The 71,313-nt window shown below is 40.8% G+C and overlaps 4 protein-coding genes across 13 annotated transcripts; 2 read left to right on the top strand and 2 right to left on the bottom strand.

The window, feature by feature from the left end:
• The first annotated feature begins 22,981 nt into the window (after positions 1–22,981).
• On the top strand, positions 22,982–27,555 carry LOC131301282 (putative B3 domain-containing protein Os03g0621600). Of its 6 annotated transcripts, none has more exons than XM_058327477.1 (5): positions 22,982–23,088; positions 24,058–24,213; positions 24,881–25,199; positions 25,632–25,816; positions 27,205–27,555. In XM_058327477.1, the coding sequence occupies exons 1-5, from the start codon at positions 23,035–23,037 to the stop codon at positions 27,448–27,450; spliced, it is 960 nt and encodes a 319-aa protein (XP_058183460.1). In that variant the 5' UTR covers positions 22,982–23,034; the 3' UTR covers positions 27,451–27,555. The 6 variants fall into 6 exon arrangements, with proteins under 6 accessions (XP_058183460.1, XP_058183458.1, XP_058183463.1 ...); XM_058327475.1 differs by having other exon boundaries at positions 23,044–23,195; XM_058327480.1 differs by lacking the exon at positions 27,205–27,555 and adding an exon at positions 25,966–26,098 and having other exon boundaries at positions 23,044–23,195.
• An 896-nt stretch (positions 27,556–28,451) lies between these two features.
• Positions 28,452–30,034, top strand: LOC131299637 (uncharacterized). Its single transcript, XM_058325221.1, has 3 exons — positions 28,452–28,813; positions 29,198–29,325; positions 29,708–30,034. Exons 1-3 carry the CDS (start codon positions 28,687–28,689, stop codon positions 30,032–30,034), a joined length of 582 nt encoding a protein of 193 aa, XP_058181204.1. The 5' UTR covers positions 28,452–28,686.
• A 4,078-nt stretch (positions 30,035–34,112) lies between these two features.
• Positions 34,113–36,868, bottom strand: LOC131301281 (uncharacterized). Its single transcript, XM_058327474.1, has 4 exons — positions 36,532–36,868; positions 36,031–36,158; positions 35,328–35,669; positions 34,113–35,233 (listed from the first exon to the last, which is right to left on the bottom strand). The coding sequence occupies exons 3-4, from the start codon at positions 35,661–35,663 to the stop codon at positions 34,694–34,696; spliced, it is 876 nt and encodes a 291-aa protein (XP_058183457.1). The 5' UTR covers positions 35,664–35,669; positions 36,031–36,158; positions 36,532–36,868; the 3' UTR covers positions 34,113–34,693.
• Positions 36,869–37,639: 771 nt separating this feature from the next.
• Positions 37,640–64,277, bottom strand: LOC131301280 (pre-mRNA-processing protein 40C). 5 transcript variants are annotated; one of them, XM_058327471.1, is made up of 17 exons: positions 63,996–64,277; positions 63,287–63,525; positions 63,046–63,192; positions 61,396–61,629; positions 60,248–60,899; positions 60,005–60,168; positions 58,721–58,758; positions 58,363–58,441; positions 54,975–55,445; positions 53,702–53,785; positions 50,726–50,866; positions 50,492–50,598; positions 41,948–42,071; positions 41,559–41,702; positions 40,902–41,048; positions 38,754–38,876; positions 37,640–38,219 (listed from the first exon to the last, which is right to left on the bottom strand). In XM_058327471.1, exons 2-17 carry the CDS (start codon positions 63,515–63,517, stop codon positions 37,878–37,880), a joined length of 3,228 nt encoding a protein of 1,075 aa, XP_058183454.1. In that variant the 5' UTR covers positions 63,518–63,525; positions 63,996–64,277; the 3' UTR covers positions 37,640–37,877. The 5 variants fall into 5 exon arrangements, with proteins under 5 accessions (XP_058183454.1, XP_058183453.1, XP_058183452.1 ...); XM_058327470.1 differs by having other exon boundaries at positions 64,025–64,277; XM_058327469.1 differs by having other exon boundaries at positions 64,048–64,277.
• Positions 64,278–71,313: the final 7,036 nt, after the last annotated feature.

Raw genomic sequence — 71,313 nt, 5'->3', positions numbered from 1 at the left:
TCTCTCTCCCTCTCTCTCTCTCTCTCTCTCTCGGCTCCCCTCTCCCTCTCTCTCTCGGCAATCTCTCTCTCCCTCTCCCTCTCTCTCTCTCTCTCTCTCTCTCTCTCTCTCGCAAAGGTACACTACACACACACACACACACACACACACACACACACATATATATATATATATATATATATAAATGAAAGAAAGAATAAGAAAGGTACAAAGTACAAGATTTTACAAAATCAAGTAAGAATCTTAATTAAACACATGTTTCCAATAAATAAATAAACTAGTGTACTAATGTACTCTAGGAAGATCAACTCCCCAATAAATTAAACCAATTGGGTACAAAACCCCAATATAAAATAATAAAGGAGTACTTAGGAAAATCTTAGGCTTTAAAGGCTATTAAGGCTACTAAGTACTTTTAATAATAAAATAATGTGTACTTTCATCACTTGGGGTTTAAAAAAATATTAATTTAATGAGCCCATGAACTAGTTGAAAGAATAAACCTTTTGCCCAATGGACAATAATTCCCCTAACTTTTATTGTCCAATGGACAAAGGTTAAAAGGAAACTTTTATTTAAAATAATTAAAATTGTCCTTTAAGGCATGTGACAAAAGCCCTATATTAAATATAGGTGTGGTACCAAGTACCCCAATTAAATAAAAAGGCTAGAATTCTCCCCATTAGTTTATAAAAGAGTACAAGTACAAGAAAATCTAGGGTTTAGATATACCCCAAAAGTTTAATGCAAAAAAGTACATGGAAATCCAAATCTTGATTATTGAAATGAAACTTTGTACTTGGTAGGAAGATTTGGGCTATTACCCAATGGATAATAATTTCCCTAGTGGGTAATAACCAATGGACAAAAGAAGTACAACTACTTTTATCTTTAAAATAAGATTTTGAAAAGACTACATGTACTTTTAAAGAAAATATAATAATGAAAAGGGTTTTAACCAATGGACAAAAGTTACCCTAACCATTATGGACCAATGGGTAATGAAAACGGTTCAAAAGGTCCAAAGGTTCATCTAGTAACCAGGTAAGTCGGTTGCTCGGTTCCTCCAAGTAATTGGTTGGAAATTAACTAAATTGGTCACGTAGGGTTTCTAGTCGAGAGCAAAATCTAACTACGACAAAAATTTTAACAAGAAATCATATAGCCACTCAAGAGAAAATAAGTAATTCAAATAAAATTCAAATATTTAACGAAATTTTTACTGACCAAAATTCAGGGGCGTTACAGCCTATTTGATCATTATGCCGCGCGTCTCACCCAAAACGGCGTGCGGCTTTATAGGTTTTGAACCCGGTCCAGGTTTGATCCTAGAAGAACCGGTTTGAGGGGGGTATATACGGGTGAGGCGTACACAGTACGCCACACACCGTTCGAAAATGTTTTCTTTTGCGCCCTCTCTCTCTTTCTCTTGCAATGTCTCTCTCTCCCTCTCCGATCATCTCTCTCTCTGCCCTCTCTCTCTCTCGCGATCACTCTCCCTCTCTCTCAGTTGTCTCTCTCTCTCTCTCTTTCTCACAATAGTCATGGATAGCGGCGAGCTACCCGGTGGTGATCAACCACCGAAGGTCGAGATTACACCACCCCCGATTCCTCCGGAGGGTGGTGCATTAGTCGGGGAGGTCAATTTTTCGATTTTCGAGAACAATCGGCTGGTTTAAGGGTGCCCATTAATACAGGCGTGCCCTTTCGATGGTCTCAACGTCTTTATAAGGAGGGCGGTGTCTCATTCCACGCACCACCTTCAAATCTCTCAAGTCTCTCCGTATTCTTCTCTCTTCCCGAAAAGCATATCGCATCCAACTTCTGAAACCAGTCCAATGGCGGATTCTAGCCTCATGGCGCGCGTCACTTCCCTCGAGGCCGAAATGGCAACTTATGGCGAAGAAATCGAGGAACTCACCCGACAGATTGCAAGGCTCGTTTCGACGATCCGTACTCTTCGTTGTGCGGTGTCGAATTTGTAGGACTTTGCTTTCGACCAACTTGATGACAAGAATGATCCTGAGTTCACACCGAGGCACGAGTCGGAGGACGCTGCAGAGGACTCGAAGGGGAATCTGAATGGTTCCAATGACCGTTCGGATGGTGCGAACGATGCATCCGGCGAGGGAAGCGACTGAAGATGAGGGAGAGGAAGAAGAAGAAAAGGGGCAGTAGGAATTTCTCTTCGTTTTTGTTTTTGCTTTTCTTTCTTTCTTTCTTTCTCTTTTTTTTTTTGAACGAATGTAATGAAAATCCTGGGATTCTCCTGGTTTTATGGAATGAAAAAGTCCCTTTTCTCTTCTTACTGCTTGTTATCTTCTTTCTACGAATGCGAATAATTCCAAACATCATAGCCTCGAATGTCAAGAACTGTTCTCAGAATCCGAACTGTCGAAATAACCCAGAACGCCGCACGTAACTTATGGAGGAACGCACGGTATGATAATACAAAGAATTCTGCCTATTTGATCATTATGCCGCGCGTCTCACCCGAAACATCGTGCGGCTTTATAGGTTTTGAACACTGTGGGCAGCGTGCCCTTGAAATTTTCGGATTCCAAAATGCAAGGGCCCAGATCGACGGAGTGCGAGCGGGGAAGCAAGCGCTCGCAAAATACAGAGTCGCCACTCGGGTTTTGAAGGTCCGACACCCAAGGAACCGTATTTTCAAGCACTTGTCGCGCTGTTTGATTTGAAAAAGTTAAGGAACCAGTCCGTCATAACCATATCTGGGTTCGGGAGCCAAGTTACGAGAGGGGAAGGATTTTATGGCACCCCTCTCGCCCAATCCGGAGATCGGTCTCTACTAAGGCGTTTGCGAAAGATGTTTTATTTGCGATTCTGTTTCATTAATCAATTTTAGCCAATTAGGGCGGGGGAACAGTTAATCGGGGTCAAAACTGTAACAATTTGCAGGATGTGATGGATAATAGCGTGGATGGATAGAATGTTAACATAAAAGTGGGATAGAACCCAACACTTGTGATCAAAACACCAAAACAGGGCTTCGTATGAGACTGGCACGAAGGATGGCCAACTTGCATGCGTGGATCAACCTGCATGCAAATGAACCATCGCGCGACAGTCCCATACACTCGCGCGAGTATTAATGCCTTACCAACAGTTTGAATTTTACCCCCTTCTGGGCTCTGGAAGGACCAGTGCTCACCCAGGTGCAAACCAAGCATTTTATATGTACTTGAAAATAAGCAATATTACAACAGGCAGTAATGATTTTGAAATGCAACCCCTAAACAGTGGGGGTGACTAAACAAAGGCTGAGGCCAACCTGCCCATGCAAGGGCAGTTTCTGGAATTAAGAAAACCATCGCGCGACAGAATTACATACTCGCACGAGGGTTTTGACTGGACTTCCAGGAACTGCTTTGCATGCCTGGGCTCTGAGAACATATTCAGAAGCGAACCAGGGGCATTCTCAAGCTGAATAACTAAAAGTTCTAAGTTTAACTATGGATTTAGCGTACAAGACAGTGAAATATCACAAATATTCTCCACAGGAAGGCATAAGACTATAAATGAACGAGGACAAGGATCCCATCCCCACAAGAACCATATCGTGCTGACTAGAACAGTCGCGCGATGAAGTGGGTATCTCGCGCGTGGGAGAGCTTTTCCACAGTAACTTGTAACTCTGCTGGCTTTAGGACCAGAACTGGTATTGATTACCAGCCTTGGCCCTGTCAGCCCCCCTCAGGGATTCGAACAGTAAACAGAAAAGTGTTATACCTTTGCTTGAGTGTCTTGAAGATGGCTTGAATGAGGTGGTGAGGCTTGGATAGTGATTATGTGGGAGTGAGTGCAATATGGAGTGCTTGTGCTTGGGTTTCCTTCTTCTTTCTTGAGAATTTTTTTGGTAACCCCTTTAGATGAACCATGGGGGGGGGGGGGGGGGGGGGGTGGTATTTATAGAGGGAAAGGTTGGTTGGTGGCTAAGCAAGGCAATGCATCCAGCCAACAAGGCTGGTTGCAATTACTTGGTGGAGAAGTAGGGTGCCAAAGGTGATGGGAGAGTGGGGGAGAGGTGGTGCAAAGGGAGCCCCCCAGTACGCTGTTCAGTCGACGAAACGGGGTTACATAGGCCTGTAGCCCCTTGATCACCACGCAATCCAGCTGGAAATTGGTGAAAATGACAGGTGTTGACCATCGCGCGAGGTACTGGATGCATCACGCGAGTGTCAAACTAACCCCGCGAGGGTCAACAGTCAAAACTTTGACTTTGACCACCACCTAGCCCATGAATCATCGCGCGAGGGACCCAGTACGTCGCGCGATGGTCAAACCTATGGTCCAGTTTTGGGTTCAAGGGTTTCAGGGCTAAGGATGGGTTCCACATACACCAAACTCAAGCCATTTCATTTTCTCAAGACTATTTTCAACCTGATTCATCATCGGGGAAACAAGAAACCGAAAAACGAAGTAAAACGATCGGGAAATCAGATTGGGGTGTCTACAAACTCGGTCCAGGTTTGATCCTAGACAAACCGGTTTGAGGGGGGTATATACGGGTGAGGCGTACACAGTACGCCCCACCCCGTTTGAAAATCTTTTCTCTTGTGCCCTTCCTCTTGCAATGTCTCTCTCTCCCTCTTCGATCATCTCTCTCTCTCTGCCCTCTCTCTCTCTCGCGATCACTCTCCCTCTCTCTCAGTTGTCTCTCTCTCTCTCACAATAGTCATGGATAGCGGCGAGCTACCCGGTGGTGATCAACCACCGAAGGTCGAGATTACGCCACCCCCGATTCCTCCGGAGGGTGGTGCATTAGTCGGGGAGGTCCCGGAGACTCTTGGGGTTTCGGTTTACCATGGTGGCCGACAGTGGTGGCGATGATGGTAGTAGCGGGAGGGGTGGCTGACAACGGCCAAGGTGCGGAGGGCTCGGGTGCAATAGAGCCGACGGATGAGGACGTGGCCGCAGGCCAATCAGGGGTTGTCGGTGGTTCGGAGGAAAGGGCTACGAAAGTCGAAGGTGGTTTGGATGGAACAGAGGAGGATATGGAGACCTCTCCTGTGAGGGAGCCTCAGGCCGACTTGGGGAAGGCCCCTGTGGTCGAGGAGGAGCTGGCGGAGGAGCAGGAGATACCGGCTGTGTTTGTAGGTAGTGGAGCGGGTGCAAGGTCATCGCGTCACATTGGTGTGGGCGATTTCTTGGATACTGCGTCCTTAGAGGACTTAGTAGAGACCTTATAGGGGGTGCTTGGGCTGGCAGCGGCCTTGCTTGAGGTTCGGGAGAGGGAGCTCCGGGCAGAGCTCGAGGCTGGGGGTACTAGGGAGCCAGAGGTGGAGGAGGATGCCCGAGTGGATGAGGAGGGGGTATTGGTTCCACGGAGTACCGTGGTGGACGAGGGGATTGTAGTCCTTGGGCGGGACCGGCCTTTCACCGAGGACTCTTACGTGCCACTTCGGCACATGGTGGTGCCTGCACTGTTGGACGCTTATAGGCCAGAGAGGACTGCCTATGACGAGGCTTTAGTTCTGAAGGACCCACAGCAGCACTTATCCTTGTGCCGGGATGAGGTATGCTTTGATATTCATATCTCAATACAATGTACTATGCTTTTCAATTCCATGCTTTAGAATATCACGCCCGTTCACTGAATCATTCCTCTTATTGTATTAGGAGATAAGGATCTCGTGCTACGGCGGTGTCTGCGCTGTGCCCCAGTTTTGGGAAAGACTCTAGGAGGCCTCGAGGGAGATGGTGAGGGTGGCTAGTTTTGGAGAGTTCATTGGGGGTTTTGACACGGGCGAGCAACGATCGCCAAGTGGTGAGGACCCTTGCCGAGAGGTGGTGGGACACAACAAACTCGTTCCACTTCTCTTTTGGTGAGATGACGGTGACGCCATTGGACTTTGCTGCGATCCCTAGTCTGAGGGTCGGAGGTGACCCTATCCCTTACAACGCTGCGGCGGGGAGAGACCCCAAGCTTCAGAGGTGTCTCCTGGGATACCAGTTGAGGGCAGAGAAGGGGGATACACCGTATGCTCAGCTGTTGGACTTTTGGACGGAGCCTCCGGTGGGTAAGGTTCAGGAGGAGCAGATGGCGAGGTGCTTCCTGTTGTACGTGCTCGGTGTGTCTCTGTTTCCCAACAGACGCAACCGAGTACACTTGTCATTCCTGCCGGCCCTAAGGAATATTGGGGAGATTGCTCGTTTAGACTGGGGTGGCGCGGCTTTGGGGGCATGCTACGCCTTCATGGGGTCTCTTTCCCGAGGAGCAGGAAGAGCCTTGGTGGTTATCGGCGGGTCTGGGAGGTATGCTTCGAAATTCTACTTTTTCCTTTTAGTTAGCCTTTCATCAATCTTTTGTATTTCCTGTGCTAACTTTTAATGCTTTGAACTTCGCAGCTTTGGACGTATGAGGTGCTGGATATGTACCCTCCCACGACGTCGTGCCCCAATGACACGATACTTCCTCGGGCCCTTCGTTGGTCGAAGGAATATCGTGAGGTAAAGAAAGGAAAGAGGGATTTGAACGCCTATCGACTATATTTGGACGAGCTGCGTCCTGACCGGGTATCCATGCTTCCTTGGCTGTTTAATTCATGTTCCCAACACATTTCTATTGAATGACTTCCTGACGCATGCTTCCCATTGCAGGTACACTAGCGCATCTTGGATCGCTTTGAGATTCCATATGTGGCCCAGAGTAGGGAGGTGACGAGGGGGAGAGTGCTGCTTGAGTCCCCTTACGGCTGAGAGTAGTACTTGGGTGACCGGGTATCACGTCAGTCGTTAAGGTTGGATGCTTTTCGAGTCCCTGGACCACTTCCTCCTTCTGTTCAGAGGATGAGCCAGTGCACGCTGGAGGAGGTTGAGCGGTTCATGCAGCCGGACCCTTAGCTCGAGCCGTTGTTTCAGGCCGATGCTGACTATGCGGAGTACCAGGCTAAGTACCTAATGCAGGGCTTTGGGATTTGTGCTGCCTAGGAGATGCAACGGTAGGCGCCAGGTGGTAGAGGTGGTATGAGAGGTAGAGGGGGAAGAAGAGAAGATGGAGGAAGAGATGGTAAGAGTTCTCGTGGTGACGGCTTGGGTCAGAGCGGGGCTAGGTTGCCTACGCTCTCCTGGACGGTGGAGGTGGTGACCGCTCAGGGAGTCCCTGGCTTGGTGGAGGTGCCACGTCCTACAGTCGAGCCTCTGGAGTTCCTTGCTCAGGTATGACATGCTTTCATTTGTGAATGTACTGTTATTGCTGTCCATTCTAATTATCCCTTTTTATTACGCATGTGACTTCGAAGTATGCTAGGGAGATGGCGGCGGCCATGATGGGCTGGAGCAACTTGTGCAGCAATATGCCATGGGCCACTCCCCACCGGTACTGACTCGCGCTGGAGGGATGATGGTAAGCCTTTAAATCTTAGTCGTTTACCATTACCCTTTGCATATGATTATGATGCGAATGCTATATGAATGCTATTGCAGGCTAGAGGAGGAGCTACTCGGAGGCTACGCAGGAAGTCTGTTCGCATGCCTGTGCAAACAGGCTTCTTCCGTTGGCTCTCTAGAGGAGCATCCATCGAAGAGACAGCGACACTCTGGCGGCACTGAGGAGGAGCCTGTTACCGTTTCAGATGAGACCGAGGAGCTTACAGACATTGATCTGGAGGATACCTCCGGCAGTACCGTGCCCAGGGTGACTCGCACTCATGAGGTCGTCAGCTCCGAGGCGGAGGAGGAAGTTTTTGAGGAGGATGAAGAGGAGGGTGAGGACAGAGATGAGGATGAGGATTGAGTTTCCTCTTTTGCTTTTTGTCTTTTGATGGAGCCTGCGTGCTTCCTTTTGTAGGGTGCCTGTTTACCCTTGGTAGATAGGATTTTGAGCATCAAGCTTGCAAGCCTTATTCTGCTATGTACTTCAACGGATGAATGCCCAGGATTTTATGTATAGAAATCGTTCTTTCAATGTCCTTATCATCCAATCTCTTTTATTACTGTTGTTTAATGAGAATGGAATAACTAAGACACTCACCAAAATGTACAACTAGCCATAGATCATAAAACTGAGTCCAATGTGTGGTTTGCAATGATTGACATAGAAGTAGAAATCGAAAAAGTAATTGAACGAATTTGGAAAAATTAATGCTTTACCCAAAAATTTACATAAATGCCCTTGCCACGGGTTTGAATACGACTATGTTAGATTTTGAAACTTGATATGTAACCTAAAAGTTTGACCTTATGCTTGGAATATGCTAGAAAACTAGGAAAAAGTTGACTCTGGGAGGTGACGACTTCGAATTTTGACCCGGGGCTCTAGCTGGAACTTGGACTAAGTCACTTTCGACCAATATGACCTGTGAGACTCGAGAAAACAACTTGAAACGATCCGAGATGTGATTTGACATCTTGACACGGCTTAAGAATGGGATTATGTTGACTTTTTGCACCACGACCTTGAATTTCGGGAGTTGACTCGAAACGAAACATCCCTGAAGTCCCAAATACTTGTTGGAGCGTGTTCTGGTGGTTGTCGGTGCCCCGAGATACTTTAAATCCATTTCATGCTCTTGTTGTCAAAAACTGCAGAAATGCAGACATAGTATTCCGCGCGGGGCTTCAAAACGCCGTGCGTTGTGTCATAAGATTTTGCAGTATATCAGTGGGATACCGTGCTGATCTTCTGGTTTGGATGTGCCGTGCGTGGCTCCATTATGCCGTGCATGGTTGTATTTCTGACAGTCTGCATTTTGTTGCTTTCCAAGACAGATTGCACGTTGGTTGAAGTTTGACCTGTGCAATGGCATTTTTGAGCCAGTGCATGTCTGCATTGTGCTTCCATACTATGACTAAGCCTTTTCCCATGTAAGATTCATGGAAAATTTGTACTTTTGGAACCCAAGGCTACTTGAAAGTTGAAATTGTTTCCTCCATCATTCCTATAAATTCACGCCTTCTACTTCAAATTATTTCCATTCCACTCAACTCTCATTCTTCTAGATCTCACTCTTCCTCCCAATGGCTCTTTCGCTCACCAGTTCACTCCGCCCATGGCTGGTTTCAATGGAAGGCGTTGATTGGCTCAACTTCCGAGCTCATGGCCTCTACTCCATGAGGTACCTTCGCAACATCCGTCTTCGCCTCGAGCTCTTGAGGGTAGCTGCAAGTCTCTGGGATCCCGAGGTTCACGTGTTTCGTTTTGGCGAGTAAGAACTTTGTCCCACCATGAAAGAGTTCAGTGCGTATCTCGGCGGTTTCGGCTCGGGAGAAGTCATTATTCCTCCTGTTCATGAGAGCGTCCATAAGGTTTTAACCACGGCCCTTGGATTGAGTAGTGGCGCTGCTCGCTACTTAGTTAGCGATGGTTGCCTCAACGTGATGCGACTTATTGAGATGTTTTCTCCCCCCGGTGATCTTGCGGACATAACTTATCACACTCGGCGCATGACTGCCCTTTGCATGTGCCTGCTTGCGGCCTACCTTTTGGTACTTTCCACTGGTCATGCTAACTCAGCTCTGGTCAGCATTGCCATTCAAATCGAGGCTCGAAAGGACGTGATTCCGATGGTTTTAGCTGAGACATTGATAGGTTTGGATAAAGTTCGTTCTGGAGAGACTGAGACTTTCGGGGGTAGTCCTGTCCTCCTACAGGTTGGCTTCTCACTCAGCTCTCCTTTTTTGAGTCTTTCTCACGTTCTCATTTTACCTCAACGCTCGGTTCAGCTTTCTATGGTTTCTTACTTATTTTTCTCTCTTTTGTAGATTTGGCTTTGTGATAAGGTGAATGTGCTGACCATTCTTCTGGGCAATTGGGTATATGAGGCTAGGTTATTGTCCCTCCGATGCTTCGAGTTTGCGGACAAGCGAGTTCCTGAGTGGGTCAACTTCTTTAGGCGTCTGCGAGCTGAGACCATTTCTTGGAGGCGTTCGTGGCTAGATATTCCTCCTATGAGTGTGCACTTCATGGGCCCCCAGTGGGTCGTCCTTGCTGGTTTTGAGGCCTTTACTTTCTATATCCCATACCAGATCCAGCGTCAGCTCGGCCTTAGATAGGAGGCCCCTGCAGAGGTTATGGTTGATGTTGTTCTGCCCTTATTTTGCCATTCCGTTCTTTGCAACTACCAGCGATTCTGGAGGACCCGTGAGGTGACTGATGCACACCCTTATCCATCTGTGATGATTCGCGGTGGCTTAGGAGAGATATTGTCGCAAGGGCTGGAATTCAAGGAAATTGACTCAATCCTACTACCCTAACCATGGAATAAATTGTGGACCCTGTTTTCATCATGTTGTGCTTTTTTGAAAATCATGCTCAGCCTTATGTATTAGAAGCAGTTATTGTAATAAAATGAGTTGTGGAGAGCTTCCCTCTTTTAATTCAGTGCTTTGAATTCTCGCAACTTGAAATTTTATTTTCATTGATTGTGATCGGGCCTCAGCGTAAGGTTGCCTATGTATCCTTATGGCAAAGGAATCAGGTCATAACGTAGTTCAGGTTAAGGTTCGCTCAAGTTTTGACACTCTCCTTTTGCGCTCTAAATTTTGCCTAGTATCGCCCTTTCGGGTTTTCGGTCTAGCGAGCTCATTTATTACATGCCTTAATTTTTGCCTAGGATGCCCTTGCAGGTTTTCATCCTAGCAGGCTTTTGCTCTAACTTTTGCCTGGTTCTGCCCGCCCTTGCGGTTTTCAACCCAGCGAGCTTCTCTTAGGGATAATAGCACTTGAGTTGATCCAGGTTGACCAACATTGAAAATTCGTTTCCGTCCAAGTCAATAAGCTACGTAGCTCCTCCGGATAGGATAGTCTTGATGATGTACGGCCCAGACCACTTTAGTCGGAACTTTCCATGTGGATCATAGACTGGCGCTCGGATTTCCTTTAAAACTATGTCACCTTCTGAAAAATCCCTAGGCTTCACCTTTTTATTGAACGCACAAGCAATTCTCCTCTGATACCTTTGAATATGATAGAGAGCCCTCAATTGACATTCGTCAAACAACATGAGCTCTTCAAATCGATTGCTTAACCACTCTGCCTCCTAGACCTCACACTCGATCATAGTCCGAAGAGATGGAACTTCTAGCTCAATGGGAAGTACAGCCTCCATACCGTAGACCAAAGAGTAAGGGGTTGCCCCTGTTGGTGTACGTACGTACGGACGTGCGATACCCCCACAAAGCTAGTGGCAACTGCTCATGCCAATCTTTTGCGGATTGAATGGTCTTTTCCAGGATGGCCTTGATTGTTTTATGAGCTGCTTCTACGGCTTCGTTGGTCTGCGGCCGATAAGTGGTTGACTTGTGTACTTGAATCTGGAACTCATCCAAAACTTCCCTGGCTCTTCCTTTGAAATGAACCCCATTGTTAGATACAAATGACTGAGGGACTCTGTATTGATAGATGACGTTTTGCTTGATAAAGTGCGCAACTTGAACTGCGGTCAGCGTGGCGTAAGAAGCAGCTTCTACCCATTTCGTGAAGTAATCAATGGCCACCAAGATAAATTTATGATCGTTAGATGCTGTTGGTACAATTCTCCCGATGACATCAATTCCCCATACCGATAAAGGCCATGGCGAGGTCATTTGATGCAGTTCGGATGACGGGACATGCGTGAGGTTGACATGAATCTAGCATTTGTAACATCGTTGTACGTATTCCACACATTCTGTTTCCATGGTAGACCAGAAATATCTCTGCCTGAGGATCTTCTTGGCAAGCATGATACCATTCATGTAAGGGTCGCACACACCTTCATAAATCTCCTCCATTACCCTTCTTGCCTCTGTGCCGTGGATGCATAACTTGTGCATGCCGCAGTGCGACCTTCGATATAGATTTCCTCCGCAGATGATGTATTGAGTTGCCATCCTCTGGAGGGCGATTTTGTCTTTCTTGCTTGCTTAAACGGGGTATTCTCCTCTTTCCACAAATCTCCAAATGTCATAATACCAGGGGTGACCGTCTTCAGGCTCGTCAACAACCATGACATGCTGGTTTACCGGTGTGTCCATTTGTTCGATCACAATTGGCCTTAGCTTGATACCGAGAGGGATTTCGACCATGGACGCCAGAGTTGCCAAGGCATCTGCAAATCGATTTTCGAGCCTCGATACATGAGTGAAAGTCACCTTGTTGAAATGGGGGATGAGGTCTTCGAGGTCCTGATGGTAGGGCTTCAGCTTTTCCTCCTTGACTTTCTAGTCTCCTTTTGCCTGTGACACCACCAAGTTAGAGTCTCCCACCACTTCCAATTTCTCTATACCGATCTCAATTGCCGCTTCCATACCCACAATGCAAGCCTCATATTCCGCTTGATTGTTGGTGACCTCAAAATTTAGCTTGAAGGCAAGCGGGGATGTGAGACCTATCGGGTGCTATCAACAACACACCAATTCCAAACCCTTTCTGATTTGCAGCGCCATCGAAGTATAACTTCCAAACATCCTCAACTAGAGTCATTATGTCTTCATCGGGAAACTGAAACTCGGCATCTTCACCTTCTTCGACTGGGCAGTCGGCCAGGAATTCAGCAACAGCTCATCCGTTTACGGATTTCCTGGTGACATACCTTAATTTGAATTTCGCTAGCATTAGTAACCATCGTGCCATCTTCCCGGTGAGAGCTGATTTCTCAAACAAGTACTAGAGAGGGTCCGTTCGAGAAATTAGCCTTACTGGGTAGGCTAGCATGTAATGTCTTAACTTTTTAGAAGCCCAGACGAGTTTCCAGCACGTTTTCTCCAACGAAGTATAACGTTCTTCACATCCCACCGTATTTTTACTCAGATAGTAGATAGCCCTTTCAACCCCATCGTCTCCTTCCTATGGCAGCATACATCCCATAGAGGATGGAGTGACTGACAAGTATAAGATCAAAGGTTTTCCCGGCACGAGGGGTGTCAACACTGGCGGACTTCGTAAATAAGCTCGGATTGCTTCGAAAGCTTTCTAGCACTTATCGTCCCATTTGAATGGCACACCCTTCTTGAGCAGACGAAAGATTGGTTCACAAGTTGAAGTTAGTTTGGCAATTAACCGACTGATAAACTGTACCTTGCCGAGAAAACTCCTCTAATCATGAATTCGAGCATTTTTTCGGCTATAACTCCAAATGTGCATTTAGCTGGGTTAAGGCGCATTCTATATTTTCTGATTCTTTCGAAGAACTTCCTGAGTATAGGCAAGTGCCCTTCCCGTTCCTTGGCCTTGACGATCATGTCATCAACGTAGACCTCCACTTCCTTGTGGATCATGTCATGCAACAAGGTCGTGGCGGCTCACTGATAGGTGGATCCAGCATTCTTTAGTCCAAAAGGCATCACCCGATAGCAGTAGGTTCCCCATTTAGTGACGAACGTGGTTTTCTACCGATCTTCTGGGGCCACTAGGATCTGGTTGTACCCTGAAAAGCCATCCATGAAGGAAAGCAAGGCATGCCCAGCAGTGTTGCTAACAAGTACATCAATGTGTGGTAATGGGAAGTCATCTTTTGGGCTTACTTTGTTGAGGTCCCTGAAATCAACACAGACCCTAATCCTACCATCCTTTTTAGGGAAGGGCAAAATATTTGCGACCCATTGAGGGTATTCAGTTACCATTAGAAACCCTACGTTGATCTATTTAGTGACTTCTTCCTTTATCTTAAGCACCCAATCGGGCCTCATGCGTCACAGTTTCTATTTTACAGGTTTTGCATCAGGATAAAGGGGGATCCGGTGTTCTACGATTTCGGGCATATCAGCGTGCGACCATGCGCAGACATCCTCAAATTCTTTTAGCAAATTTATGAGGGCTTGGCGCTCTTCGGCAGACAACGCGGAACCAATCTGAACCATTCGGGAATCCCCCTCATCCCTCAAATTTATTAAAATAATTTCTTCTTTTACAGGTTGAGCATGCCTTTCCTCTTCCCTTTCGATTAGGGATCGGATTTCTTTGGGGACATCCCCATCGAAATCGATCTCTTCATCATCAGGGTCGGCACAATTTATTCTGAAGTCAGGGAAGTAGGCGGAATCAGATTCATTTATTTCATTGCTAGCGAAAGCCTCTGGGGCACCATACATATAGGTAGACTCGAATTCAAAGTACAGATTATGAGGATGGGGCCAAGAGGCACCGACTCTGACTCAACAGACTCAAAAGACTCGGATGACTCGGACGACTCGGACTCAGATTTGGACTCAGCGTCAGACCCTTGGCATGTTACACTTGGTACGAAAGTCCAATTCTTGTAATCTCCTGCGGCATCCATGATGAGTGAAGTTGGGTCTTCGGGGACCTCCTGTCCCACCATCAACACTTCAGCTTCTATGACTGTACCCATTGGCTCATCCTCCTTGAATAGGACCGCTAGACTTCCTATGTTGAAGACCTCAATCCAATCAGCTGGCTTCCCTAGTACCTTTTCAGCCTTAAACTCTTCCTCGCCTTCTGGCCAAACATTGTTGGCGAATATCTCAAACCCTGGCAGCAGAGTATTAGTTTCCTTATCCCAAAATTGTTCTGGCTGACCTTGATAGACCTACTTTGCCTTCTCTTTAACAAAATAGTCTTCCAGTCTATCTCCCTTGTTTGTCTTACTGCCATTTGATGGCAAATAACCAAGGCCGGTAGTGCGCATGAGGGTTCCGCGGGTCTCAAACTTCGCAGGCCCTTGGAGGTTCTTTCCCAATCCTAGACCTGGCATGTAGGACATTTTCTTCATTATCTTTATGGCGACATTGCTAATGACAAAGTCGTCATCAATTCTGACCGAGAAGACAGCATTGGAAGTATCCAACGAGAAACCTCCCAGAGCAATGTCTTCTTCCCCATGCTGGATTTCCAAAAGTGGGGCATTGTCTTCAGTAGGTGCGCGGATCCCAGAGTCTCCGTGAATGGTGAGCATTCCGGTCTCAAGTCCTAAACAAATTTTCTGATGAAGAGTGGAGGGTACGGCCATAATGTTTGGTCGATGCAGCCAGGGCCTTCCCAGTAACAAGTTGAAAGAAGCGGGGATATTTACCACATGAAACTCCACCTCAGTTTGATAGGATCCAAAAGTCATAGGGAGCATGAGGGTTCCAACCACATTGCAACGAGTGTTGTCTTATGCTCGGACCTTGACTTCTGATGGAGAGAAGTCCTTATTTTTATACCCTAAGCAGTAAGCAACACGGAGTGGGCAAACGTTGATGGCTGACCCATTGTCAATTAAAATCACTGGAACCCATTTGCCATGGCATTTTAGAGTGACATGGAGTGGCTTATTGTGATCTGTCCCTTCGCCAGGCAGATCTCGATCGGTAAAGGTTATGGCATGCTTGATGGGTATGGTTTTAATGAGTGCCACAAGTTCATCTGGGATTATACCGGATGGAACTTTCAGGTGATAGAGGGCTTGGATGAGTTCTTCTCGATGTCGAGTGGAATGAACGAGCACATCCCAAACAGACATTTTAGCTTGAGTCTGTTCGAGTTGTTGCTTGACCATCCCTTTAGGGTTTTTCTCAGGATGGGAAGGTTCTTTGGCTGGTGGAGCAAAAGGTTGGAAAGTGTTTTTGGTCGGGGTAGTGAAAGGGTTTGAGGGCTCTTTGGCTGGTGGAGCTGCGGGGTTAGAGGATTCTCCAATTTGGAGGTTATAAGGTTGATAGACACGGCCACTCCTAGTCAAGTGATCGATCTGGTGGTACTTTGATTCTTCACTCCATAAGTTGATCGGGGCCTTGCGCTTGGTTTCGATAGAGGTATCCTGAAGGTTAGATGCTAAATCAGTGATAACCAAATCTTCCCAAAGATCTTCTAGTTTCCATTGTTCAGCTTCCATTATTGCCCTGTTCACAGTCCATTCCTCATTTTCCACTTTTATGTTGATAACTTCGGAGTTGGCCCATGATTTGGCTCCTGGTTCATCTTCCCATAAATTCATCATGGCGACATCGACGTCTTTCGGGAAGGTGACTGAGGGTTCTGATTCCGCTTCTTCCACGATGTAATCCATAAGGTTAAACTCACTACTAGCCACCTCCTTCTCAGGTTCTGGAGGTTCATTGTAAAAGCTTGGATAAAGGGAGATAGGCTCCGGCCCACCATAGGTTGGCATTTCAGGTTGGTACTCCTCAACGAACATTGCGGGTAGAGAAAATATGTCCAGCGGGTCATCCTTGGTTAAAAGTTGATACTCAGTCGGGGTTGGGTCCCATTCCCACTCTGGAACTTCTTAAGGGATCTGGTAGTCGTTGTTTTGCCCTTCGAACATCATGTATAGAGAAAACCCATCAAAAGGGTCAACATAAATATTCTGCCAATCAACTTCCCATGCAGGCCCGAATGGTGGTTCAGCATCGCTCTGAAAATTGGCTACTTCGAATTCCTCCCAATCAGAAATGAGATCTCCCTATGTGTTTTCCCATTCCGCCAGGAAGCAAAGAGCAATTTCTTCGGGAATTTTCTCAACCGGCTTAGGCTCGGTATCGGGGGTAATGAAAAGGGTTGGGTCAAAATCTTGGGTGGTTTTATCCGGGGTTAAGGTGATTTGGTTAATACGAAAAGGGGTATTATGTTGTGGTAAGGGGTTTAAGACGGTATTCGATTTATCTGGAGGAGGGGTTTCAATCACCTTATTATCGATGAGGTTTTGGATCTCATGACGAAGGTGAATGCAGTTATCGGTGGTATGGCCAGGCATCTGATGAAATTCACAATAAACACTTTGGTTTAGGTTTGGTGGAATAGTTTGTGGTGGCGGGAGAGGTTTCAGTACCCCGGCTTCTGCAAGTTTCTTGAGTAAAGTAGATCTGAGGGTGCTGAATTGGGTAAAAGCTCGATTATGGGATTTTGGTTTTTCAGAGATCTGGTTAACTTCTACGGGCTTGGCTGAAGAAGTTCCAGCTTGATTAGTATTTCCGAAGAGGGCATTGCTGTTACCAGAGTACGCTCTTTTGGACTTCGATCCCGTTTCCTTCTTTTCCAAAGTACCATCCCGTAAGGCTTCTTCCACATCCAATCCAGAGTCATAGAAAGTCTCGAAATTTGGTGCGGCCTGGGAAAAAACCACATATAGGGCAAAGTAACTTGGCAGGTTCTTTGTTATGATTCGTATTTGTTCCTTAAGATCTGACTTGTTTTGCATTTGAGCAGCCTTGGCTCTCCAACGTTTCACAAAATCGGCAAAGCTTTCTTTCTTGCCCATCTTAGTACTCTCCAGCTCTCTCGTGGTCATTTTTAGATCAATATTAAAATCATATTGAGCTACGAAGGCCGCCCCAATATCTTCCCAAGTCCTTTTCTTAGATGGCTCGAGGGTGAGGAACCATTGCAAGGCTGGACCGGACAGAGACTCATGAAATAGCTGTGCCATGGCTTCCTTTTCAATCCCTCGCATGGTAAGGGATCCCACATACCCCTGAAGGTGCGCCTTTGGATCACTAGTGCCGTCGAATTTTGCAAAGTCCACACCTTTGAACTTTTCTTGCAATTTGGCGTTCGGGAATAAGCATAGTTTATTCATGTCGACCTCTTTTTTCCCAAGTCGCTTGGTTTCTTGAACGGACTCCTCTAGCTTGCTGATCTTGGCAACGAGAGCGGCCATCTTAGGATCCATAGCTGGCGTTTCTTCTTTGGGTTGCTCGGGTTGTGGTGGAGGTTTGGTTTGAAGCTTATCACTAATTTCTTGCATGGCCTCCATCACCATGATTGTGTCATTCTTCATGGACACGACTGAAGCCTTGAGCTGTGCATCGACATTAGCAATGGACTGTTTAAATTGAGTATCTAAGGCGGCCATGTTTTGCCTAAGCTCATCTATCCTATCTCTTTGGTCAGCCATTGGTAAGGGGTTTTCAAGTGGTATTTCTGCTTACGGTTCCTGTGGTGTTTCTATTGACGGTTGCTCTTCCTGTACTACCAGAACCTCAAACAACTGAGTGCCTTCCAGGGTGTCTGCGAACCAGTCTTTGGAGGGGGCGAAACCAATTGGGTATAGTTTCTTCTCGTAGGCGACAAATGTTTTAGAACTGGCAGCAAAGCAAGAGGGAAAACTCATGACTCATCACGGATACGTAGCCTACCCTTCCTCGTGCCCTCTAGAAACTACCCTCTAGAAACTAGGCCTAAGACCTACCGTGATCTGGACCTCACTTAAGGTGTTTGCACAAAAGATTTTCGACAATCCAGGTAGGTGCTGTTAGGCAGGTTAAATTCTGAATGTTTCAGAACCGGAGCCAATCTCTTTACCTTGACCATCCGAGGCAGAGCAATATGATTGTCGGAATCCAAATATGTACAAACTTAAAGTTAGTCCTGGACCAGGGGAGCCGTTCGAGCACGATAAATACCAGAGGTATCTCAAACTCTATGGATTTAAAGTCTCCTAGACTGACCGAATCCTAAGGGTGCCCTATCCTCTAGCCTATAGAATGTAATGATGCATGAATGATATGTATGTACGGAAATGAAAAGCACATAAACAGGATATATCAGATAAGTCCTAACCATGGGTTCCTGTCTTAGTTGGGATGGTTCTATGGTTATGTACAAGTGCAAAGGCCGGTTTGAGTCTCAAAAGGGTTCCTTGGACTAGAGCCAAGATGTACTCCCCATGTCAAGTGTATTGCAAGACAATGGTCGAACAGTACGATGGCTCATCATCGTCGAGAGTTGCAAGGCATTCCGGGAGAGCTTGTCACCGGCGAACTGGGCAAGATTGCTGAAACACACTGGCGAGGTTTGTGCAGTGCAGAGTGTACATGATAAAAGAATTTCATTTTCCAAAAGATGTGTGAAAGTTCCCCTTTGAAAGCTTCTTTCAAGCTTGGCTCACTCTTATTAATCAATTTATCGGAGAGAACTACACAAGCAAACAATAGTAAAGTCCCAGTTCGGATTGGTCGGATACGAGATCCTGTTACGTTACCATTTCGTTCTTTAGCAGCGTGAAGCATGCTGTTTTGACAGACTTTTAGAAGATTGTTCATTCATGTATTAATTTCCAAGTTTTGATTAATAATACTCCCCAGTAGAGTCGCCACTGTGGGCTCCCCGACCGGCGCGCGCCCGAGAGTCGCCACCCGAATTTTTGAGATGGATGATCCGAGAAACCAAGAACTCGTTTGAAAAATGCTTTTGGGAGCCACGTTACGAATGTGGAAGGTTTTGTTGAAAAACACCCCACTCGCCCGATGAAACCGGTCTCTATTAAACATTTTCAAAGGGGAAACTTTCATGAATCTTTTGGAAAATAGAACTCTTTTAATAAACAAGCAAAAAGGGGAAGGGACATGAGAAGTATATCACATTGACGTGTACGTGGTGCTGCCAGTACAGAAATGGTAAGGATGATGCAGTGCATATAAGAAAAGAGAAACTTCTTGACAAACTGTCTGGACTACTGTGATCTCCTTCACGGCATACTGTAATGCCGCGCACGGCTTTGCGATATGCCGTGCGAGGTATCTGTTCTGTTATCAGGCTGTCATCAGCTCTCAGAATGTTACTTTCAACATTTTTGAGAGGCATTCGAAAATGCTCAATCGTTGGATCACTTTAGGACAGTACCATTTCATCAAGCCAAGGACGTAAAACAACTTTTAGTACGTTTAATCGCTTGAGATGGTCAAGAAAACCTTGTTTATAAAACAGAATATGACTTGTAGATATGGTCTTATTCTGAAAACACTGATAACTGATTCCTCAACAACAAAAACAGGCCTTATGAATGATAGCTTTGATTCAGACAGTTTAAACAAGAAAATAGTAGCTAATGAAAGGCCGTGCGCTTAAACACACTACGCCGCGCAACGCATCGAAATGCCGCCCGACGTGGTGCCTTCAGAACCGTGGCTGCTTTATTTTCTTAAAATAATTTTTAAGTCAAAACTCAACCAAATGGGGTTAAGCCTGATAGAAGAAAAAGTTCCCTCAAGGTCACGACGACTAACCCAAAGAAACTTGGATTTTACCTTTGATCTTGAGCTTGGACGAGGACGGATGATGGTGGATGGGCACCGGGACGATCAGTGAGAAAGAGAGGTGTGGATGTGCATGATAGATGGGTATACTCGGTAGTTGGCACCTTAAAGTGAGTTAAGGACTCACTTTTAATGGTGAGGAGAAAAATAAGGGACTTTGAGAAAGAAAGAGCCTAGAGAATGTTTTTGGAGTAACTTTCTCAAGACTTGGAAAGTGAAGAGTGGGTGTGAAAGCATGATAAGAGAGAAAGAGGGTTCAAGGCCCCTTTCCCTTGAGTGGAATGGTGTATTTATAGGTAAGAGCCAAGGATTTTGAATTCAAATGGTGGAGGTATTTTCTGGGCAGGCAAGAAGTGCTTTTTCGCTTAGCCAACTTGTAGCTGTGGCTCAAGTGGGCGTGGCCGATAGCTAGCTGAGCCAGTCAGAACTTTATCCAAAATGCCGTGCGGTTAACCTCATGACCTCGTGTGACATAATGAATTCTATTATGTCGTGCGGTGTAGAAGTATTCCGCGCGGTATTCTATGTCTAGTCTAGGGCTTTTGGACTTTTGGCCTGGGCTTTGAGGTTTGGACTGAAGGAGTCCTTTGTCCAAGCTCTCAAATGTATTGTTTCCTTTATTTCATCATCGGGATGTTCAAAAACCCTTCGAGGTCTGGATTGGGGTGTCTACAAGCAGTTTGTAGTAGTAGTAATCACACTGTAATCTGTTCTGTTCGTTTTATTTTGAAGTTGGAGAATGAATTGGAAAGCAAGTTGTTTTGAATTGATCAAGGTATCTTGTTCTTCTTTGGGTTGTCAAATTTCTAGTGAATCGTTGTGCCGTTTCAATACTTCTAGAAAGAAAAATCCTTTTTGTTGAGGTAATTGAACCGACATCATAATCATCTGATTAAGTTTGGCTTTTATAAGTTGAATCTGAAAAGGATAATTACAAGTCTTTTCTGACAGGCTTGTACACAATCATATTTCTGAAGTAGCCAAAAATTCAAGCCAAATAGTTTCTACACACAGAGTAAGGAAAAGGTACAAGTTGGCTGATAATGGGAAAATGGGTCTTTATGTACTGATGGGGTTTTTATGTACAATAATTCGATAACTACACCCATTTTACACACCTAAATACACATCCACACACATAAGTGTGTGGGCTCCACACACACACTACACACTCTAGTATGTGTGGAGCCCACACACTTGTGCATGTAAGTGTGTAAAATGAGTGTGGTTATAGAAGGACTCTTTTATGTAACTATTCAAACTTTGGCCCCCTATAGTTGACTCTTGCAAAGTCAACCCTGGTAACCAAAAGCAACGAAAAGGTCTGATTTTTCCAAGTTTAGTACTTGTTTGCTGATGTTACACTATTTTATTGGTTTGGAGGAAATGAGGGATTTTACACAGCCGGTGTAAGAATTTATTCTCTTAACCAAAGAAAATCCTCATTCAAGAGGATGAAAGCAACCATAGCCCTAAAAGTCAATAATTTCCACCTTGACAACAATCCTTGAATCAAAGAAGGTTGACTTCATCATATTTTTCCATTCTTTATGCCAATAATACCCTCAAGTCTCTAATCCTACTGAAGCAAATCCAAACCAAAAGTTCTACTTTTGGTTCATTTTTTTTGCATTAGTGGAAAAAAGGAGATAAATCGAGTTTTTTTTTTTTGGGGTTCATTTTTCTTGTCCTTTTAAACGTATGCTTTTGTCATCAACAAATGATGAGGAAAGTGTGCTTAAGGCTAGGAGCAAAACTTTGTTTTCCCTATATTATATACATCAGATGGGGATTAGCAGAAAATTAGTGAGTTAACAACTAAAACGAGTTCGATGTCTCTCCATAAACTCGAACCCTGTATCTCCCTCTTGAAAGTTAAGGGTATAAACAAATGGGTTAGGAGTCACATCTTTGTAAGGAGCAAAACTTGATTTTGTGAAAATGTGAAAATTACCAAGGTAGTTGAGAATGAGAAGAACTAGTATAGCGGTGTAACCATTCTCCCTAAATTTTTGGTAATTTTATTTTGATATTTTTGTTCGTCTTTTATGAATTTTGGTTAGATCCACTGAATATTTTTTAGATCAATCATTCGTATTGATGAGAGGAGTCTAAAAGTAAAGAAATTATAACTGAAAGAAGAAAAAAAAAAGGTTACAAAAGACGAATAATACTAGCTAATTTTATATGAATTTTTTTCAATTTTTGTCCACATTTTTGAATGATTGGTCATATAGAGCTATATTTATTGAATACTACATAATCTTTTAGGGGCCCAAGACGAACGCCTTTGCTCATGGCAGGTACTATTTAGGCGTATGATATGCATTTTTTTTTCCTCATTAGTTACACATTTTTATGGCATAAATTATGCATTTTTTATTTTTTTTTATGAAGTAACGAATAGGAGTGTGCCATAAACTCCAAAATAGTTACGCACTTTTTTCCTTTTCAGTGTTAGTAAAGCATTTTTGTCCTCGCAAATGTCATCAAATTTTTAGAAAAACAGACTATCATTTTCCATTTACTACACATACTAAAATAATACTGGTTTATGTCAACATTACAAAACCTTGAATAAAAAGGTGCTACAAGGGAGGTCTCTGCAATTGTCAGAAACCTCAGGGTAGGTGAGTGAAATTTACCCTATAAAAATTCACGTCATCATTTTTTCCACTCTATTATTCCACATTCCAAAATCAAGGGCGTTGCTATTCGCAGCCCTTTATTTTCTCTCATAGCCTACTACATTTCGGTAAATGGTTGTTGAAAATCATACATAACATTTCGGTAAATAGCTGTTGGAAACAAAATTATATTTCAGTAACTACATGTCAAAAATATGTTCAACTTTCGGTAAACAACTGCCGAACATACATTTTTGGTAAATAGCTGTTGAAAAATATATTGTATTTCGATAATTGGATGCTGAAAATATATCTCAATTTCGGTAACTAATTGTCGAGTATAATCGGAAATTTTTAACGGATTATTGGAGAAAATAAAGGACTGCGAATAGCAGCGCCCCAGAACCAATTAAAAAGCCCAAACCCAAGTCTCAGCCCAAACCAAAAGGCCACCCAAAACATTCGGTGACCTCATTGAAATTTCTATATCATTATGGGTAGAAAACACAAACGTGTCATTGTTGAAGGGGTTGTTGACTCTCTTCTGGTATGTCAATCAATATGTCATATCTCTCTCTCTCTCTCTCTCTCTCTCTCTCTCTCTCTCGGATTTTTGAAACCCCGATTAACCTCTGTCTGCTGTCGGATGTTTTGGTAAGTAGATGCATGCAAGTTACGACGGTGTCGATTTTTTTTTTGTTAGTTGATGCATGCAAGTTATGCGGGTGTTGATTTTTTTTATTTATTTTAATGTTTGGATCAAAGTTCTAAAATTGGCAGATGCACATTTGGCCTCAACCGTATACCCAAAATGATTCATAGCCCGCGTTTGTTTTACTGATTGATGATCTTTATTCCTTTGTTGCTTTTTTTGCTAATGTTTATTACTTTTTCTTTGAATAATGATTGCATTTGCAGTTGTTAATACTTCCTGTTTACCAGTTCAGAGTGATGAACTGCATTCGTTTTGAAAGTTATATCTTGAAGAAATTGACTAATTCTAACATATATCAGACATCACAGTGGTTGTGACCTCAGTTATAAGCTTTCTTACATATTTAATTGGGCCTTCTAGTGGACGGTGGGGTTGATCCTCTTGATTAGTTGCCTCGGGGCCAGACACTGAACTGAGTTATCAAAAAGCTAAAGTTAAAAGGTTTCTTATAACTCAGATTATAGTAACACATAAGAACATTTGCATGAAGAATATGTAAGCAAATGTGAGAATGGTAATGGTTAAAGAGATGTTAATTATGCAAGCACTAGCAGAGTACAATAATCTTGACTATCAAAGCTTATTTAGTAATTTTGTAGCTACAAGTGGGGCATGCCTTAGTGAGATTTTGTTGGAGGTCATTCAATTCTTCTAAAGATTGTTGCTTTGTGTTTTTCTTGTTGATAATTGAACTTTGTTGAAATATGAACCAACAAGATAACTATATTCTTTTCAATTATCATGATGATTGTTCTTATGATGCGGATTTATCTTTATGAATACGGCTGCGGAAATGTGAAGGGAAGCATCTTAGATGATGTTTTCTTAGGGCCCCAAAACGCTGAGGGTCGGCCCTGGCTAGAGGCAATGGTTAAACCGGGTGAAGAGTTCCCTTTTTCGGAGAGTTCTCCTCAGTTCTTCAAAGTATTTGTACCTGATCAATCCTCCCAAGAAGTGGTAAAATCTACTCCCCTTCTCTATACAGAGGATTATTCATCTCCATAGCCTTGATTATGGTGTGTTTGAAGTCCTATTTTGAATCTTTGATGGTTCTATAATATCCTTTGGGCCAAATAAATGGGAGAATGATTGAACGTTTTGTTTGGTTGGCCGCTTTCTGAAATTCTTAAGTTTTCAGGAAAGCCAGTGTGTATTTTCTGTATTTTCACTGCTGTTTCCTCAAAATTGATACTCCCTCCATTCCAAAATAATTGTCCATATTTAACTATTTTTGAATTTTTTAAAAATTGATTACAGAATAGTGAATCAAATGAATTTCAGTCTTTTCTATTAATGTTTCCATTATTATGGAAGTTTGTAAACATAAAAATATATTGACGAAAATCCTGTCATTGTCATAGTATTATTTCGATTTGGTTTTCGAAAACACAGCATTTCTATTCTCTGCAGTGTTATTAAAAGTGTTTTATCAAAAATTCTGTCATTTTCATGATATATTATTAGGAATTGTTTTTGGAAAAGACAGCATATCTATTCTCTGCAGTGTAATGCCACTCCCAAGTTTCTTCTCTTTCTTCGGTTATATTTGTTTCTTATTGAGTGTAGGGATAAAAAAAAGTGATCTTTTTGGACGATTAACTCATTCCTTGCTATTTTTTCATAGCAAATCCCGCCTGAATTTTTGAAGTATTTCAATGGAGTTTTACCTTACAAATCTACAATTACAAATATGGAGGGAAGATCATGGAAGGTAGAATTGAACGAGGTCAATGACTCTTTGTATTTCCACGAAGGTTGGCATCAATTTGTGCTGGATAACTCGCTAGAATTTGGAGATTTTCTCGTTTTCTACTACGGTGTCAATGCGAATTTTTATGTCAAAATATATGGCAAGAATGGTTGTCTAAAGGAGCCAAATCCTCCGACTAGTGATATTCACAGAGCAATTTCACTTCCGCAAGAGAATCAAACTGTTGAGAATAGTAAGTTTCTCTGGATATGCAAATGCACAAGCAGGGTTGGTGTTTGTGACTATAAATGGGGCCCAATTGCTACTACTATTAAGTAGATTATTAACGCGGAAAATAAGGTTGATCGGACGTTGGTAGACAGATGATTAGATTCCTGTCTGTCTTGAAAAACTTTAACGGCTAGTATAAGTTTGAGAATTAAATGATGTCCAATTATGTGGCTACTTATGTTCGATCAATCTGATTTCTTTGCATTGGTTATACCTTGTTGAGGAGCCTAACAGAATGAACGGTTCCAATCTGATTATGGGGCTTGAGGATGGACTGATTTGCAGTCACAGCAGCGCTGCTGCTGCTGCCCCCAAGTCATGGCACCAACCCGGATATGCAGAATGCAACATGTGGAACAACTGCATCGAACTAAACATGTGTTAAACAATGCAGGGAAATCTAAACGGCTGTCATGCATAGTAAGTAGCGACCAAATTGCTGACAATAATTTATGCTCCAGAAGACCTTCAGGGCTTCAAAAGAAAGGCAGGGCTCTTAAGGAAGCTGATAAATTCACGTCCAAATTTCCGTTCTTCAAAATTCTCATGGGTTCTACATATGTGACTCGTGGACCTGTGGTAAGTTATGAACCCTGTATTTTCATAGAGCAAAAAGGCATATAGCCATATATGCTATTACACTTCCTGATGTTTGTAGTCGATTCCCTCCCCCATGTTAGATTTTTCAACACGAGAATGTGTTATTTTCCCATGAAAAATCTGTTTAGGCTGTGCTTGGATCTTGGAGATGAAGAGTTTTCTGGCCACGTCGAATTGGCACCGCTGTAATAGATACAATCTGCAAAGTTATGCAGAGCAGGATCAACTTATGACTTCACATTGAAGATATTTGTCTGCCAATTCTTTATTGGAATAATGCTATGAGCCTATGACATTTTGAGGTCCTCTCTTTTCAAATTATAATACCAACCACTGAAGCTTGATGTTTTGGAAATCTCAATATTAAAAGTACCACTTCCACGCTAATATGGATGATTTTTTGCATAAAATTTTAATCATTTTGCTTTTGACTAGTATCATGGGCACGGTGCCTATTGAGATGCCCTAGTCAATAAACGTGGGCAACTTATAAAGCATGGACACCTCACCTATGTCTTACACAACTCTCTCCAGACACGTATCCTACACTCGAAACAAAAATGTCGGGTCTTTTCTCCATTTTTTCTATTTGGATAATCAGTGACACTAGAGAACAAGGCTCAGGACACACCAGTTGCTAGGACACTCTCGGTGTACGTCGTTGGTGTGAAAGGAAATTGTAAGCTCCTATAAAAGCTTATAAAATTGTGTGTTTGAAAGTGATGGATAATTAGTTGATTATAAAGACAGATGTGAACTAGGAATTGATCTTTGTTGGAGCACTTTGATGCAACTACAAATCTAATGATGTAATTCCATATATGAATAGTCATATAGATTGTCTCTATTGTGATTAGAACATACTTCTTTGTCATCATTTACATTTAAACATTTAGGCTCTATTTGTTTGGGCGTAAAATGTTTTACCTATTTTCCGGTGTTTGGTTGTATAAAAAATGAGGAAAATATTTTACATGTTATATGTAAAATGTTTCCAGTGTTTCCTCGATCGTTAGTTCTAACCCACATTCAATGCCCTTATTCTCAGCTCTCTCTCTCTCTCTCTCTCTCTCTCTCTGAAAATATTTTTCATGTGCCAACCAAACAAGACAAAATAAAAGTTTGAAGTTTGTATTCTGAAAAAACATTTTACATTGAAACGAACGGAGCCCTGGTATGTAATAGAAATACACCAATACATCTTCTTAACGCATACCCAACATGTCTTGTCCTTTATTTTTCTTTTTTTAATTACGTGTAATATCAAGTGTTGGCATGTCTACGTCGGTGCAATACCAAGTTTCAACCATATTGGAAAGAGCCGAACAAGAAGATGCCTTACTATATGGACCTTCTACATTTTGCAGAATGTACCAGCGAGCTTTGTCAGCAGTGTCATGCAACAGGATAGACAGAGTGCAACACTTGTTGTTTCAAATAAGTCGTGGTCTGTGGGTTTGTGCAGAGGTCGAAGACATGTACGCATGATCACTCATGGTTGGCCCATCTTTTCCCGAGAAAACGCACTAAAAGTAGGCGATGTTTGTGTATTTGAACTTGTTGAGAGAGAGGATTTTGTTCTGAAAGTTTCTGTTTTTAGATGTCTGGATTGAGTGATTCTTTGTAGGTGCAATGTTAAACTATTTCTGACGCTGAAATAATAATTTAAGCTTCATTCATAAAGAAGAAACCCAGGAAGGGGTAGTTTGCATGGAATATCTCTATGTGTTTCACATATTTAATCTTTGCCTTAAGTTTTTGAAGTACCTAGCTAGAACTGTAATTCATGCAGATGAAGTATCAGGGTATTCTCTTTTGCAATTTAGATGTTCATATATGCTTCCCTTGTTCCCACTTTCAATGAGGATATGGTAGGTGCATGTCATCTCCTTGTGTTTGCTCCGTGGATACAACTTGGGTTGCAAAAGAAAAGAGCCAAATTTTGACATTTTTGCGTGCATTTTTTATTATTATTATTAAGATTTTAGCGAGCGGAACTGGCCTAGGTTTGAATTAAGCTCGAGCTTGTTCATGAACTTTTAACAAGTCAAAAATATCATCCATCTTTGTTTTCAATAACTGCTTGTGCTTCAATGACCATCCATAAGTAGGTTAGGATCAAGAATAGAGAGAACACAACACAAGGAATATATAATTGCTTAAGTCTGAGGATACATTAGTGAAAGCCTCCTCTTTTATAGAGTGAAGAGAGGCCTGGAAGGTTCCCAAATACATCATGACTACTACTATTACATATGGGATACATCATCATGGCATCTTAAAAACTACTATTACACATGGGATGCATCATCATGGCATCTTGAAAAGCTAGACTAATAATTTCACATACGAACACTACGGCTGAGTTCGTTTTGGGCTTTTTAAATCGGGTTTCGGGTAAAAAGCCCATAACCCGTATTCAGTCCCAAATTCAAAACCGGGTTTCATGATGGAAAATCTCGGAACCACACTCAAACATTTTCTCCTCTCTCGCCTTTAATCTACGATTAGACGCATAGACTGTAAACCCTATCTTCCACCCGTTTTGAAATCTTACAGCAACCAAACCCTATATTCAACCTCTTTTCTCTTCAATTTCTGCAGAGGATGCAGACCGAATCTCACGCCTCTCTCTCTCTCTCTCACCCACCGACTTTACTCATCTGTAACTGTGCCGAAGAAGCCATCTCTTTAACACTCAACCACTCGCACAGATCTCAACCTTGTCTTCTCTCTGCACAAAGCTCTCTATACGATTAGTCACATCCATCATTCAAGTAGATTTGCAAATCTCATACCTATACCAGGTATTCTTTATCTTCAAGCAAACAAGCCCCTTTCTCTATAAAATGGCCCCAATCCGTGCTGGTAAAAGCCATAAGCGATCGAAGAAGAACACCGCGGAGAAGGTTGGGGCAAACGTTGTGAGGTGCGGAAGATGGGTTCTCCGACAAACGAAAATTCGAAAAGCTAGAGGTATTCAATTGACAATGCATGTGGTAGTTTGATTTTAATTTATAAACTTGAACAATTTGTAAAAGTGTTTTCTGATTTGAAGCTATGAATAATTTCTTCTGATATTGAAAAACCCTAACATCCAAGAATCAATCAATTCAGAGAGAGAGAGAATCTTGAGTTTCGTATTCTGTTTTCCTTGATCTGTTCCAGATCCGATTACATGCTATATATGAAAATACACCAAACTCAGTTGTGTTTTTTTTTTTTTTTTTGGGTCAAACGGCCAAACTCATAACTGACTAATCACCACAACACCACTAACTAATCATTAACCACCTTCTAAACAGACGTGAAAACTCTAACCAATTTCTGACTTTAATGCCCTTGCTTGTTTCTATGTAGCCCAAATTTTTTCTCCAAAGACGCCTCCAAGACAAGTTCCAAGTCAGGTTTCAGTCAAGAAGAAGAAGCATTCATCTTCTCCCTTCCCTTCAGAACAGTCGTGCACCGGCGAGAATAGCATACCAGTGGTATATGACTCTTACTTGTTAACTATATGACTCTTACTTGTTAACCCGGAATAAGTGTTTGTTGTGTGCTTTCGGTTTTTTTTTTTTTTTGCTTTTTACATTATTGGAAATTATCTATGTCATCTATTTTAAGGTTTAAGGTCAAGCCAAGGTTAAAGTGATATGTGGAATATGTTATTAGTTTTGGATCCGCTAAAATCAAAATGGACCTCCACCTTTTTTTAAAAGAAGTCAACACTATTTTTATTGCTCTCTTTCATTACTGTGTGGCAAAACAGTAGTAGGGGAGACCTTTTTCTATTTTGCTTCAAACTAGACTATAGAGAATCTTAGTGGTAACTAATGTGTCATGTTCTGTATACCCTTTTGTTGCTTGAACTAGGGTAGAATGGCTGATGATTTGTCGGATATTGGGATGTGGGGGTACTCCACTGTGGAGACTTTCATAAATATAATGCTTGATGAGGTGAAGAAAGAGGGACAAACTAGTAGCAAGAAAGATAGAAACTTTACGGCTAGGCAGTGGACATCCATTGAGGGAGAGATGACAGTGAGGTTGAGGAGGAGGGGATATACTACGAAAAAATTGCAGGGCAAATTTGCGCGTTTGAAGAAGGCATATAAGGCATTTCTGGAACTAAAAGTCAAGCAAACAGGGCTAGGATGGGATGAGGCTACTGGAACAGTCACAATGTCAGACACTGATTGACAACTTTACCTTCAGGTACCTTCACATTAGGCAACCCAATCAACAACAAATTTTCAAATTCTACAATCTGTTTTTTAACTTTAGGCCCTTTTGATTTCTCAACTTATAGGCACACCCTGATGCTAAGCCTTTCCGAACCAAAGGACTTGAACATTATAACCTTCTTGCTGAATTGTTGGGCAACACTATGGCGACTGGAGCATATGCGCCAGATTCAACTGTAGGGCCCATAACGACGGATGATGAGGATGAGATGGAGGCACTCATGCATAGGATGAGGAAAGGGAAAGGGCTGCAAGGTGATACCTCTTCAGGTTCTAAGGGCAAAAGAAAGTCAGATGATGGGCAAAGTTGTGGTAGGAGTCATCCTAGCAAGATGGTTAGGAAGGAGCATGCATATGAGCAAATAGCATTGTGTCAGAAAGCTAAAGGAAAGTGGTACCAAACTGTTAAGATCCAAAACACTGAACAAGTTGTTCCAAAGTCCGAACCTTCGGCCATTGAGATACTAAACTCATTCAAGCCGTTTGTCGAACCAACTCAGTTTCTTAAGGCTTTCAACAGGCTTGCTGAGAACCTACAACTTAGGAAATCATTTGTTCAATTGGATCCTGACATGAGGCGCTTTTGGGTCGAAACCCTTGAGTAGTGGTTGTTGCTTGACTAGGCAGTTGGAAGTCTTGTGTACCAGTTGGAAGTTTGTTGTAGGTTGAAGTTTCTGTTGGTTGTTGTTTTAAGTTTTAGTTGGATGTCATCTGTTGTAGGCTTCTTATGTTTGCCTCTTTGTTTGTGCTATTATCCAGTTTTTATGTTTTAGGTAGTAAGAAGGATGCCACAAACTATGTTAGTCCCTTTTCATTCAAAGAAGTGGTTAGGTCAGTTGCTTTCTTGTTGTAGGAAAATGCCAATAGCATGGTGATTTTGTCATTTCTTCCTCGTATGACTTGATGAATTCCAGTTGGTTATTAATGCTCTACTAGTACTTGTGTGTTGAATGCTTCTTTTTTGTGTGAAAAATGGATATCCCTTGTCATATTTGTAAAATCCTGAGAGAGGCAAATAATTAGCATTGTATTCAGTTTCAGTTTTTGTCCATTGTCCAAACTTGATTAAAATGTGCATTATCAAAGAAACTGAGCTATAGACTTTGAATTCACCTGATGTAGTTAAATGGCTCACATGACTCACCAAGTAAGAGAAACTGCATATTAAATTTCAGTTGCATAATTATAAGCTCAGTATTTCAAGTGTTGAATACTGATAGGTGCAGACATTACTCTGACCCATCTGATGCTTATCAAAAAATAAAATTTTTTAATCTGTATGCTGGCCCATGTGAGTGTATGAGTTACAATAGGAAGGATATCTTGACTGGGCTGCTATGATTTTTTAATCGTCAAGAGAGAAAAAATAATCAAGAGAGAAAAAGCATGATGGTTAAGGCAGTCCCAAGTTTCCTAATTTGATTGGAGATGGAATAATGTATGATTTCAGGGCCAAGGCTGCTTCCATAAGTATATACATGTATTCTACCATAGTGAAATATGTGACAGATGATAGAAACTTTTTCCATTTACCATTTTATATTCTTGTAAGCCTTCATAAAAAGTCTTTCACCTGATGTTATACTTAAGTTTCATTTTTTGGAAACATGTTTCAGTTTTGATTCTTGATCAGGAAAGTTTTTGTGGTCCTGTTTCTAGCCTGCAGTTTTGTTGGAAAACTTAGGTTGTACTCGTAAAGAATCCACTGGTATGTTGTCATCACATGGTGCATCATGGCAATACCAATACGAGCAGGGAAGTAGTAGTAGTGATGGTGATGACATGATGATAATGGACATGCTTTCGTCTTCGGACGACGAAAGGCAACCACAACGCAATGCCCCCTTCACTGGGCAAGAATATGTAACACATTTATTGAATGGGCATCAAGATACCATACAAGATGTCTTGCGTGTAGATGCCCCAACGTTTAGGTCATTGGTTGCTGAGTTGGTACTTAGAGGCAACCTTAAATGGGATCATATGCATTTATCTGTGGAAGAGTCATTGGCCATATTCTTATACATTTGTGGGCAAAGCGGAAGGCATAGAACTGTTGCAGATCATTTCCAACATTCCACAGACACCATATGCCGACACTTCAAGTACATGAGGCGTGCCCTTTGTACGTTAGCTCCATTCATAATTCGACCGCCTGATTTGAATGTTACCCCTCTTGAAATTATCAATGATCAAAGATTCTATCCGTGGTTTAAGGTAATTGTACAGTCCAATAGTAGTTAAATACATGTATTCCTATACGACACCTTTGTAATTATGTCAACTGTTACAGGACTGTATCGGTGCCATAGATGGGACACACATCGAAGCTTGGGTGCCTACCACACAAGAAACAGCATATCGTGGAAGGAAGGCTACCAAAACTCAAAATGTGATGGCAGCATGTTGCATTAGTGTATAATTGATGAGGCATTAGTGTATTCTGTTTCTTGCCACATCAAGAATAGGTTAATTGATGGAGATGACTGACATCTGTCATCTTTAAAATAATCCGATAGCTCACACACAAAAAAACAGACAGCATCAAGCTTCTAAAATCTAAATAAGCTCCAAGGAAAAAAAAGTGAAATATGGGCCAAAAGGATGGAAGGATGTGATTAGATATATTTTTAAAGCAAACAAGCCAAGATAACAAACTGGGATAGTGTTTTAAGAACGGCTTGATATTTTGAAAGCCAGGACAAAATTAGACATCATCACTTGGACAACGCTTCAATATGATATAAATCCCAATCGTCACACAAACAAATAAGTTGGAGATCCCCTAAAAGCAACTACAGTTCATGAAATTCGAAACTAGTCTAGCAAGTGAGTTTTGGTAACCTTCCTTCCACGATATGCTGTTTCTTGTGTGGTAGGCACCCAAGCTTCGATGTGTGTCCCATCTATGGCACCGATACAGTCCTATAACAATTGACATAATTACAAAGGTGTCGTATAGGAATACATGTATTTAACTACTATTGGACTGTACAATTACCTTAAACCACGGATAGAATCTTTGATCATTGATAATTTCAGGAGGGGTAACATTCAAATCAGGCGGTCGAATTATGAATGGAGCTAACGTACAAAGGGCACACCTCATGTACTTGAAGTGTCGGCATATGGTGTCTGTGGAATGATGGAAACGATCTGCAATAGTTCTATGCCTTCCGCTTTGCCCACAAATGTATAAGAATATGGCCAATGACTCTTCCACAGATAAATGCATATGATCCCATTTAAGGTTGCCTCTAAGTACCAACTCAGCAACCATTGACCTAAACGTTGGGGCATCTACACGCAAGACATCTTGTATGGTATCTTGATGCCCATTCAATAAATGTGTTACATATTCTTGCCCAGTGAAGGGGGCATTGCGTTGTGGTTGCCTTTCGTCGTCCGAAGACGAAAGCATGTCCATTATCATCATGTCATCACCATCACTACTACTACTTCCCTGCTCGTATTGGTATTGCCATGATGCACCATGTGATGACGACATACCAGTGGATTCTTTACGAGTACAACCTAAGTTTTCCAACAAAACTGCAGGCTAAAAACAGGACCACAAAAACTTTCCTGATCAAGAATCAAAACTGAAACATGTTTCCAAAAAATGAAACTTAAGTATAACATCAGGTGAAAGACTTTTTATGAAGGCTTACAAGAATATAAAATGGTAAATGGAAAAAGTTTCTATCATCTGTCACATATTTCACTATGGTAGAATACATGTATATACTTATGGAAGCAGCCTTGGCCCTGAAATCATACATTATTCCATCTCCAATCAAATTAGGAAACTTGGGACTGCCTTAACCACCATGCTTTTTCTCTCTTGATTATTCTTTTTCTCTCTTGACGATTAAAAAATCATAGCAGCCCAGTTAAGATATCCTTCCTATTGTAACTCATACACTCACATGGGCCAGCATACAGATTAAAAAATTTTATTTTTTGATAAGCATCAGATGGGTCAGAGTAATGTCTGCACCTATCAGTATTCAACACTTGAAATACTGAGCTTATAATTATGCAACTGAAATTTAATATGCAGTTTCTCTTACTTGGTGAGTCATGTGAGCCATTTAACTACATCAGGTGAATTCAAAGTCTATAGCTCAGTTTCTTTGATAATGCACATTTTAATCAAGTTTGGACAATGGACAAAAACTGAAACTGAATACAATGCTAATTATTTGCCTCTCTCAGGATTTTACAAATATGACAAGGGATATCCATTTTTCACACAAAAAAGAAGCATTCAACACACAAGTACTAGTAGAGCATTAATAACCAACTGGAATTCATCAAGTCATACGAGGAAGAAATGACAAAATCACCATGCTATTGGCATTTTCCTACAACAAGAAAGCGACTGACCTAACCACTTCTTTGAATGAAAAGGGACTAACATAGTTTGTGGCATCCTTCTTACTACCTAAAACATAAAAACTGGATAATAGCACAAACAAAGAGGCAAACATAAGAAGCCTACAACAGACGACATCCAACTAAAACTTAAAACAACAACCAACAGAAACTTCAACCTACAACAAACTTCCAACTGGTACACAAGACTTCCAACTGCCTAGTCAAGCAACAACCACTACTCAAGGGTTTCGACCCAAAAGCGCCTCATGTCAGGATCCAATTGAACAAATGATTTCCTAAGTTGTAGGTTCTCGGCAAGCCTGTTGAAAGCCTTAAGAAACTGAGTTGGTTCGACAAATGGCTTGAATGAGTTTAGTATCTCAATGGCCGAAGGTTCGGACTTTGGATCAACTTGTTCAGTGTTTTGAATCTTAGCAGTTTGGTACCACTCTCCTTTAGCTTTCTTACAGAATGCTATTTGCTCATATGCATGCTCCTTCCTAACCATCTTGCTAGGATGACTCCTACCACAACTTTGCCCATCATCTGACTTTCTTTTGCCCTTAGAACCTGAAGAGGTATCACCTTGCAGCCCTTTCCCTTTCCTCATCCTATGCATGAGTGCCTCCATCTCATCCTCATCATCCGTCGTTATGGGCCCTACAGTTGAATCTGGCGCATATGCTCCAGTCGCCATAGTGTTGCCCAACAATTCAGCAAGAAGGTTATAATGTTCAAGTCCTTTGGTTCGGAAAGGCTTAGCATCAGGGTGTGCCTATAAGTTGAGAAATCAAAAGGGCCTAAAGTTAAAAAACAGATTGTAGAATTTGAAAATTTGTTGTTGATTGGGTTGCCTAATGTGAAGGTACCTGAAGGTAAAGTTGCCAATCAGTGTCTGACATTGTGACTGTTCCAGTAGCCTCATCCCATCCTAGCCCTGTTTGCTTGACTTTTAGTGCCACAAATGCCTTATATGCCTTCTTCAAACGCGCAAATTTGCCCTGCAATTTTTTCGTAGTATATCCCCTCCTCCTCAACCTCACTGTCATCTCTCCCTCAATGGATGTCCACTGCCTAGCCGTCAAGTTTCTATCTTTGTTGCTACTAGTTTGTCCCTCTTTCTTCACCTCATCAAGCATTATATTTATGAAAGTCTCCACAGTGGAGTACCCCCACATCCCAATATCCGACAAATCATCAGCCATTCTACCCTAGTTCAAGCAACAAAAGGGTATACAGAACATGACACGTTAGTTACCACTAAGATTCTCTATAGTCTAGTTTGAAGCAAAGTAGAAAAAGGTCTCCCCTACTACTGTTTTGCCACACAGTAATGAAAGAGAGCAATAAAAATAGTGTTGACTTCTTTTAAAAAAAGGTGAAGGTCCATTTTGATTTTAGCGGATCCAAAACTAATAACATATTCCACATATCACTTTAACCTTGGCTTGACCTTAAACCTTAAAATAGATGACATAGACAATTTCCAATAATGTAAAAAGCAAAAAAAAAAAAAAAACCGAAAGCACACAACAGACACTTATTCCGAGTTAACAAGTAAGAGTCATATACCACTGGTATGCTATTCTCGCCGGTGCACGACTGTTCTGAAGGGAAGGGAGAAGATGAATGCTTCTTCTTCTTGACTGAAACCTGACTTGGAACTTGTCTTGGAGGCGTCTTTGGAGAAAAAATTTGGGCTACATAGAAACAAGCAAGGGCATTAAAGTCAGAAATTGGTTAGAGTTTTCACGTCTATTTAGAAGGTGGTTAGTGATTAGTTAGTGGTGTTGTGGTGATTAGTCAGTTATGAGTTTGGCCGTTTGACCCAAAAAAAAACCAACTGAGTTTGGTGTATTTTCATATATAGCTTGTAATCGGATCTGGAAAAGATCAAGGAAAACAGAATACGAAACTCAAGATTCTCTCTCTCTGAATTGAATGATTCTTGAATGTTAGGGTTTTTCAATATCAAAAGAAATTATTCATAGCTTCAAATCAGAAAACACTTTTACAAATTGTTCAAGTTTATAAATTAAAATCAAACTACCACATGCATTGTCAATTGAATACCTCTAGCTTTTCAAATTTTCGTCTGTCGGAGAACCCATCTTCCGCACCTCACAACGTTTGCCCCAACCTTCTCCGTGGTGTTCTTCTTCGATCGCTTATGGCTTTTACCAGCACGGATTGGGGCCATTTTATAGAGAAAGGGGCTTGTTTGCTTGAAGATAAAGAAGACCTAGTATAGGTATGAGATTTGCAAATCTACTTGAATGATGGGTGTGACTAATCGTATAGAGAGCTTTGTGCAGAGAGAAGACAAGGTTGAGATCTGTGCGAGTGGTTGAGTGTTAAAGAGATGGCTTCTTCGGCACAGTTACAGATGAGTAAAGTCGGTGGGTGAGAGAGAGAGAGAGAGAGAGAGAGGCGTGAGATTCGGTCTGCATCCTCTGCAAAAATTGAAGGGAAAAGAGGTTGAATATAGGGTTTGGTTGCTGTAAGATTTCAAAACGGGTGGAAGATAGGGTTTACAATCGGTGCGTCTAATCGTAGATTAAAGGCAAGAGAGGAAAAAATGTTTGAGTGTGGTTCCGAAATTTTCCATCATGAAACCCGGTTTTGAATTTGGGACCGAATACGGGTTATGGGCTTTTTACCCGAAACCCGATTTAAAAAGCCCAAAACGAACTCAGCCATAGCGTCTGTATGTGAAATTATTAGTATACTTTGATATCACTTTGGTTTATATTGAATGAAACCTAAAACCTTACCGTCAAAAAGGAAAGAACCTGACCCATAACTAATAGTGTCACTCTTTTATCTTCCTCTCCCCACATTCATAAATTTTCCGTCAGTGAAACAATGTGAACTAAATTTATTTATTTATTTGGTTGGGGGGGGGGGGGGGGGGGGTGGGTGGCGGGGGGAAGGAATTTTAGCTTATAGTCACAGTTTCCCACTTTTCTAGTTTGTCTAGACTCAAGAAACCGAAAAATAAGACATTAGGAACTAAATTGGAAAACAAAAAGGCAAATTATATACTTGGTGTAGACTGTGTAGTACAACCAGTTCATGAATACAATTTCATTGACCCTGCTCCTGCAACTACATGTTGGCATTCACTGACCTCAAGTTAGAAATCACAAAAGGAACAATCACATGAGGGTATCCTGGTCCATAAAAAGAAGGCTAAGCTCGATTTGCATTCACCTGAACTTGGTACAAAAACAACGAAACATATTCACTATACTGAATAAGTTTGTAACTATCAACCTAATTGCATAATTATCATACAGTTCTAACAGAGCCACAGAGGTTCAGAGCAAACAAATGATGAGCTCTCCTGCTAAGGTCTGAAAAATTCTTTATGTTCCTAAGAAAAGAACTGGGAAGAAAAAACAATTAAGACTAATTCTTCAGTCATGAGTACCCCGATATTTCCCGTAATCGGCCGATCTTCTACTTGTTTCTGCATACTTCTTCTCGCCTCCCCCTCCTCCTCCCCCTCCTCCTCCTCGTCCTCCTCCCTCTTGATCTACTGCTAACTTTTTTTGCCTCCGCTGCATCTCCTCAACATGCCGCTGCCATAAAGATTCCCTCTCTTTCCTTGGCATCTTTGCATACCTAGGATCGGCCTTAAGAAGACGTTTAGCTGTTGACCAAGAAGTAGTAGCTGTTTTAGCATCTTCTGTGTCTTGAGCGGCTACTTCTGGAGTTATCACATCAGATAAGAGAGCCCTGAACTCATATACACACCTCTGAAACAAAAACAAATGAGTTAGTCAACTCATCTCTAACAGAGCCCATGAATTGAACTGTTCATGCTGTTGATTTTAAACTTAAGTGACCAATTCATAGAACAAAACGTGATTTGTCCCAAGTTTATGACAGATGTTCATCTCTGTGTGGCCAATGAGATGTAACGGGACAAAAGAAGTAGACTTTTGGAGGGGACAGAGCATTGGGTTCAGGAGGTATGAACCCAAATTAATGACCTTAAACCAAAACAAATGCTTATGTCAAGGGTGGTCACAATATTGATGTTCCTTTGTAATCTCCAGCCGTGCTTACCATCTTCTAACATCACACGATGATGATTGCAGCTGGCATACATGTATTTGATTTATAGCAGTCAGTTTTTTTTTGTCATTAGCGTCTGTTAGACTAAGGATGTCAGTTTAGGTATGTTATGCATGTTCCTCTAGGGTGCTCAATGGGTAGACTGGTTTCCAAGAGAAGAACACTATTTTGACGTAGTATAGAAACGGAAAATGTAAGAGAAGTACCATTACCTCAAGCAACATCTTCACATGTTCCCTGAAAAGCTTTTCCAAGTCAGATTGATCTAAATAAGGATTTGCTGCTCGTCCTTGAGGATCCTTCTCCAGCTTAGGCTTTGATTCCGTCCAAGATGCCTAGTTTATAAGAAAAAGAAAATTACTACACGGGCAACCAAATTCCACAACCTATTGAAACAGAAGATGCCGTGATCAAATAACAATGATGCAACAACTGACAACTTGTACAAATGAAAAGCAACTGAATACGGGCACAAGAAGATAAGATCAATCGATAGACAAAAACCATTGTTGGCCTATGCCCTACATTATTGTGGTCCGATTTGCTTTGTCTCTCTTTTGGTCATCTTCTTCCAATTGTTATAAATTTGAGATTCAAGTTTTCTTCTTGGGTCACATTAAGGACAATAATTGGTTGAGGCTTTGCAAGTGAAGAACAGTACTTGAGGCACCAAACCCCGGAACACTCTTTCTTTTTTGGGTTTTTTTGCATAGGACAGCAGCCAACCTCTATTGATGCTTTAACTCCTCCATAGTAGCGTTGGTTTGCATGTTACTTCTTAACTCCGCAGCATCGTACCTTAATGGCACAACATCTTCCTTCAAGGTCGCAACATCGTCCATAGTTGCTTCACAATCCATAGGCAAGGGTTGCAACTTGGTATTCAGTCTACTCTCTGTCAGGATAGTAATCTTAGTATCACGAAAGTAAATTTTAAGAATGCAGGATGTTGACAAGTAGGGGATCACACTCCTGCAAGTAGCAAGCCCAAACTAGATGCCACGGTTCTGTACTGATTTCAATGGTACATGTTCAATGGTACATGGGCGGCATCCCCTTGATGCTTTTTCAACAAATTTATTCCTTATCAAAAAAGTACTGGTTTCAATACAATTTCATAGTTGTATGGCAATATAATATAGAGTACCAGAGGTTTAAAAATAAGAGAAGAGAACTAACTACAAATGATTTAGGAAACGTCATCACAACACAGATTCTCATAAACCAACTCAAATGATTTAACGAGATTACGCATCAACTTATGGGCAAAGAATATCCTACTTCTTCGAGGATTAGGGTACAAATTTAGAAAATAAGGTATTTGGTAGATATTCGAGACAACTATAATTTGACTTATAATCCCTCTCCAGCTAGGACTTTTTTCAAAAACTGAAATTTTACTCTATTGACTACAACGAATACTATACACATAATAAAACTCATATCAATGTAATTACTTCACCCGGAATAAGATCCATAGATCTACAATAAAGTTTATTACTTATCCACGCAAAAAAAGATCCATAGATCTACAATAGAACCCAAGTCCAATAAATTCTGCAATTACCAATATACCATCACTACCATGGACAGTTATCTGTTGATCAGAAAGCTTATTCAGGATCTTGGTTTATAGACTTTGCTTTAGGCATCCAAAGCCTATCTTACATGTTTTACCATTCCAGATGCGGCATCACTTGGGTACCCTGTTTCACCTCATGTTATCCTGTCTGAAATCCTACAAGCATTCAGATGTGGCATCACTTGGGTACCACCTTTTCACCTCATAGTATCCAATCTGAAATCCTGCAAGCATTCAGATGGATGCACCTTCGAATTTCATAAACACCTTGCCATTAGTTCAACTTTCTTGGTGTACAGCTTGAGCATGTTCCAAAACATATTCCAGAGACTAACATACTCCAGAGACTAATAACGTAATTACACTCTGGTCCAGCTTTTCCAAGCTACCAGTGAACAATGAACTCATGGAGCACATTTAAGATTATAATAGTAACTGAACCCACACACAAGATCACTAAATTTCTGCTTAGCACGTATCCAAGGTTGTTACTTGTAACAGTCACCACGCGGTCCTCAACTGGAAGCATCCAATATTAACCGATACTATATGACAGCATAAACCACGCGTGAGTCTCATCAACAAAAAGGGCCTCGTATCAGGTAAAGGCACCAGACAATCCTGCATCTAAGAATTATTGTGAACTCCCTACTAGACAGCCATGACTAGCTAAAGCATATCCACATATAATACTCGAACATCAGCTACAAAATTACTACAAATTCCAGCAAGACAGATCACAAGACAGTTTCTAAGAAGACAGGTCATCAGATACTACCTGTGGGTCTTTAATTGTTTCAACAAGTAAAGCTTGATAAGTCTCAACAGCTTCTTTCCTTCTAGCTTTGGATCGCACCCTCTCCACCTCTTGTTCTTCCCTTTCTTTCCGCTTCCGCAATGCTCGCTCTCTTTCCTTCAGCTTCTCCTGAGTGTAAGTATGCAAGTAAACTTCAATTTCCCGACACAAAAGTGTGCCTAAACATTGTAATTTAATATTTCATTCAATCACCAAAATTTAATGCTTGTCATCTCAAGAAAATATTGAAGAAGCCAATAAGTGGTCTGCATATTGGAAAACAGACAATCATAGTGACAGCTGAGAAAAGGGATTACAGATACAACATGCACAGAAAACTCAGGAGCAAAACATTTAAGGAGTTTGGGGGAAAAGACAGAACAGAAGACAGAATATGCACATGGAGGGAGAAAGAGAGGGGAACCAACTTCTTGCAAAGCTAGAAAAGAAATTGAGCCAGAACCTGAGAGTTGGTTATTATCCCAAAGAAACCCTTACACTCCGAGTTGAATGCATTAATGACAACACACCTCGGCCTAAAGCATCATCATTACATTCAACCACCAATGATAACCACACACACAAAAAAGAACAGAAACGAGTGGTGATGCAAAGAGCAGAAGGGAAGTGGTTTGTTACCTGCTCCTCCTGTTTGGCCCTGGCTGCTCGTTCTGCTTCCTCTTCAGAAAACTTTAGTTCAGATATATATTCATTAAACATAATCTCTCTATCCTCGTGCTTAACAGATTTGTATCTGGGGTCATTCCTTAGACTATCCTTCACCTATCAAAACCAAGAGTTATGAACTTCAATATATATATATTTTTTAAAATGGAGTAAAAATAGCGGTTAACGATTTGTATAAAGGTTTTAGAGACCAAAGCAGCCCAAACTTCTACATGCATTTGGCAAGGTGATAAAAACAAAAACCGCAAAAATAACCACCTTCCTTACTTTGACATTCAACTGGAAATGCAAATCAAACCACATCTCCCAACAGGCAAGAGTACTTCAACAGATGCACCAACCTTAGACCAACGAGAACTTGTCGTGATATCTGCTTTCTCCTGAAGCATGCATTTAAAACTCGATGCAGCAGCTGCACGTATAGCTCTTGCCTTTTCTTCAGCAACCCTCTTCAGAGGAAATATCCTGCAAGTGGGAGCATATAACTGGTTAAAAAATAGAAAATATAGCGTGGAAGAAAGAAAAAAGTTACCATACAAATCCAAACGGATATGAGAGTTCAAAGACTCAAAGGGTGAATATCAGTATCTGGACAAGAAGATTACAACTTGAAGCATATTGCCCCAACGCAAATCAAAAGCAATTAATTTCCCTTTAAAAATAAGTCAAATAGGGTAAAACATGATCAGGTCCAATTTATCCTACACGCCACTGTACCAGGGCCTATATGGAAAATGCAACCTCCCAAACTTTTTGGAGTTTTATATATCATCAGGAAAAAATTAAGGGAATCAATATCAAAAAAGAGGTTACCTTCTAAGCCTACAATGGTCCCAAGGACTGCAAACAGACAACAACATTGCAATTCGCAAACGTAATACCTTCAAACAAACTCACAAGCCAGTGACAGACAATAAACGATTTCTATAATTTGTGAATTAAGACAAGTATACAAACACCATGGGTAGCTGAAACTCCACACACAACAAATGATTGAAACTAAACTTATGTTTCCAACCTTGCAAGAAAATCAACTAACCATTAACCCACAGAAAGATCTACCTTGAAATATGGTCATTGAGAGGAATCCATTTGTATACGAATATGTATAGATCCCTACATACATTCAGTAGGGGTGGGAATTTCCGACACGACACCGTAACACGACACGAACCCGCACCAAGTTAGTGTGTTAGGGCCAACTATTTCTGACACGAAACACAAATATGACACGACACGATAACACGAAAAGCTAAATAGGTTTGGTTAGGGTTTAGAGAATTCTAATACGAACACGAGATGACATGACACGACGCAAGGTGGGAAGTTATGAAAGGACACGATAACACAACATGAACCAGACACGAAGTTAGCGTGTTAGGTTTGGCTATTTCTGACATGGAACACGAATATGACTCGACACGATAACACGAAAAGCTAAACAGGTCGGGTTAGGGTTGAGAAAATTCTGACACGAACATGAGATCGCACGATAGGACTCGACACGATGCTCACCCATAACATATAGCGAAATGAAAGGTCTAGAATTAACTCCTAAAGGGAATTAAATCTTGGGAGGATAAGAAATTCACCACAGAAAATACTGAAGCAAACAAAATCTCTGGCATACAAATCACAAACCACCCTCCAAATTCTAGAATTAAAAAGTTAGGGATCTTAAAATTAGAGACCGAAGGCCAAAAGATGACAAATAACTCTGGCTTAAAGATTCAACACCAATTTATTGACGATACTCCTCCCATTGCACTCCAACCAAACTAACCAGCAAAATAGAGAAAAGAGCACAATTCCACAAGGCATCCGTCTTCTTATTGCAACCCAAGCCCCAAAATCAACCAAAAGCAATTGCGATACACAAGCTGCAACCACCCAACATTTGGATGCCAAAAGGAATACTCGGTGCTCTAAAGTCAAAGCCAAAGGGCAATATAAAACAAGTTATCGAGGATTTCTCATTCGCCCTGCACAAAATAGAACCACTAAGGGCAAATTGTAGGAAAAAAGTTTTTAGTCATGACTCATGAGACTACTACGAGCCAAAGTGCACATAAAAAAATCTAACGTTTTACGAAGCACAATCGCTTTACAGAATCTACTATCGACAGAGAATGAAATTAAAAAAAAAAATTGGGTTATCAAACAAATTCAAAATAAGAATGGCACTAAAATGTCCTGGAGAGTGAACAGATCACACCATTTGTCACTAAATTAGGCCTAAAGGACAAAATCATCAAGAATAGCCAACAAGAAACCAATGCATCCACCCCACTATCATTCTAACTTCTGGAAGTAATAAAATCCCATGAAATCGGAGCCAGGTGAAAAGATGCCATAGAAGCAACGGAACCAAAATAGGAGCAAACAACTCCTCGAGCTTTGATCGACCTAGCATCATTCAGAAACACCAAAACAACAACCGGCCATGTTCTCCACTTTATTTTGTCTAAACTCAGTTGTTCAGAATTAGGCTATTGTCGGTGCAAGTCAGCACAGATGTCCAGTTAAAATAGTTAACAGAACCATTTATCAATCAATTTCCTCTGCCTACTATGGATAGTCCAGAATCCAGAGGACTCGTCTAGCAACAGTTGCTCGTCTCTTATCAAAATTAGTTAATGATTCAACTAGGCAAAGCAATGTGTCACTGGAAAAGCTTGCCCAACGCCTTTCCCAACATATAGATCCCTATGAAGCATGGTACTTTAAACACTGTGCCATAAGAGTAGACGCTAGGTATCCAATACAGATACAGAGTACGTCAACCAAGTAAAACATATTTTTGCCTAAACCCCCCCTATTTTTGCATTCAAAAAGATACACAGGCTTTAGAAGTATTTAGTGGAAGTCGGTTGTACACATCAATTATAACACAAACGAAAAAAGTATTCCTATGTGTTGATTGCTGTTAAAACAAAAAGGTGTGGGTATGTTGAAGACACAAATGGCAGCCAAACAAAGGGGAATTGTCAGCAAAGGATCCATCTCAGTCGAATAAACGAGCCTCGCAATTGAAGAAACAACAGAACGTAAGTTGACTAGTATTCTCTCTCCCCTTTTGTATTTCAGGGTTGTCTCCCTTTCCCTAGATTTCTCTCCCTCTTCCCTTAACAATCATTTTTGTATGGACCTATTTAGTTCTCATTTAGGTTGTACGTTGTTATTTGTAGCTAAAAAAATGGATGTTGTATCTGTTAAGTTATGGGTTTATATGTGATTAGTTGTAGTTTACATCTCTTATGTTAGTAGATTAGGAGTGATAAGGGTCTAATGTGTAATTACTTTTTACATTTGCATAAGTATAACGTATTGAGAAATAAACCCTAGTTTTGAGTTTCTATTCCATCATCTACACTTTACATGGTATCAAAGCTTTTCAACCTGGGCAACTTCAGTAGACGACTTGTTGATCCTTGACGATCTATCAGCGTTGATCCACATTGATCAAAAGATATTGCTTGTCGATCAACAGGTCCTTTCGTTTGTTTGAAGACCCAGTTGCAAATCACTGATCCCTGCTGCAGATCTTGACCCACTTTCCGTTCTGATTTTTCCAAGACAGTTCGGAGCTGGATCTTTCATTCCGTTCTGTTTTTCAGATCAATCAAGCCATTTCTGACCTCCAACAGCCTCGCCAGAACCTTTACTGGCTTCCGACAGTCTTGCCGGACAATTGTCAGCCTTCGCCCGACCTCCGGGACTTTACCCCAGTCAGTTCCGACGCCGTACTGTGAATCCCAACCAGTTCTGACATCGCTCCACACTTGCAGTTATTTATTTCGTGTTTTTTGGAGTTGGATCAGATCTAGTTATTCTCATTTGACTTGGGTAAGAGTTTTTTACACTGGTTTGAGTTTGGGTCAGAATAATCAAGTTTTTCCGAAACCCTCTTTGTCTTATTCTACATCATTTGTCATATTAAGTTGGATTATACCAACTATTTGATTTGGTCTCATACTTTTACTTTGGCTATTGAGGCCAAAAGGATGTCATAGTTCATTGAGGGCCCTATTACTCCACCTGTTAAGGCGGTCGAACTCAAGAAGTTTAAATCTCGAAAATTGTTAGTCATGACCTGGTTGTTTAACTCTATGAGAGCTGATATTCGTCATACTTTCCTGCTGCTTGATACTCCACATCAGATTTGGACTACTGCAGTCCAGACCTATTCTCAGCAAGGTAATGATGCACAGTGTTTTGAGTTGAGGAAGAGGCTCCGTACATTGGAGCAAAATCATCGTTCTGTTGCTGTATATTTTGTTGACTTGAGTGAAGCTTGGGGAGAATTTGATTATTATCAGGGTTTTCAGGCTGTTTGTGTTGTGGATGCTGCTAATTGGCTAAAAAGACTGGAGAAAGAGCGTGTTTATGACTTTCTTGTTGGTCTGGATCTGGAGCTTGATCCGATTAGAGTGCAGGTGTTGGGTTGTGTTCCGTTTTCATCCTTGGGAGAGGCCTATTCTATTTTTCAGCAGAAGGAGAGTAGGAGGGGTGCTATGTTGCACCCTCCTATTTCTGATCGTTCTGCTCTGGTTGCTACTCCTCAGGGTCTTTTTGGTTCTGATAGTGGGCCTATTCTCCAGTCCAGGGTGGCAAGTCCCAATCTGGTACTAGCAGCGAACCTCCTGATCGTGCATCACTCCAGTGTGATTATTGCCACAACACTGGTCATACCAGAGATTTTTGTTGGAAGCTACATGGCAAGCCATCTCGTGGCCGCGGGGGTGGCCGCGGGGGCCATGGTCGTGGTCCGATGCATCCTCGGGCCCAGGCCCATGTTTCGGAGTCTACAGTTGGCATCTTGCCTGATTCTAGATTCAGTTTTGGGATTCAAGCGTCATCTGATCATGTTGGTGGTCTCTCTTAGGGGGAGATACAAACTCTCAGGCACCTTATGGCTCAGGCTGATTCTCCATCTACTATATCTCACTCTTCCACAGCAGCTCCTACTTCCTATTTTGCTCACACAGGTATCCCGGCTAGTGCATTTACTGCCTCTTCTACTATTCCTTGGATTATAGATTTTGGTGCCTCAGATCATATGACTGGGTGTTCCTCTGTATTTGATTCTTACTCTACTTGTTCTGGAAAGGATAAGGTCCGAATAGCAGATGTGTCATTCTCTGCTATCTCATGGAAGGGTTCCGTTCGCTATTCTCCCTCTACTTCTCTCTCTTCAGTTTTACATATTCCCAACTTTGCCACTAATCTTATGTCTGTTAGTAGCCTTACTCGTTCTGCAAATTGTTCTGTGACCTTTTTTCCTACTCATTGTGTCTTTCAGGAACTGGATACGGGGAAGGTGATTGGCAGTGGTAAATCACATGGTGGCCTTTATTTTTTGATGTCTGCACCTCGTCCACCCATGTCATGTGGTCTTGCTCTGCGAGCAGATATGGGTGCAGCTCTTACTATGTTACATCAGTGGCACCGATGATTGGGTCATCCCTCTGGAATTTTAGAGAAACTTTTTCCTCATTTAATAAAGCATTGTCCTAGGAGTTAATTTTTTTTGTGAAGCCTGTGAGCTTGAAAAACATAAACATTCATCTTATGCACCTATTAATAAACGGAGTGCGTCTCCTTTTACAGTTATCCATTCTGATGTTTGGGTCCTTCCCCTGTTACCTCTCTTAAAGGTTTTCGGTGGTTTGTCACTTTTATTGACTGTTATTCTCGGGTTACATGGTTGTATTTACTTAAGTCAAAAAGTAACGTCTTTTCTTGTTTTAAATCTTTTTATGCCATGGTACGCACTCAATTTGATACGAATATTAAAATTCTCCGGAGTGATAATGAGACTGAGTATATAGATAGAAATTTTAGGGCATTCCTAAAAGAAAATGACATTCTTTATCAGACGACTTGTGCTGACACTCCACAACAAAATGGAGTTGCTGAACGCAAGAATCGTCATCTTGCTGAGGTAGCTCGCTCTCTTTTATTTACCATGAATGTTCCCATGTTTTTTTGGAGAGAGGCAATTTTGACTGCTACTTATCTTATCAACCGTATGCCATCTAGTGTTCTCCAGTTCAAAACTCCTATTGAGTGTCTTCCTCACAGTTCTTGTGTCACCAGTCTCCCACCTCGGGTGTTTGGTTGTGTGTATTTTGTTCATGTCCCTCATCCATCTGGGGGCAAATTAGGTCCTAAAGCCCACAAGTGTCTTTATTGGGTACGCTCCTACCCAGAAGGTCTATAACTGTTATGATCCTCACCCTAGAAAGTTTTATGTCTCTATGGATGTTACTTTTTGGGAAACAGTGTCCTTTTACTCTCCCTCCACTCTATCTCTTCAGGGGGAGCATCGGCAGGAAGAGATGAGGGAGGAAGAAATGTTAACCTCTTTTTATAATCATGATGAGGGGGAGAGGAAACAATTTAGAGAGGAACCAATATTTGCTGGAAGAGCAACTCATGACATTAGTGACAATATTGAGGAACTACCACAACGGCTGAAAAGGTCTAACTTAAAGACCTACATTAGACAGAAGAAAGGAAGGTCCTCATGTGCAATACCACCTTGTCAATTACAATCCCCGGCTCCAGTTCAGGATTCCTCAGCTGACTTACCTGATAATGAATCTTCTCCTATTGAACCTCCCTTTATTGAGTCTGATAATCTTCCTCTTGCTCTTCGGAAAAGTGTTACCTATTGAACCTCCCTTTATTGAGTCTGATAATCTTCCTATTGCTCTTCGGAAAAGTGTTAGGTCATGTACTCAACATCCTATCTCTCAATTTGTCTCTTATGATCATTTATCTCCTTCGTACCATGCCTTTATTTCGTCTCTTTCTTCTATATGTATTTCACAGAATTGGCAGGATGCATTCATAATATCTAAGGGGAAAAGAGCTATAGTAGAAAAGATGACAGCTTTGAAAAAGAATGGCACTTGGGAGCTAGTACCACTTCCAGGAGGAAAGAAATCAGTAGGATGCAAGTGGGTTTTCACTGTTAAGCAAAATGCTGATGATACAGTTGAGAGATACAAGGCGAGACTTGTTGCCAAGGGTTTTACTCAAACCTATGGTATTGACTATGAGGAGACGTTTGCACCAGTAGCAAAGATGAACTCTGTGCGAGCTCTGCTTTCTTGTGCTGCCAATTTGAATTGGCTCCTTCACCAGTTTGATGTGAAAAATGCATTCCTCCATGGTGAGTTAGAAGAAGAGGTGTATATGGACGTACCACCAGGTTTCTCTTCCTTTGAGGCTGAAGGGACGGTGTGTAGATTGAAGAAGGCCCTATATGGGCTAAAGCAATCACCTAGAGCGTGGTTTGGCAGATTTTCCAAGGTTATGTTGGGGTTTGGATACAAACAGAGCCATGCAGATCATACTATGTTCATCAAGGGAGGTGCTGGTAAGATTGTTGTCTTTATTGTGTATGTTGATGATATAATAATGACAAGCAATGATGTAAATGAAATTCTTAATCTCAAATCTAGTCTGGCTCAAGAATTCGAGATTAAGGATTTGGGATCACTAAGATACTTTCTTGGAATGGAAGTGGCAAGGTCTGATAGAGGTATTTTTATCTCCCAACGGAAGTATATAATTGATCTTTTGGAAGAAATAGGTATGTTGGGCTGTAGACCTGCAAATTCTCCTATTGAGGCGAATCACCATCTTAGTGGCAATGTGGGGGAGTGCACTGACAAGGAGAAATATTAGCGACTTGTGGGTCGACTGATATACTTAGCTCACACTCGACAAGATGTTACTTATGCAGTGAGCGTTGTTAGTCAGTTTATGCATGACCCTCATGCTTCGCATCTGGATGCAGTTTATCGTATCTTAAGGTACCTCAAATCAGCTCCAGGAAAGGGAATTCTGTTCTCTAATCATGGTCAGCTGCGATTGGAGACATTTACTGATGCTGACTAGGCTGGTTCTGTGGATGATAGACGCTCTACTTCTGGCTATTGTATTTTCATTGGGAGAAATTTGGTTACTTGGCGAAGTAAGAAGTAATCAATGGTCGTTAGGTCTAGTGCAGAAGCTGAGTACAGAGCTATGGCTCATGGCGTTTGTGAGCACTTGTGGCTCCAAACCGTGTTATGTGATTTGGGAATTATTGATAATGGTCCTATGAAACTCTACTGTGACAATAAAGCTGCCATCAACATTGCTCATAATCTTGTTCAACATAATAGAATGAAGCATATAGAGATTGACAAGCACTTCATCAAGGAGAAGCTGAGCGCGGGTTTGATATATATGCCTTTTGTGAGATCTGAAGATCAACTGGCTAACATATTCACAAAAGGGCTTGGTCGCAAGAGTTTCCACCCCATTATGTTCAAGTTGGGTTTGATTGATATCTTCGCACCAACTTGAAGGGGAGTGTTAAGTTATGGGTTTATATGTGATTAGTTGTAGTTTACATCTCTTATGTTAGTAGATTAGGAGAGATAAGGGTCTAATGTGTAATTACTTTTTACATTTGTACAAGTATAACGTAATGAGAAATAAACCCTAGTTTTGAGTTTCTATTCCATCATCTAAACTTTACAGTATCCGTTATATATAAACAATGCTAAATAATGCAAGGATGATGAGTCTAGCCCATGGCCGTATCCTATTTTTTTAAGGTTTTGACGAACCTCTGAACTCTTGGCAGTAATTATCAGTCAGCTCACCAAGTGCACTATCTACAAAGAGCGCTACACTGTTGTAATAAGTTAAAATGCTTGGACCATGACACAAGGCCCCACTATGCTGATTGACTAATTAGGTGATGGAAGGCAAAGAAGATATACTCGGCAATGCCCTCAGCATGTGTACTCGAAATCTAACTACGAAACAATCACATACAAAACCAATGTCTCGTCCAAGTTCCAAGCATTCCTTGGTTATACCTTTCATTGAGTAAACTTTCGCGCTCCTTTCGTTCTAAGGCCTCAAACCGCAGGTCGTGGCCCCATTTCTTTTTGAATGTTTGATAATCAGAGTTGTGATCAATATCCTGAAAAACAAAATTGATTAGAAAGCAATCTCTAGTCCAACCACCATTCAAAAGCCAGAAAGATACTTTGCTAATAGAATTCTATCAGGACCTAATGACAACACAATCAAAATAACATGCACAAAACCTCTTTTGCTTCTTCTAATAACTGCTTGAACCCCTCCATTGCAGCCTTCTGAGCTGCTCTTTTTTCCTTGCGCTCTTCATCAGCCCGTGTACGAACATAATGATCAAACAAGGCTCTCCGAGCACTATAACCTGGAATAGCCTGCAACATAAAAAACCATCATGTACAAAATAAGAACCAATTAACTGCATACCAGGGTTTTAATCGCAGTATCAAGAAACATAACATTATCGGTGATACGGTCTATAACAGCCGATCGGATAGAAAATTGGGCCGTAACACAGGTAAATAACGGTATCAGAGGTTCAAAATCCCATTACTTATAAGGGTGATAAGATAGGTAACGGCCTCTATCAAAGTATTAACTGCAGTACAACGAAAAAGAACCCCAGCTTCAGTTTCTAATCCTGAATGCTGCAACATGAATGCACCACAGTAGCATCAGGAGAGATATCAGGAGAAAAGGGCATGGAGGTTGTGATTGTTAGAGCTTGTCCCAATTGGTTAATTAACCTCCAAAACTAGTAAATGAGCTGGGCGGCCTCTCTACTGATTGCTTGGTTTTGAGTTGGATGTTTTAACATGGTATTTGTGCAAGGCTTTTGAAGGCTTTTGGACAGACTTGATTGATTGCACTGTTGTTTGTGCCTTAAGCGCATCTTGTTCGTTGTGATCCCTACATTATGGAACTTTACCTCTCCACGTGTGAGTCAGGGGTCGCATGTGTAGGGGAGTGTTAGATTTTGGTCCAAAATGGTTAATTATAACCTCCAACTAGAATATGAGCATCGGCAGCTTCTCCACTCGTTGCCAATTGATTTTGTGTTAGATGCTTTAATAGTGACTAGAAGGCGGGCACACGCTATGTGTGTGCACATTTTTAGGGTGGGTGGGAATAGTGGGGTGGTGGTTGTGATAGGTGGTTTTAAATTGATTATTATTTTGCCCATAACAATTATTTAATGGTAAGTTAAAAATAGTCATAAATACTTGACTTTTAGAGGGGCAATTATGGAAATCACTTTTGTGACGGGGCTTCAAAAATGGAAGACACCAAACTGGTGCTCTCCTTTTATCTATTAGAACAGATTAATCACCAACAAAGGGAAGGCATTACGAAATATGCATCTATCACAAAAGTAATAATTGCCCAATTCAGTTTAATTGATGTTCATCTGCAAGGAACTTCTCCCAAATGCCGCCATTCCTCTAACAAATTCAACTCTAGACCAGGAGGGATAAAGTAATATCCCCAGGTAATTGGATATAATCACAGGGCATCAATTAGGAACTTGCGTAATATGTAGGCTCCTAAACTCTTATCGCAGGCACCAAGCATTCTCCCTTCATCCAACCCCTAGGGCAAGAAGTTCTATAGGGTATGAGTAATGCTGTAACTAACTAGAAAGGTTTCCAGGAGGAAGCAATGATGTCTTTCATCCAAGATGAAACTATTCCAAAAATGCGAGTTGCTCTTTAATGCATCACTTTAACTATAAGTGTAATCGAACTAGATCATAAGGACTCGACCAAATGCATGAAATACCCCTCTTGCACACTCAAACATATGACTAAAGGTATGAGATATCTATATGACACGTTTAGTAGGACATCCATCCAGCAAACACATTCAAGCTCACTGCATAACTACCCAAAAAGCTCATGTATTATTCATCAAAGTATTTTGGCTTCTTGTGAACACCAATTACCCTAGAGGATAAAAGGTATCATATCAACACTTGAACTTCTGAATCAAACTAGTCTGACACTCGTCCGAGAGCTTGACAACCCCAGTTGAGTCCGCACAACATAGAGACAGAGAAACATCCAGCAGCCAAGGACGTAATAATTGGCCTTGAAACACAAACTTCACAGGAGAGAACATGGTTAACAATTCTATTTCTCCACCAACAAAAGTTAAATCCATGTGGAAGCCCCAACCATAAATAAAATAAAAATTAAGCTTTCCTGAAACACAAAGAAAAGTAGGCACTCTCTTCCCTATGGTTTTTTTATTTTTTTTCTTTGCTTGAATAGTGCCCAAAGCCCCAAGGTACAGCTAGACCAGGAGATCACTTACAAATAAAGGAGTAACTAAGAAGCCAATCACGAGGAAAGGGAGTCGCAAGGCATATGTTTTGCAAACCAAAAATGTTAGTCTGAATGTAATAAACACTTCCTTTAACTAAGGCAAACCTTGAACCGTTCCTTTCAACAGGCCCAAAAACCATGCACTTGTTCATTCCCACTCAGCACCAATTTGGACAATTTGACATCTACAAAAAGAAGGGAGGGAGTGTGTGGGGAAGAATTACTTTACAATAAATTATTGTGGCTTTTCTCCAGACAAATTCCTGCAAACGCTCGTTCATGAGGAAAACGCATGCAGTCATGTCCAAACCTAGACTCAAACCCTGCACCTTTTCCTTTGAAGGAGAAAGTAGAAACCAGTCAGGCTAATAACATGGTATTTCGACTTCACAGGCGTACAAACGGCAGTTTCAAAATGCTAACTTTTTGAATAATACCAAGTTTCCAACAGGTATAATTCATAAAGCACTTGGAATGGTAGAGTTTGGAACTGGTGTCCCACGAAACAGGAGTTCATTATAGACTATGTAAGTTATAATTGGGCTATATAAGCAGGGTTGAAGCCGGACAAGGTAAAAACAAATAATACAAAATGAAGTGCCAAAGCAGCACAGTTATCTACTATCAACATAGCTAATCTTGCGTTCTATGAAGCAATCTATACTTCCAAATATACAAAAAAAAAAAAAACACGAAACATGAGAACTTGCATAAACTCAGTCTGCAACTGTTAAATCAATGACAGCAAAGAGAAACATAAACAAGTGCACCTCCTCACAGGTAAGATGAAACATGAGACTAACAAACCTGTTTCATGATGTTCCTGTTGTAGAAAGGATGCTAAAGCCCGAACAAAGTAATGTAATATCTTTAGAATCTACAAACCTTGAAGCGTGGATCGAAAACTATCTTCGGTAGTTCCTTATCCCATTTCGAGAATGGCGCCACTCCACGTTCCTTAAGCATCTCCTACAACATCAACATATAGCAACTTAGTACCTTAAAACCAATAGACATTAACATCTCTAACGAGGCAATCCATATCTTAAAAAAAATAGACGTGATTCATATTTGTTTCTAACTTGCAATTATTATTGTTTCAGTGGTATTCATAGAGCAGCCACTTAGTGCATATATTGCCAAAGGTTATGTATGTCTCCAATCCTCCCCACCCATACCCCCAATGGTTGGTGAGTAGATGGGCTATGTTGTTGCAATTATCATGGGTTGTGATACTTAAGATGGTGGATTGATCCATGATCACGACTTTCGCATTCTTATAATCTTATTCATTGCTAACATGATAACTTTTAATCCTTCTCATTGATCATCATTTAACTAGCAAATAGATGAATCAGACTACACGTACAGCTATAAATAAGACCTGACCCAATCAAATCAACTGCCTTTTTTCTGGGTTTACTAGTCAATTCCTCACTCAAGTTGCAACATCTTGAACCAACTAGTGGCGTTGACTAAGTAGGGTTGCCTGTATCTTCTGTGCCAACACAGAAACTCAGAAAAAAATTGCAGTAAATGAGGTCCAACAACTAACACTTCATTCAGTATGTAAAATAGCACACCAGCTCGACACAGGGTCATACACCCCCTATGAGCTAGAAGTTTGAACTTTCAACAGTTCGATGAAAGTGGGTTGCCTTAAGAAAACTTTAGTGATTCTCCTTTGTCGCATAAAGACACAAGGGATGCTATAAGAGTGAGCCATCATATGTACCAGCTGACCTGCTCCATCAATTGGAGAAGAACATCAACTAACTTTGGATAAATTTCTGCTAAGAACAGAGAATTCGTTTACCTCCTGGTTTTTACTAAAACTTTGAATTTAGCTGCATCTACTCTAGGAAAAATTATACCTAACAAAATCAATAGAAGTTCCAAGTGAGGGATCAAGTAAGACCAACTTCCGCAGCAAGTTCTATTGCTGTATAATATTCATATAAAAATATTTTGCAGGTAATCCTTTAAAACATAGCCGTTCAAAAAAAATCCTTTAAAACATAGCCGTTCAAAAAAAATCCTTTAAAACATAGATACCCGCACAAAATACATCTTTTCAAAAGTAGCATAACTAAATATAATAGGACTTAATAAATCTGATCCTTTTCCTAGGGACAAATCATGTTTTTTTAATAGATACCTTGAATTGGATGATACACTCCTCCTTGGTGGGTCCGCTATCCACATCCTCAGAATCAGAAGAGGAGTCAGACATGTTACCATCACCGTTGGCATCATTGAGCTTATCTTTGCTCTTCTCATTTTGTGGGCCCTTAACTGTAGTGTCAACTACTCTTGAAGCATTCGATTCTGATGCAACTGGTCCTGAAAAAGTTGGAATAGGTGACGAAGTAGCAGGTGCTCCCGAGTCTTGCAACTTCTTTTTTATCAGATCAAGTGCAGATGACGATCCCGGCACGCCTGAAACTCTAAGAGCTGTGGAATCACGACCACCTGTATTAAGAGCAGGAGCACTCAAACTAACAGGAGCAGATCCCATTTCTGTCAATACATTGGTATTTGGCACTGACATTGATTCTTCTTTTAAAGTATCACCGTCCTGCTTCCTTCTCAACTCTGTTACCTCAGACGGAATCTGCCAACTGCTCAACTGATCAAGAAAAAATGAAGAAAGAGTATGAGGGCTAACAATAGTATCAATAAAGATCTGTAACAAAGCCAAGAGTAACAATCCAGACAATCATTGTCCCATTGGATCAAACATTTCTAACCAAAGATAGAAACAGGAATCAACTTGAACCTCATATTCTGTTACAACAACTTATCAAGTTGGACTACAGGTGGGGTTAAATACATTTAGCACCCCTTCCGCCACTGCACATTAGTCCCTCGGTTTCTGATTGTACCAGAGAGATCCCAAGACTAACCATCATGTTCCAATGTCAGCTTTCAAATTTGTGGTTTGTCGAACTAATAGCCCATGAATCCACAAAAGAGACCACTTGTTTGGTTAATGATGATTTCTTTGCTAAATGTTACAGCCAAAATGTTGTTGAGCTAATAGCCTACCAGGAAGGCCACTTAGGCATTTTCAGTCACCCCGTATAATGGCAGCTAAAAAAGTGATGACATTGCAACTTGACGTTAAGTCTAGGCAGTTCCAACCAAAAAATGAGTGCAGGATGGCAAAATAAATTTCTCAAAAAGTGGCAACATCTCACAAGATATATGGATATGAATTGTATTTATAAATTAATGGATCTATCCAATAATCCTGATTATTTACCTCAAGAGATGGTTTGAGAACACTCACTGATATAGCAATTAGCAGAAATGATGACCACGGAATCAGGCCTAGTAAACAGACATATTATCCAGAGGACCAGAAACCTTGACTTCTTGACTTTCTGCAACTGGTAAAACCATATTTTGGGTGAATTATTGAATTTTGATCGTGAGATTATTGGCAACCCAGTTGTAGGACCACTCTAACGTAAGAGTTTCAAATTTTATTAACTCCACCAACAGTAAGGAGGAAGTTGTGGACCAGTAATAAGAGGATACAAATCTGAAATTCATACTGTCCAAGAAGTTACCTCGAAAAAGTATATAAGTTGGAGTGATTGTTTCTGATTGCTTTATTAGGCTCTGTTTGGAGCCAAACAAGAGAAATTTATTTTCCTTATGCTTTCTTTTCATTTTCTTTGTACAACTAAACACGAGAAAAGAATCCACTTTCTTCACATTTCCCCTCTCTTTTCCTTTCCTTTCCTTTCCACAAGTTCCAGCAGAGTAAGGGCATAAAATACAAAAAACAATAAAATAACACATCTTCTACAAGGTGATTTAGTTACAAAACAGGGGTGATAAAAGAGCCGCACGAGCTGAGCAGTTACGAGACGAGCTTCAAAACAAGTTCGAGCTTAGCTTGTTATGAGAAAAACAACTTCAGACGAGCTGTAATCGAGCCGATCTTGAGTAGTTCGAATTTTGAGTACATTATGAGCAAAACAATATGAGTAGTAGCTTGTTCGAGCTTGGTTTGAAAATTTAACGAGCTTCAAAAAATGTTCAAGTTCGTTTTGTTTGGGGGACAAACCAATCTTGAACAAGCTTTTAATGAAAGAACAAGAGCTCAAACTCGGGTAGCTTGGTTTGTTTATCAACCCTAATTGGAAGATCTTTACCTGATCTTTTCACATATTTCTCCATTAACTAATATGAGCTAGTAAACATTGCCGAAGAGACCCTTCCAGTAATTTATTACCAACGCTTAGCACAATCGAAATAACAAATAAAGGATATGGATACCATCAGTTGGTTAGGATGGAAACATGTGTCTTGGTCGCTTTAACTTAACAACTCTAGGCTCGAGCAACTTAGTTGCAATTTTCCGGCATGAAGAAAGCGAAAATGGTCATAAGTTAAGTCCCTTTTACTTCCCCATTGTATTTTTCTTAATTGTATTTCAAACTACTATGCTCAAGTAAATCTCATGTGTAATATCAAGGGTAACAGGTAAATCCCAAAACAAAAGGACAGCTTCTATAATTGCAGGTAATGGGCCGTAAGTGGTGGTCTATTGGTCTTAGTAATGGTCTTGATATGGTGTTGTCTTTCAAAGTTGAGACGAAATGTAAAAAGGTAAGTATTTCAATATTCCGGCTTTGTCCTAGTTCAAGTGATTATTCTGACACTAATTAATATAAATTAGGCACAAGCAAATGCAATAGTGTTGTGGCAAGGAGAGGTGTGCTAAATTTACCAGCAACCTTTTTTAGACTTGTACGCTATGCTGCATGGACGCAGATCTGATGACGGGTGTGGGTATGTTTCCACATCTAAGCGTCAGATGTCTAATTCTCATGTTCAAAACTTCAAGGACAAGAGAACACAAGTACACAGCTTACATATATTCCTTTTTCAAGCTAATGGAGCATCTTATTCAAAAAATGAGTCTCTTGCAGGGTTCCTTAATTCAGTGTGTCCAATGAAGCAAGTCCAAAATATGTCCCATGGACACTGGTACTTCACACATTTAGAAAGTCCAGAAAATAAAGGCTGAACAAGAAGTGAATGCAAGCATGCGTGATAAATGTGAAGGAATGAATTGATATAGGTTACTAACGTGTATAGTACGAGATAGTAATGGTGCATTTATCTTGTGTCATTAATCCGTAAAGGAGATAGAGAAGAAGTCTTGCAAGATATAGAGCTGCATACATGTTGGGCATGTTCTCAATAGGATGAGAAAAGTGGAAGATTCTTTTCCTTATGATTGGTCTGTGATGTACAATATTCACTATGGATATGTATGAGGCGAGTTCTTTGGAACTATACAAATTTGCGATGGGGCGAGTGGTTCAGATATTTCTCTCTGAAGCTTTTGTTCATTGTCTGAAATAAAATTTTGCAACTTACAAGAACAACTACCTTCACAAGGCAACTGACATCCAAGTATGTTTCATCAAATCAAAAACAAGTCAACAATATCAAACAATTAAACTCATAAATAGATGAAAAGAAGCAGCAGGAATAACAGCAATGAATAAAGAGATTTAGCATACCTTGGTTTTAACATTGTGATAATATCTTTTGCCATCATTTGTGGTGACCAACGCCCAATCGGTACCTGCTAACTTATCCCTAACATGACAGCAACATCAAACATAAAGACATCAGAAAGAAATTTTTACATCTTAAAACATTTCAAGATAACAAACTTTAGAATAGGACATAAAATTATTAACAAACTTAAAAGTACAAAGAGAGAGCACGAATTCACACGAGTCAAAATGAAGAATTAGTACAAATATTACAGCACAAAATCAATATCCCACGAGGATTAAGGACTAATTATTCTCTTTCAACTGCAAACAATCCACACTGACAAACAATCTCCCTAAAGAAGTACAGATAACTCACCATGAAACTGGAGTTGGCTGAGCAGTTACTTTGTCGGGCTGCAATCAAAACAAAACACAATAGATAAGTTATTAATCAAGTATTGCGGCAACATTTCAATGAGGCACTTACTCAGACACACGTGACAGATAGCAAGTGTAGAGATACAACATAGACTAAGCACTAGAGTAAAAATTTAACAATTTGAGTCATCGTTTCAGTTTTCAGGGACGGACAGGCTTAACGATTTTATTTTCCTTTATTAAGAGACCACCTGTATAAATATAGATTCCCAAAAAAAACTATGAGTGGAGCATTTAAGTATTTACAGACCACCATCTCGCTGCAGAATCTGCCACCTCATCACCACAAGCCATCACTTCATACAAATCACAAGCTAGTTGTCACTAAAACATGGAGAATTGTTCTTTGGGCAATCACCTCTTGTGGTTTGGGCCATGTGCGGCTAGACCCCCTCAAGTTCAATTTGGCGCAGATACACCCCTGTGCTTTGTGAAAGTGTGCAGACGCACCAAATTGAACCTGAGGGAGTGTAGCCACACATGACCCAAACCACAGGGGGTGAAAGTGGACTTTGCCCTTGTTCTTTCTACATTAAATACTCAGAAAAATCCCCCGAGTTCAGCTATTTCGGGTAAATTTTGAAGGAGATTATTCATATATACTGTGAAAATTACATCAAACTGCAGTACCAGACAATCAATTGCGTAAGAAAATCCAACAACCAGCCCAAGAACAACAATACCGACCCAGTGGGGGAGAAATAATCAACTCAAGAAAGAGCCCTGTAATGGGATTGCCTTTGGCACCAATGGAACCCCCAACCGGCAGCTGGGGGTGTACAAGGGTGACCAGCCGGGCTAGTCCCAGTTGGTTATTCATTCACTGATCAGCTTCATAATTGCCTAAAGATGGGCCTTCATTAAGCAATAAGACTCAATGATACAAGCACATACTGGAGTTCTAGACGGCATTATATGATAATCTGCAGGCTCAAATAGCACCTGTACTCCAAATATATGATTGATCCACCAATGTTGATAGAATTTTCAGCAAGTGCATTCTATTTTCAAATAAGTATCAATTTCCTCAAGTCTTCAAAATAGCATTCCAATTATTCTTTTAGAAAGTAGACACAGTTGTCCATAACTCCAAGGTATAAAATAGAAGGCACTATTATCTGCCCGGAATTTGGAGTTGCAAAATTATCTTGTTGAATAGCAACAAAACCATAATTACATTTTTATCATACAAAATGAACCAATACTTGAATAATACTCATACCTCTCCATTAAAACCTTCAGGTTTCACATAAGTAGATTCTCCCGTCAAAGCGTTGTAGTAGTACACAATTCCTGTTTCAGTCTTGTGGGCTGTCCAAGCATCAACTTGTTCACCAACCGCAGCTCCATCCTTGTTGCCAACATCAATGACATTCTGACCATTATCTGCAGATGTATTGCTAACTGAATAAAAAGTTATGGAGATTTTAATATATTACAATCCTCAGATGTATTTCAAGCATACCGATTGCTGGAGGTGATTCTTGCTGCATCCCTAAGCCAGCTGTCAACTGAGGGCCAGAAGCCGCAGATATCCTGGGGATTCCACCATGAGTTCCCAAAGAAGTGACACCAGGAGGTTGGGCATCAGGCAGCGGAACAGAAGGAAGAGACATTCCACGCGGTGGCAACGGAAAGTGACCAGAAAAAGTAGCAGGGTACGGTAGGAATGGCAGTCTTGGGAAGCCACTCAACTGTGGGGGTGGCAACCAGGGTCCATGAGAGGGAGCACCAACAGATGGTACAGACGGATAGGGAGTATATGCTTGATGCTGCATGGCTGGATTTGATGGAAACGGAGTACCTGGTATAATAGGTCTTAGGAGTGCAGAAGAGGAAGAATCCATGGCTGGAGGCGGAACAGTCAGATTCGATGGCAATGGTGCAGAAGAAGATATTCCAGGGGGGGCAGTTGTTCCAGGAGTTCCAGAAGTTCCTGGAGGCACATGAAATGACGGGGCCGTGGGTATTCGTAAAGTTGCCGGACTCAAATTATGAGATGAAGACACAGCCGTCGTAGAACTTGATGTGGCATGAGAAGGTTGTGCAAAGGACTGAGAGACAGATGGTGCGGATGGAAAAGTACCAGTTTCAAGCATAATATCAACTGACGAATTCTGCCATTAGTGAAGGAAATAGAAATGCCTATAAGTTAAGGTATGGTCAACTTAAAGTTATCTATTAGCATTGCAATTGTACATAACTTCCACTAGTTATCAGATCAGAGCATCAATTCTTTTACAGAGAATGATTAAATATACCTTCAATTGGTCACCACCTGTGTCATTTCAAAACTTTTGTTCAAACCAAGTTTTATGCCTTCTGTAAGAACCCGTTTTAAGGTCCGTACCATTGTTATAACATTTTCAGTATATATTTGAAGAAATTCCAGAAAAACTGTACTAAGATTTCCAACATTTGATTCGATACTGAACCATAGCAAAGTTCCCTACTAAGATTTGAAACCCGCACCTCCTCTCTTTTTTAAATGTAAAGACATGTCATTCAAGATAACATCTTATATCAAAACCTTGATAAAAAACTACACTTGGACTCATTGTTGTACATGCTCACAAACTCTGTGCAAAACTTTAGTTCAAATAAGATAAGTACATGTACAGATTCTGTGGGCGGAGTGCTTTGCATTGGCCTAGGACTCCCATTGAAAGAAAAGCTCATAGAATTTGTTGAGGCTCCTTTTGAGGCAACAGACGAGGGAGCTGGAGGTAGCATAATTTGTGCATTCGTCCCGGCTAAGAATGAATTAGGGCCTGCAGGCTGCCCAGGAACAGGAGGTTGTAAGGATGCTGCATCAGGTGGAACATTCTTCCTCCCTTGAGCAACTGGCTGCCAATTGACAAAAGAAAAGATCACAAACATGTAAAAAATAATCCAGGGAGAATATAATACAAAAACTCTCAAAAACATTGCGTATAAACCAATAAACCATAAACCCCCAACAGAATATGACTTATACTCCCTCCATTCCATATTGCTCCTACCTTGTACATTTTTGGGTAGTAAATTAGCACTCTATCATGAGCATGAACTAGTCTCAATTCTCAAAAGTTCGTTCTTTTTCAACAAAGAGGACCCCTCAAGTCCTCAACATTGTTATACTCTCACCTGAAGAACCAGTATGACACTGTAGCTTTATTTGAGTCCTTTGACTTTATATCTTATAGAAAACGTATTGAACCAAAGGTCATGTATATCAATTCACGTCTGTGAGTGGGTACAATGAACCACATGAGTTGCTAAAGTACATGACTCTAGGTCCTAAACTGTGGTGAAGGATCTACATGCTTTCTCCTGCAAAATGCATCCCGCCATTAATTGTGAGAAGAAGCTATAAGATTAAGTTGTTGAATGAAGATACAAACTGAGTATCACTCCTATATTTTTCTAACTCGCAAATCCTATTGCAGTATGGACAGTTTATTTTTCAACATGTTTAAAGAAAGGTAAAATATATGTGCAATAAAAAGAAAATGAAATATTTTTTCGCAATGGATTGAACAATGTTTAATCAATAAAATGATAGAAAGATTCTTAGAAACAAACGGACGCAGGCATAAATATCATCAGATTCGATAAGTTTCAGCGCGGCTTACGCCAGGCCAGCCTATGCTCAACTAAAAATCTGAAGGCTTTCCTACAAACGAACATATATGTTGATAGGTGCTGAAAAGCACCCATTTAATCCTTCTAACCTACGGTTTGTTGGTCCGTTTACATTGTTACTTGATGTGTTTTAGTGTTTTGTGGTGTTTGCAGGCCTTGGAGATCGGTAGATGCGTAAACGTGCAAGTTGGAAGGTCTTACAATGTTGCCGCAAAGATGATAGAAAAATGAAAGTGAGAACCCTTTGATATACGGAACCCGTTGAGGAAGTCTAAAGCAATCCCATTTGGTAGGAAAAATCAAGAGTTGGAGTCAATCCCGAATTCGGAGTGCCTAGGCGCAGCCTGTAGTATTTTGACCATAACTTTCAACTCAAATGTCCGATTGGGGTGATTAATTCAAATGCTCCTATATTCTATGGGTCGCTTCACGTACCGAGATTTGCATATCATGTCGTATATCACGTGTGCATTTTAAGACACATCTACGTAAGCTGTGCCAAAAAGTATCACGGTCAATTCAAGTGGGTCCGTAAAAAGACACCACCGCCACCGTGATTGTATACTGCTGTTCCACAGCAGATGGTACTCACAGTTTACCTGACAATAATATCGCTTTTGTAAAAATTGTGACCCTTACTGTGCTCAACTGTGATTGCTGGCTCCCGGGAGTTCCGACCACACCGTTTGGGATGTTGTATGAAAAAGAAGGACCGTTGTTCCCAGACATGCCAGGAATCGGGGGTTGGATGAATGCAGAAGAACTGGATGTATTAGACTCTATAACCTGCAATCGAACCAAGCCTTTGAACTAATTAAAATCTCCCGGAAAATAATCCCCAAATAGACTACTGCACAAAGAAGGGGGAAGAATTACTAACGGGAGAGGATGACAACAACTGTGAGCTCCCTGAACCGGTGCCAACATTCGGAAACACATTATACGAGAACGATGGGGAGGATGCGGGGCCAGTTCCACCATTCGAAGTTGAAGTACGTGCACCCACAAGTGGACCAGTTGCAGCAGTTGGCGTTGACGAACCAGATGCGGGAACAGAGGATTGAGATGCCGAAGTCTGCATTTCCTGCGGAAACCAAGCTGGTGAAGCCATCAATTGATCTGCAAATGAAAAATGTGCCCATATATGAAAAATATTCAAAACGACTCCTCTACACAATCTAACCATATGAAAAATATTCAGAATGACTCCTACACAATCTAACCGCTATCGTCTACTTAAGTATATCACAATTCAGCTTCCTCAAAAATGTTTCCAGATTGATAGTTGTTTTCAGAAACACTTTTCAAAAACACTTTTTGGTAAACTCGATCTGTCTGACGGAATTCAAAACATGCTATATATGATCGTCCCGGAATATAAATCAATTCTAAGTTCTAACTACAAAACTCTAAGTTCCATATCCTCCACAGCTATTTCAGCTCCATGTGCAAAACGGTTAGTGATTTTGTTTTCAAAAACAGTTAGGTGCGTAAGTGATGTAAACCAATATTCTGAAAAATGTAACCAACAAGACGTCTCTCCCAGAATGAAATCAACGAGAGAGAAAGGGCGATATAAGACTACGTACAGAATATCGATTCAAAATGCAATGTATACCCGGCAAGCTACAGAAACAGAACCTGGACAGATGAGGGTAATCCCTTTGGCAACGAAACAGGGCAAGTGACCTATATCTTTGCAAAATCAGAGCTTTCGAGTTCCTCAGGATAATCGAGAGAGAGAGAAACTATGCAATCTCTTTGCAGAATTAAAACTTTGGACTTCGTAAACAGGCGAATTGAACTGTCTATTTTTGGAACCCTAGAAGGAGGCCATGGCCATCAGTCCCGCTCGCTATTTTCCTTCGGGAGAAATATATTAATATTAGCGGCGGGCACACACGAACCGTGTGCAAGTTGACGACATTTTTGTAAAATTGCTTCTCATTTTATTGTTAAAACTGCTTCTCACTTGATTGTTTGATCAATCTTTTATAAATATCGTAAAAATTTGATTTGCACATAAATAGCGTGTGTCCATCCTCTAGTATCTATTCTCTAATCCATTTTCTAATAGAAAGAAGGTAGAAGCTACTGTAAGTTTAAAACTGTAACTAATATTAGAACGTAATTTTCACTTTTTCACATAGCAAAAATTAGACAGAGTCAAATTTTGGTCGAAGTTTACTTGGCTTGGAACTGAATCTGCACCTGTGGTCTATTTATTGTAGGCTGCTAAAAAACAATCGGTGAACCGTGAAATCGGTCCAGACCGAATCGATCTGTACTTTTTGAATTTTGTACGTGGATTAATGGTCCGAACACGGATTGAAAAATTAGAAAACCGTGACTCGAGGTAATTTTTATTATGAAATCGTGAATTAACCGAACCGAATCATGAGATATTTATTTTATATAAATAATAAATAAATATTTGGGCAGTTTCGGGGACACCCAAAAAACACCTCATTGTACCCGATCAAATTTTGATAATCCAAGCCGTTCAATGTGATCAAAACATGATTTTAAGGGTACTCGTGAAAAATCAGCAAAAAAATTGATCGGGAAGGGCTTGATCTGAACAGTTTCGAACAGTTTTTTATTGAACAGTTCAAATAAAAACTGCTCAAATCAAGCATTTTCCGGTCTTTTTTTTTTGCTAATTTCTCACTAGCACCTTTAAAATCATATTCTGCACACATTGAACGGTTCGGATCATAAAAATTTGATTGAGAACTAGGAGATTGAGATTTGGGGTGTTTTTTTAGGTGTTTTTTGGGTGTCCCTTGAAACGTCCCTAATAAATATATATATATATATATATATATATATGTGTGTGTGTGTGTGTGTGTGTGTGTGTGTGTATTTATATAATTAATTGTTAGTAATGTTAAAACTTTTTTTTACCAATTTTAGTATTTTATCTTAATAATGGGATATAGTGTAGATGCACATAAAATATAGGGTGTCAATCGTAGTTTTTTATATAAGTTACAGGTAATACTAGTTTAGTTTTACTTCGTTTCTTTTCCAGTTTTTCTAATTTCCATTCCTCCTTCAAGTCGCCACCGCAGCATTCTTACTTCTTCGCCTCTTCGTACTACTCCTCCTCCTCTCTCTCTTTGTTTCTTCAAAGTAATAAGTACTTTCTAGCGGCCGATATTAAACTTAATTATGAGTGTAATCTTCTTTCCTTTTAGTGTGGGATATATGCTTGAATTTTATTTTTGCTAAAATCTGAGAACAAAGTTGTAACCGATCCGCGAATCACGGATTGGATTGGAACCAAACCGTAGAACTTTTGGTCTGAACACGAATTTCATTTTGTGAAAACCATGACTAACGATTCGGTCTTCGAATTCCTAAAAATTCGAACCGGACCAGACTGCGAATAGCCCTAATTTATTGGTCTCAGAATATGTGTTTGTGCAAGGTTTTGTTTTTTGGGGAACCTTTTGCCGAAGGATCGGGGATCCAGCAGCTCTTGGGGAACTGCAGGAAGTACAGGGCACCAAAACTACGTCGTTTTGGTGCCAAATAAGAATGCCACTCAAGTCAGCCAAGGCAAAAAACCAATTGGATACCTCAGTGCTCAGAAGAAAAAAAATTATGTCTTTCAAATTTCAATCCATTTGAATCGGTGGAAATATTTTATTTTTCTGATCATTTTATTCAAAAGAGTCATAATTAAATTTTGAATATAGGGCTTTCGTTAACTAGCCTTAAGAAAGTCATAGAACTAAATATCTCTTAGGGCTAACTAACGAGAGCCCTAGAGCCAAAAATTAATTATGACCATTTAGGATAAAATGATCAGAGAAATAGGATCTTCGTACCGGTTCAAACGGATTGAAAATTAGAGCACATAATTTTTTATATTTTAATTTTTCAACGTCTACCTCACAGTTTTTATATTAAAAAATATGGTTAAAAAATTAAGTGTTCCAAATTTCAATCCGTTTGAATCGGTGGGAAGATTTTATTTTTCTAATCATTTTATTCTAAAGAGTCATAATTAATTTTTGGCTCTACGGCTCTCGTTAATTAGCTCTAAGAAAGTCGTAGATTCAAATATTTCTTAGGGTTAACTAACGAGAGCTTTAGAGCCAAAAATTAATTATAATCCTTTAGGATAAAATAATTAAAAAAATAAAATATTCCCACCGATTCAAATGGATTAAAATTTGAAATACTTAATTTTTTAACCATATTTTGTAATATATAAACGGTGAGGTAGAGGTTGAAAAATTAAAATATAAAAAATTACGTGCTCTAATTTTCAATCCGTTTGAATCGGTACGAAGATCCTATTTCTCTGATCATTTTATCCTAAAGGGTCATAATTAATTTTTGGCTCTAAGGCTCTCGTTAGTTAGCCCTAAGAGATATTTAGTTCTATGACTTTCTTAGGGCTAATTAACGAAAGCCCTATATTCAAAATTTAATTATGACTCTTTAGAATAAAATGATCAGAAAAATAAAATCTTTCCACCGATTCAAACGGATTGAAATTTGGAACACTTAAATTTTTTTTTCCTGAGCGCTGAGGTATCCAATTGGTTTTTGGCCTTGGCTGACTTGAGTGGCATTCTCATTTGGCACCAAAACAACGTAGTTTTGGTGCCCTATACTTCCTGCAGTTCCCCAAGAGCTGCTGGATCCCCAGATCCGATTTTTGGAAAGGAGAAGTAGAAAAGGTAAAAGTGAGAAGACAATGACAGGAAGGAGTAGTAAACAAAGTATAAATTATAGGTGTAGTGCTGATGTACCAATAATTGGTTCTTGCATGGATTAGCAACAGTGGTGTGGCAGGCTATAGTACAAACTAATTATATATGGGTACTGTTTGTATGACTGATGTAGTACTTCTTTGCACCTATAAAAGGAAGGTTCACTCCATTGTAAACATCAGGTCAGGGTCAGTGTTCTATAATATCTCCCCTCTTGTGTTCTCTCTTGGATCCTAACCTACTTTGTATTTGTACCCATTTCGTGTCTGCAAACTTGATATCAGAGCCATGTTTTCCATTCCAGCTTAAACCCCCTTCTGGAAATTTCTTTTCCAAAACTACTTCAAATATTTTCTAAAAGGAAAAATTGAAGCGTATGCTCTGTGGTTGCCTTTTAAGGATTCTCCACATCAGAAACTTCATTAACTATTTTGATTAAAGAATTTTGTATCAGTGGGTTAAAAGTACCTTGAGACTTTTGGCTTTTGAGCAGTGTGTCTCGATTTATCTACCCTAGTATACAGAATTTTATTAATCAAAATTGGTTAAGGATTTTACAATAAAAAGCAAACGATTTGTTGTATGAGGAAAATGAAGAACCCAAATTTTAATCCACAAAGAACGAGTCGTCTGTATTCCACCTACTCCTCTGTTACATCATCCTTAGTCCCTTCACTATCGTTCACCAGTAGAAATTCCTCCACCTCTTCTTCTTCTAATCTTGAGTACTTGTATGAGTTTGAATATTTATATGATGACAGTAAGGTTCCCCTTACTTATCTTCCTTTCCTAAACCCATATAATGCTTTTGTCAGAACACAAACCTCTGTAAAAAAGACTGTTACCCAACTCTTTTCTACAAAACGCCCAACTTCCATAAAAGAATATGTTCAAGCCTTTAAATTTGATCAATGTTTCATAGCAGCTACAGAAGCTGAACAACTTTTACCCCTGGAAATCCCGATTGATTTGTCTCGCCTTTGGCAACAACAATGATTTACTCATCTTCACTTTGGAGCAATCAGATTGGCTATCACTTTTCATGGCAGAAAAGGTTTACCTGTTACTTCCAGACTTGCTCTGGTAGACACCAGATTTTTACAGTACCAACACGCATGTATTGCTACAGTTCAAACCACCTTAAATGTTGGAACTGTGATATTTACCTTGTATCCCAATTTCAACATGCCACTAGCAGATCCTCATCTGCTATCTGCCTTGAAGGTCCAAGTTCAAATTGGTGGTGCCTCCCAAATTTCCACCACATATGCAGCAATCCTTCACTACCAAATAGCTTATCGCCTTCAGAACCATGCTTTCGATATGTCATTACCTTCCTCCATAGATGAAGCCATTTTCCTAACTGTTAACCCTTCTCACCAAGCTTCCTGTGTCCATGTTTCACGACAGATTTCCCGTCCTGAACTTCTCAAGCTTCTCCCAGAGTCTTGGGTCACAGCTTATGAGAAGAACCAACAAAAGCCCATCCCAGTCCAATCCTCAAATCCAATTTTCATCCCAAAACCTGATGGTACATGAGAGATTTCATTCCCAAAAGAAGTCTCTGCCTCATCCTCCACCCATCCTGTTATTTTTCCCTCGAGAATTGACATGTTTGTCGATGGTTCTCGACCTGGCCCTCCAATTAAATATTTCCAACCCAATGGCCTTTCAATTTTCTATTTCAAAAATCCAGAAACATGTCATTGTTATTTTGATGCCTGTGACTGTGATGAGTGTCTAGAAGACAGTCTCCTAGAAGATGATGAGGACTTTGTTGAAGAACCATGTCCCATATGTCCTTCGTCATCTCCCACTTCTTGTAAATCTCCACCTCCTCCTCAACCTCCATCTGATGATGGCTCTTCGAGTCAACCGAGTGGATGTTTTATGTTCACCTCATCTCCTTCCTGGACTGAAGCAGATTTTCCTTCTCTGGAATTTCATAATTCTCAAGCAAGAACGACCCACCGTCATAAAATTCCAGACCCTACTACCATTCTCCCCAATGGTAGCACCAAAGCAGTATCAGCAGCAGAAGCAGCAATAAATTGGTAGTTAGCAAATTCTCTAGCTCAAAACAAAATTCTTCAGAGAATTGCTAACTCTCAGCAAAATTTGGAGAATGTTGTTCATAAAAAGTTATTAACTTTGGAACTTCTTATCAGAGATTTGCAACAGAAAATTCAAAATGTTCACCAAGAACTTCTTTAGATGGCATATGCAAACCAAGCATTTTCAGCAACTTTTTACCAAAAGGATGCTGAAATGAAGCACCTAAAAAACCAGCTTCATTCACTTCAAGCTCAGCAGTATTCTCAGCAAAAAAGCCCATTTGACATGTTCACATATTCCTCTCAACAAAGTTTGTTTGGGTATCCTCAAATGTCTCAACCCTTACCTATAAACCCTACCTCAGAATTTGGTGAGTCAAGCTCCATCTTTGGAAGCTCATCAACTTTCCTTCCTCCACCAAAAAGACCATCTCCACCAAAACTTCCTTTCCCAAAGCCCCAGATAAAGCCTATCCAACCTCTAACAGTTCCGTCTCCACCAACTACGTCTACCTCTACCTCAATTCCAACTTCCTCCACTCCTTCTAAACCAGCTGATCCAAATTCAAAGTCACCTCAGTTAATGGTTCAGTCAACTTCTAGCCCTTCCAAAAATCCAATCTCCACTCTCCTACATACCTTAGCCACTATACCAGAAACCCTCTCACCTGAACTAACCATTGAGTTTGATTCGGATTCTGAATCTACTCACTCTGTTCCAATTCCTCATGTTTTCATGATGAACCCAGATATTCCTGAAGAACATGTTGATGATCCTATTACTGAAGAAGGTCCTGAATTTGATACACCTCCAGAAAATTCCAACCTTTGATTCCTTCTCACATTCCAACATCCACACCCAAGGTTTCTCCTTTGATAACATTCCCCCATCAAAATGGTTGGATAAACGTTATGAAATTCATGCTTGGTGCACTGCTGCTATGCTCTCTCCCAACGCTACACTAAGTATCGTCATTACTAAGTGTACAACGAAATTCCTTGGCTGTCTATGTCAATGGTACTTAGCTCTTGGTGAATACCGACAGTTGCAGCTTAAACAATTGCCAACTCTTGATCAATTCATCTCAGTCCTGCATACTGAGTTTCTTGACGACTACAACAATACAAAAGAGTTTGTTCGAGAAGAATATCTTGGCATGAAGTGTTGTTCATTCAAAAGAAAAGATCTTGAGACTCATTGTGACCCTATGTCTCAGAGATTTTATCTTCTCAACGGCATGGATGATGTCAATCTTAAGCAAGTCTTTCTCAATTTCCTTCCTGAACCATTGAGAAATGAGACAACAAGGTTACTTCAGACAAAAGGATTGACGCTGAATGTAACATCTCTTGGTGGTATTTACCAGCACTCTTTGATTACCTTACAAAAATTGTGCAATCACCAGAAATTTGAAGAACAGGGAAAACTTCTTGGCAAAGTATCTGATCGACCAGATCTCTCTATAAAGTGCAAAGACAAGAAGTGCACTTGTTGTCCTTCATACCGGAAGTCCAAACACTTTCAGAAATGGAAGTTCCAGTCTCCTGGCAAGTTTTCAAAGTTTTTAAAATCTGGCTGGTTCTCACGCCGGAAAAAATGGAAATTTTTCAAAAAGAAGAAGTTCAGAGGGCAGCGAAAGTTTGATCGCTGCTACATATGCAGAAAGAAAGGGCACTATGCAAAACAGTGTCCAAATAAAGCAGCAAGGGACAAAATGGTGAATTCTCTAATTCTCATTGATGATAATCTTGAAGATGTCGATGTTGAATCACTATTTTCCATTGATGATGAAGCAACAAATGAAGCAGTCCTAGCATTCACCTTTTCTGATTCAGATGATTCATCAGAATCTGATGATGACTCTTCTGATGATTCTGACTCATTCTCTTATGAAATCCAAACAATTGGGTTCTACAACATCATGCTGGTTCAACCTTTAGCCAAAGTCAAAATCTTGCTTGGAAAATATGAGAAACCCATACCAGTCATCGCTTTCTTTGATACTGGTGCAGAAGCCTCCATTCTTAACCCAGCAATCCTTCACAGGTCCTATTGGCAATCGTGTTTTATACCCTTTACAGTAGCCAATGGAGAAACTTTTGTCATCACTTTGATCAGTAAG

This window comes from Rhododendron vialii, chromosome 9a (genome assembly GCF_030253575.1).
Source record: "Rhododendron vialii isolate Sample 1 chromosome 9a, ASM3025357v1".
NCBI lineage: Eukaryota > Viridiplantae > Streptophyta > Magnoliopsida > Ericales > Ericaceae > Rhododendron > Rhododendron vialii.
Note: the sequence above shows the minus strand (reverse complement) of the source record. Positions and strands in the feature narration are given on the sequence as shown.

Bases quoted from the DNA above. Each gene is read 5' to 3' on its own strand.
- LOC131301282 (XM_058327475.1), top strand. From the start codon at position 23,091: ATGTCAATCAATATGTCATATCTCTCTCTCTCTCTCTCTCTCTCTCTC. The intron at 23,196-24,057 runs GTAAGTAGATGC...GGAAATGTGAAG, and splicing joins GTCTGCTGTCGGATGTTTTG to GGAAGCATCTTAGATGATGT. The intron at 25,817-27,204 runs GTAAGTTATGAA...TACATTTTGCAG, and splicing joins ATGTGACTCGTGGACCTGTG to AATGTACCAGCGAGCTTTGT.
- LOC131301281 (XM_058327474.1), bottom strand. From the start codon at position 35,663: ATGGCTGATGATTTGTCGGATATTGGGATGTGGGGGTACTCCACTGTG. The intron at 35,234-35,327 runs GTACCTTCACAT...CTCAACTTATAG, and splicing joins ATTGGCAACTTTACCTTCAG to GCACACCCTGATGCTAAGCC.
- LOC131299637 (XM_058325221.1), top strand. From the start codon at position 28,687: ATGGCCCCAATCCGTGCTGGTAAAAGCCATAAGCGATCGAAGAAGAAC. The intron at 28,814-29,197 runs GTATTCAATTGA...GTTTCTATGTAG, and splicing joins GAAAATTCGAAAAGCTAGAG to CCCAAATTTTTTCTCCAAAG. The intron at 29,326-29,707 runs GTATATGACTCT...TGCTTGAACTAG, and splicing joins GCGAGAATAGCATACCAGTG to GGTAGAATGGCTGATGATTT.
- LOC131301280 (XM_058327471.1), bottom strand. From the start codon at position 63,517: ATGGCTTCACCAGCTTGGTTTCCGCAGGAAATGCAGACTTCGGCATCT. The intron at 53,786-54,974 runs GTATCTATTAAA...TTGATGTTGTAG, and splicing joins AGTGTATCATCCAATTCAAG to GAGATGCTTAAGGAACGTGG. The intron at 50,599-50,725 runs GTTTTGTGCATG...TTTGTTTTTCAG, and splicing joins TATTAGAAGAAGCAAAAGAG to GATATTGATCACAACTCTGA.